The sequence below is a fragment of the Loxodonta africana genome, chromosome 9 (genome assembly GCF_030014295.1).
Source record: "Loxodonta africana isolate mLoxAfr1 chromosome 9, mLoxAfr1.hap2, whole genome shotgun sequence".
NCBI lineage: Eukaryota > Metazoa > Chordata > Mammalia > Proboscidea > Elephantidae > Loxodonta > Loxodonta africana.
Genome location: NC_087350.1, coordinates 14,909,302 through 14,970,249, shown reverse-complemented (window position 1 = coordinate 14,970,249; position 60,948 = coordinate 14,909,302). Strand labels below are relative to the sequence as shown.

General features: G+C 46.5%; 1 protein-coding gene across 2 annotated transcripts; it reads left to right on the top strand.

The window, feature by feature from the left end:
• The first annotated feature begins 307 nt into the window (after window positions 1-307).
• On the top strand, window positions 308-40,184 carry LOC135227216 (serine/threonine-protein kinase WNK2-like). Of its 2 annotated transcripts, XM_064291054.1 has the most exons (11): window positions 308-11,131; window positions 11,508-11,577; window positions 13,798-13,874; window positions 13,974-14,662; window positions 18,248-18,462; window positions 19,609-19,818; window positions 20,594-20,692; window positions 27,811-27,855; window positions 29,674-29,933; window positions 36,666-36,777; window positions 39,979-40,184. In XM_064291054.1, exons 1-11 carry the CDS (start codon window positions 10,310-10,312, stop codon window positions 40,002-40,004), a joined length of 2,625 nt encoding a protein of 874 aa, XP_064147124.1. In that variant the 5' UTR covers window positions 308-10,309; the 3' UTR covers window positions 40,005-40,184. The 2 variants fall into 2 exon arrangements, with proteins under 2 accessions (XP_064147124.1, XP_064147123.1); XM_064291053.1 differs by lacking the exons at window positions 20,594-20,692; window positions 27,811-27,855; window positions 39,979-40,184 and having other exon boundaries at window positions 36,666-38,688.
• Window positions 40,185-60,948: the final 20,764 nt, after the last annotated feature.

Below are 60,948 nucleotides of genomic sequence, written 5' to 3'. Positions count from 1 at the left end.
TAAAGGATTCTTGTTGTGCTGCTATTCTGTCTGCAAACATTGTCAGCTATTTGAGCTATGGTAGCTGATAGGTTATGACTAGAGTGTTTTAATTGTATTGTGCCAAACCAAGGACCAGTCCCATCTGGGGTAGTCAGCAGTAGGATTGCTGGTAAACGTTAGGCTACGTTGGGCTAAAGAAATAAAATTTTAAGTCACTGGTCTAATGCAGACTTTTATTAAGGGAGTTAATATCTAGAGGACCTCCCAAGATTCTCATAGTACCTTGACCTTTTATTCTCCAAGTACCTAAGCATGCATGGCCCGTGCATAAGGAAAATCCTTAGGTTGGGATTATCTATAGTGAACCTCCACAAAAGAATAAGTAACCATGGGGAGCACACAGGGTCCGTTTAAAATCAGAGGAACTAGGGATAGATAAATTTGCATTTACCAGCCAAGTTTCTATGTGGACATTGTTATAAGTTGATAACCTTTCAAAGTTTAATTCCCACTAGTAATTTTTTTTTTTTTGTGAACACAGGGTATTGTGATGTTTAATAGTTCTATTCAGAGTCTTGAAGTAGTTATTTTACCAGCTATAATATTATTTAACAAAGGGGTATTGCCCAGTAATAATCTTGGTCTCTGCATTTAATTTTGGGATTTATCTCTTTAACTTAGCATAATTGTATGGGATAAACAAAATAACAGGGACCCTTATAAAAATATAGCAAGCGAATGATACCATAAATATTTAGACAAGATAAGCGCTCCAACTTCTAAAGGTTGTATAGAAAACAGAAAAGAACAAGAAGGGTTAGGCTAAGTTTTGCCAGGCTTAACTTGATTTAATTTTCTTAAGTAATTGGGCTTTGAAAAGTTTGAAGAAAAATTGGAAGACCCTAATTTTATTCTCCTTATTTCCTTTCTTTTATTAGTTTATTTCCTTTATTCCCTTTTTTTTATCCTGTTAATAATTTTAGCATGGAAACAATTACTTAAAAATTATTAATCTATGAATCTTAAGGCAACTTTAAAGGTTATAAACATTGGGCAGGGTAACAACATCTAGTGGGGACATAAAGAACACCATGGAGGAGAATTTCCCAATATAGGGATAAAGCATTCTAAATGTAATTCTATTAGGATCACCTATGCCAATTTTTTTTTTTAAATAGGAATAGAAATTCAAGGAGTTTAATTATCTGTATATATATGAGAAAGAAAGGAGTGGATGTAAATCAGAAAGTAACAGGTGGCAATTTACCAAACTAGAAATCCCAGCTGATAAAACAGTGCCACTTTAAAAGTTATAAGTATTAAATAAACAGTAACTACTTAAGGGGTTTCTATACAGCATATTTACTAGGACAGAATACTAACTTGGTGAAGGATGGTAAAGATTATAAAGCACTGTCCAAAAATCTTAGCTGCTTGTATGAAGTCTTGTTCCATGATTTGGGGCAGAACTGGTTCCTTCTGTCGCAGTTATTTGCTTCTCTTTACTGGGGCAGCTAAGTTTCAGTTTGAGTCTTTTAGTTGGCTGGACAACTTAAACAGGAGGCGCGGTCTTCTTTAATAGGAGGAAGTATATCTAAGTCTTAACTCTCTGTAATTTAGAAGTATAAAGATTAGTAAGGAGAACTACATGCGGTCCTTTCCAACAAGGCTCCAGGGAATCTTTTAGGTGATTTTTTTCTAATATATATACTCCCTTGGAATAATACCAGGCAGATTTTTGGTTTTTGGTCATCAAGGATTCTTTTAACGTGTGAAAACGTTCCTTAGAGTATTGGATTAAAGATTGGTAATATTTAACAGCATTAGAGATGGTGTAAGTAATATAATGGAGGGACATATGTTTTTGAGGAACTACTTCTCTCACCATAGTTATTTCAGTGTTTATTCCTTACAGTCTGTGGCATTTCTGAATATGTTTTAGTTAGAACTTTGACATGAGTCATAACATTTTTTAATTCATAAGATATTCTGTAACCAGTATAATGTTATCAGTTCCTGAAATAGCTGATTCTTACGTAAAAAAGGAAAGAAGGAAGTGAGAAAAAATGAGTCTTTATATCTAGGAAATAGAACATTGTATATGAGTCATATTCTTACATAAATCTTTTAGTAATCTTTTTAGTTTACTTAGTTTTATGTATCCAGTGTTGGTTTCATGTTATTCTGGATCAGCAGCAACTTGAAAACCCCCCTTCAATTTTTATATAAGAGTTTTAAAAATCCTGATTCAGTCTAATGGCATTTATATTCAAGATATTATAGTCCTCTTATATAGCCCCTTTTTGTTATGTTGTTAGTGAATCAGTAAGGTAGAACTTATCTATGAATAGCAAGCTCAAAAATGGCTATGGTTAGCTTGTAATAATAATTTTTTTAATGTGAAAAGATTTGATGGTAAATTACTACAAAAGTAATGCAAAGTTAAATAAAGTCAAATAAAAACTTTAGATGAAAATAGCTCTAAGCATAATGATTAACCTCACATTTAAAGAGTTAGGATATACCAAGAAAAATGAAAACTCCATAGGTGAAACCATTGGCTTTGATGATGCGAGATTTTAAAAGAAATAAATTTGTGACTAAGTTAGCAATTAAAAAGACAATAAAATTATGATAGAATGAACTTATTGTCTAATATCAGGCAAAAAACATAAGAGGGAATATTAACACATAAAATTTTAACCTAATGAAAATTTGGCATTTCTCTTCATTTGACAACATGTTTTATGTAACTTAAATAATTGTGCTTAATCATGCTCATGAGGAGCCTGTACATAGGTCAAGAGGCAGTTGTTTGGACAGAACAAGCTTGGTTTAAAGTCAGGAAAGTTGTGCCTCAGGGTTGTATTCTTTCACCATACCTATTCAATCTGTATGCTGAGCAAATAATCTGAGAAGCTGGACTATATGAAGAAGAACGGGGCATTGGGATTGGAGGAAGATTCATTAACAAACTGCGTTATGCAGATGACACAACCTTTTTTGCTGAAAGTGAAGAGGACTTGAAGCACTTCTGATGAAGATCAAAGACCACAGCCTTCAGTATGAATTGCACCTCCACATAAAGAAAACAAAAATCCTCACAACTGGACCAATAAGCAACATCATGATAAATGGAGAAAAGAATGAAGTTGTCAAGGATTTCATTTTACTTGGATCCATAATCAACACCCATGGAAGCAGCAGTCAAGAAATCAAAAGACGCATTGTGTGGGGCAAATCTGCTGCAAAGGAACTCTTTTAAGTGTTGAAAAGCAAAGATGTCACCTTGAAGACTAGGTGCATCTGACAGAAGCCATGGTATTTTCAATCACATCATATGCATGTGAAAGCTGGACAATGAATAAGGAAACCAAAGAAGAATTAACGCCTCTGAATTGTGGTGTTGGTGAAGAATATTGAATATACTATGGACTACTAAAAGAACAAACATATTTGTCTTGGAAGAAGTATAACCAGACTGCTCCTTAGAAGCAAGGATGGTGAGACTGCGTCTTACGTACTTTGGACATGTTGTCGGGAGGGATCAATTCCTGGAGAAGGACATCATGCTTGGCAGAGTACAGGGTCAGCAGAAAAGAGGAAGACCCTCAACGAGATGGATTGACACAGTGGCTGCAACAGTGGGCTCAAGCATAACAACGATTGTGAGCATGGCACAGGACTGGGCGGAGTTTCGCTCTGTTGTACATAAGGTTGCTATGAGTTGGAAACGACTCAGTGGCACCTAACAACAACAATATTAAATAAACCATTTTAACACTTTTTTCTTTAGGAAATAGAAATAAATCTTTTGTGGCTTTTTATGAAGTTTCAAAGATGTCAGGATGTTATTACAGGCTATTAAGAAACAATAGTTATTTAATCAAAGATCTTAAAGATAAAAGTCTTAGTTTTGCCAAAGCCATGTAGCTTGGTTTTTGATTTAGGAATTTATTCTGTTGAACCTTTGCTTTTGAGGCAGATTGCATTAAAAAATATAATTAATTCTTTAGTTTTAAAGAAAATTTTGTTATTTTAACAGTGAGAAACCCAATTCTTAGTTTATATGTTATTTAATATTAAAGCCCTTAAAAATTCTTAAAAATTACCCATAAAACAAAGTGAGATTAAATGGGCACACCGACCCAGGAGCAAGCACAAGAACGCAGGGGGAGACAGGAAAGCTGGTAATGAGGAATCCAAGGTCAAGAAGGGGAGAATGTTGACACATCGTGGGGTTGGCAACCAACGTCACAAAACAATATATGTATTAATTGTTTAATGAGAAACTGATTTGTTCTGTAAACCTTCATCTAAAGCACAATAAAAAAAATTCTTATAAATCAACTCATTAAACATTTAGCTCTAGTGAAAAAGAACTTTAACCATACCAAAACATTTTTCTTCTTAATAAACCTTTTAAATTTCTTGTAAAAATGAATTTATTTTTTTCTGTGGTATGAAAAGTAAGAGCCTGTAGACTTTAATTATACTGAACATTCACTAACCCAATTTAATGTCAGTAAGTTACTAAAAATTTCTGGTAATTAAATCTGTATATTACAAAACATAATCACTGTTGGAATAAAGCTCGTTTAAATAGTCGATATCGCTATTTAAATTTTTATTATTTTTTTTAAAAACATTTTTATTCAGTTGAAAGGGGTCTTTTTGTTGACTACCTACGTAAATAACAAAACCTCATCAGGAGCAGAATGGATTTTTATCTGGATGTCTTATCCTCAGGAAACCTTGGTGGTGTAGCGGTTTAGAGCTACATCTGCTAACCATAAAGGTCAGCAGTTTGAATACAACAGGCACTTCTTAGAAACTCTATGGGGCAGATCTACTCTGTCCTGTAGGGTTGCTGTGAGTCAGAATCAACTCGATGGCAACAGATTTGGTTTTTTTTTTTTTAGTCTTATCCTCATAGGGGGTTGCTTTGTATGATCGTCTGAAGGTCATTACTCGCTAGATTGAATGGCCAGGCTGGTATCTATAGCCTGCATTATAGTTTCTGTGTGCTTCTTAAAAAAATTATCTTAATTGCAGCAATTTTCATCAAGGCTTGGAGGCAAAAGTTTACAAAGGTGTACATTAATATATTGTTGTTGTTAGGTGCCGTCTTGTCGGTTCTGACTCACAGCGACCCTATGTACAACAGAACAAAACACTGCCCGGTCCTGTGCCATCCTTACAATCGTTGTTATGCTTGAGCTCATTGTTGCAGCCACTGTGTCAATCCACCTCGTTGAGGGTCTTCTTCTTTCCCGCTGACCCTGTACTCTGCCAAGCATGATGTCCTTCTCCAGGGACTGATCCCTCCTGACAACATGTTCAAAGTATGTAAGACGCACTCTAGCCATCCTTGCCTCTAAGGAGCACTCTGGCCGCACTTCTTCCGAAACAGATTTGTTCATTTTTTTGGCAGTCCATGGTATATTCAGTATTCTTCACCAGCACCACAATTCAAAGGCATCAACTCTTCTTCGGTCTTCCTTATTCATTGTCCAGCTTTCACATGCATATGATGTGATTAAAAATACCATGGCTTGGGTCAGGCGCACTTTAGTCTTCAGGGTGACATCTTTGCTCTTCAACACTTTGAAGAGGTCCTTTGCAGCAGATTTGCCCAGTGCAATGCGTCTTTTGATTTCTTGACTGCTGTTTCCACAGCTGTTGATTGTGGATCCAAGTAAAATGAAATCCTTGACAACTTCAGTCTTTTCTCCATTTATCATGATGTTGCTCAATGGTCCAGTTGTGAGGATTTTTGTTTTCTTTATGTTGAGGTGTAATCCATACCGAAGGCTGTGGTCTTTGATCTTCATCAGTAAGTGCTTCAAGTCCTCTTCACTTTCAGCAAGCAAGGTTGTGTCATCTGCATAACGCAGGTTGTTAATGAGTCTTCCTCCAATCCTGATGCCCCATTCTTCTTCATATAGTCCAGCTTCCCGGATTATTTGTTCAGCATACAGATTGAATAGGTATGGTGAAAGAATACAACCCTGAGGCACACCTTTCCCGACTTTAAACCAATCAGTATCCCCTTGTTCTATCCGAACAACTGCCTCTTGATCTATGTAAATGTTCCTCATAAGCACAATTAAGTGTTCTGGAATTCTCATTCTTCGCAATATTATCCATAGTTTGTTATGATCCACACAGTTGAATGCCTTTGCATAGTTAATAAAACATATGTAAACATCCTTCTGGTATTCTCTGCTTTCAGCCAGGATCCATCTGACATCAGCAGTGATATTCCTGGTTCCACGTCCTCTCCTGAAACCAGTCTGAATTTCTGGCAGTTCCCTGTCGACATACTGCTGCAGCCGTTTTTGAATGATCTTCAGCAAAATTTTGTTTGCATGTGATATTAATGATATTGTTCTATAATTTCCACATGTGGTTGGATCACCTTTCTTGGGAATAGGCATAAATATGGATCTCTTCCAGTCAGTTGGCCAGGAAGCTGTCTTCCATATTTCTTGACATAGACAAGTGAGCACCTCCAGTGCTGCATCTGTTTGTTGAAACGTCTCAATTGATGCTCCATCAATTCCTGGAGCCTTGTTTTTTGCCAATGCCTTCAGAGCAGCTTGGACTTCTTCCTTCAGTACCATCGGTTCCTGATTATACGCCACCTCTTGAAATGGTTGAATATCGACTAATTCTTTTTGGTATAATGACTCTGTATATTCCTTCCATCTTCTTTTGATGCTTCCTGCGTCGTTTAGTATTTTCCCCATGGAATCCTTCACTATTGCATCTCGTGGCGTGAATTTTTTCTTCAGTTCTTTCAGCTTGAGAAACACCGAGCATTTTCTTCCCTTTTGGTTTTCCATCTCCAGCTCTTTGCACATGTCATTATAATACTTTACTTTGTCTTCTCGAGAGGCCCTTTGAAATCTTCTGTTCAGTTCTTTTACTTCATGAATTCTTTGTTTTGCTTTAGCTGCTCAACGCTCAAGAGCAAGTTTCAGAGTCTCCTCTGACATCCATCTTGGTCTTTTCTTTCTTTCCTGTGTTTTCAGTGACCTCTTGCTTTCTTCATGGATGATGTCCTTGATGTCATTCCACAACTCATCTGGTCTTTGGTCACTAGTGTTCAATGCATCAAATCTATTATTGGGATGGTCTCTAAATTCAGTTGGGATATACTCAAGGTCATATTTTGGCTCTTGTGGACTTGCTCTGATTTTCTTCAATTTCGTCTTGAACTTGCATATGAGCAATTGATGGTCTGTTCCACAGTTGGCCCCTGGCCTTGTCCTGACTGATGATATTGAGCTTTTCCATCGTCTCTTTCCACAGATGTAGTCAATTTGATTTCTGTGTGTTCCATCTGGCGTGGTCCATGTGTATAGTCACCGTTCATGTTGGTGAAAGAAGGTATTTTGCAATGAAGAAGTCATTGTACTGTGGGGACTTGTGTGTTGCTGTGATGCTAGAAGCTATGCCACCGGTATTCAGATACCAGCAGGGTTACCCGTGGAGGACAGGTTTCAGCTGAGCTTCCAGACTAAGACAGACTAGGAAGAAGGACCTGGCAGCCCACTTCTGAAAAGCATTAGCCAGTGAAAACCTTATGAATAGCAGCGGAACATTGTCTGATATAGTGCTGGAAGATGAGCCCTCCAGGTTGGAAGGCACTCAAAAGATGACTGGAGAAGAGCTGCCTCCTCAAAGTAGAGTTGACGTTAATGATGTGGTTGGAGTAAAGCTTTTGGGACCTTCATTTGCTGATGTGGCACGACTCAAAGTGAGAAGAAACAGCTGCAAACATCCATTAATAATCGGAACCTGGAATGTACGAAGTGTGAATCTAGGAAAATTGGAAATCGTCAAAAATGAAATGGAACACATAAACATCGATATCCTAGGCATTAGTGAGCTGAAATGGACTGGTATTGGCCATTTTGAGTCGGACAATCATATAGTCTACTATGCTGAGAATGACAACTTGAAGAGGAATGGTGTTGCATTCATTGTCAAAAGAACGTTTCAAGATCTGTCCTGAAGTACAGCGCTGTCAGTGATAGGATAATATCCATACGCCTACAAGGAAGACCAGTTAATACGACTATTATTCAAATTTACGCAGCAACCACTAGGGCCAAAGATGAAGAAATAGAAGATTTTTATCAGCTGCTGCAGTCTGAAATTGATCGAACATGCAATCAAGATGCCTTGATAATTACTGGTAATTGGAATGCCAAAGTTGGAAACGAAAAAGGATTAGTAGTTGGAAAATATGGCCTTGGTGATAGAAACAATGCCGGAGATCAAATGATAGAATTTTGGAAGACCAACGACTTCTTCATTGCATTAATATATTACATCATTAATATAAAAGGGAACAGTTGGGTTTATGAAGGGATTTATCTATAGTCAGGTTTAGGCAAAGATCTCAATAATAGTTCAGACTCAAAAGTTTTCTTTATCTTGGTGTCAGATATTATAAAAATTGTAACCACTTATGTAATGGTATCTAAAAACCTGAAACATGTAAGTTTTTTCATTTCTGAGAGAAGATTTAGGCAAAGCTGGCAAAGCCCTCAGTCATGCTTGGAGCTATGCTACCACCTTTTCAACTGCAAGTAGCATGTGTTCAGCCCAGTTGCGTGGTAACACAGAAGCAGTCAGTGCACTTTTCAATAGGCTAATTTATCTTAGAGTTTCTTAGAGGCGCTGCCTTTTTTTTTTTTTTAATTATAAGGCAGGCAAAAACAGTTTTATGAAAAAAACAGTAGTTTTTAGCTGTGGCTTTTAATTTGATACAAGACACAATTTTTTAAACTAGAATCAAGTTAAAATGAAACAGAAAAACTACATAATTTATCGGTTTGTGAGATCAGCCAACCTGAAAAACCTGTAAAATAAAGAACAAATGTGTACACAGGAAAAAAAAATTGGTTGCGAGAAGCTTTAGGTTTCTCATCCCTTTAAGTAATTTCTACAGTGTCAAATTGTGAGGAGCAACCTCAAACGTGCACCAGACCTAGATCAAAAATCTTTAACACAAACTTGCAAGTGGGGGAAAAAAAACACAACTGTGTACTGAAACCTGAATGCGCGCTGTAACTTGAAAGTGCAGTAGGGAAGAGAAAGCAAACTCAAACTTAAGGAACTGGAACCTTGAGTAGACCTGGGGATATCGTAGGAACAGCCCTACCAAACTGAATTTAGCAACAAACTCGTCAGAACTTTTAGAGAGTGAAATGAAAATGAAAGTAAAGTCAGATCCTCAATAAAAGTCACAGAGCTCTATGCAATGAAGGCAGAGCTCAAGTTCGAGAGACTTTACGTTAGATGACCTCTGGAAATCCGGGGAGATGCTGAGCCAAAAGGCTCTGCTAGCCAGGTACACATTCTTGATGTCCCCAGGGTCATAGAAGGCAGAACGTTTTCAGAATCCTACTTCTGACACCAAATAATGTCATAGAGCAAAATCACAAAGCCTGGTTAAAATTATAAGAGTTTTATTGAGTGAATAGAGGCAGCTGCAGCAGAAGAAAGGAACTACGCACTGGGGAAACATGGAGTCCCAGATAACGGAACACACAAATCCAGAGGGGAGCAACTGGGGGCACACAGTTATAGGGTTGGAGGAGAAAGTACAAAACACAGTGTTCTGACTGATTTTATAGTGATTGAGGTCAGTCAGAGGCAAGACAGAGTAAAGCATGATCTGACGTTATTGGTTATGTGAATAAATTGATTGGCTAAAAGACATAATTGAAAGACATGGGGCCAAGGGGGCTTTTTGTTGGTTAAAAATCAATGACGTGATGGAAATTTACAGGCACAGTCTGTTGAAAGTTACCTTGCTCAGAGCATCAGTCACCACAGGAGAATGGGAACAAAGTTTCCATCAGGGAACAAATGAGTTTCCATGAGGTATTCACATCCTTTAACCTAACCGCAAAGCAACTTATTCCTTAACAGTAATAGGGCTTCGTGCCTAGGCAACAAAGGTAGAGACTGGGGGAAAAGTTACATTGAGCTTTTAGAGTTAGTTCGGTTGTTTTACAAATAGGTCAGATGCCTCTATTTTGATTTTATCCCTTATTAGTGGAAAGGCAGACAGTACACAGGAAAAAGGTTATATCTGCAAGTTCAGTGTTACAGGAAAAACAAGAGGGTGGCAGGGAGGGATGGTGGCACTAGTTCAGCCAAAGGGGATAGTATTGTAACAGAGCCCTGCAGGCAAGATGGAGGAACCACTCAAAGACCCACGGAAAGTATAAGGGGGAGGGGACAGCTAGTGCCAAGACCTGAGCAGGAACAAACTTTGCATGTTGGAGAAAGAGGAAAGACCAGTATGCTGGGGCCAAGGGCAGGTCACAGAAGGCATCCTTTTGGCCAAGGAAGGGAAGATACCCAGAGAAGGGTGGTACAAAGTGTGTTTCTGTTTCCTCTAGAGCCAACCCACTGTACAGACCAGCTGACCTCAAAGGAGCCACCCAGCCTCCTTGCTGGCCCACAGCTTCTGAAGCACACTGGCTTCAGTGACCCCCACAGCAGGACACTCGCCCCGTTGGTACCATCCTCCCTCCCCATGACTGACCTGCCCCAAGGCACAGCAGTACCGGCAGCTCCTACCATGCCAGAGCCAGCAATGGGGTCTGCCATCCAGGCAGGGGGTGTCGGGACCCCTCAGGGGCTGGGCAGAGAACGTGAGATGCCCCCGGCACTCATGGAGACTCTTGATACCCAGTGCACTACACAGCCTCTTGGCACTGGCCTAGTGCCCTGTGCCCCACATCTTGGGGAGCCAGCCTCAGCTCTGGAAGGCAGCGCTCAGGGGGAGCCCCTGCTGGCCCTGGTGTCTGAACCCAGCCCCCCTGGCCTGGCCGCCTCCCAGCTCCCCAGCCCCCCGCTGGGGCCTGCTGTCCCTACCCACCTTCCTACGGCCTTGGAGTCTGATGGGGAAGGGCCACCCCCCAGGGTGGGCTTTGTGGACAATACCATCAAGAGCCTGGACGAGAAGCTGCGCACCCTGCTGTACCAGGAGCACATCCCCACATCCTCTGCCTCGGTGGGGACCCCCGTGGAGCTGGGCGACAGAGACTTCACCCTGGAGCCTCCATCCTCGGCACCAGCCGACGTGCCCCCAGGGCCTGCCCTGCCGCCCCAGCCTGTGGTGAGTGGCCTGGCACGTGGCAGGGCAGCGGGCTGGGGGGAGGGGAGGTAGAAGACCTGGGGCAGGCAGGGAATCCCTGCTAGCCAGCCCAAGGGTCCCGTCACTGCCCTTCACGCCTCTGCTGGGCTGGGCCACCCACACGCGCTTGCTACAAGGGCCAGGTGTAGGGACTTGGCATGAGGGCACTACATTGTTGACCTGATGCGGTAGCCCAGAATGTGTATGTCGTCTGCCCTGTGTGGCTGGGTCCCTGCAGGGGAGGAGTCTGGGGGTGGAGGCCAGCCTTCAGAGACAAGAAGAAAAGGGTGCATAATTTAGCTACCAGAGATGTTGACGAGAGACTTATACTGATTTCCTTTTTTGTTGCTTCCTGAAGTTGGAAAAGTTGGAAATGGCAACGGAAAGAGTGGGTGCACTGGAACAGGGGCAGTCTTTGCCAATAACAGGTAATGGAATCAGGGTCCGCTGACCTGCCCAGGCATGTTCACGGGGGAGCCCCAGCCCTCACCCCTGCTCCCCAAAGCACCTCTGTGCTGTGCAGACACTGCCGTTTTGAGATGTGGCAGGAGTCATGGTGACTCTGATTAAAACCTGCTGAGTTCCAGAATAAACCAAACGTTCACACTAATGAGAAAAGTCCTCCTTCTGGTGAATAAGAGCCCTGACTGGGTATTTGGGACGTTGTTGGAAACAGAGTCTTGACCCTTCCAGACTTCCTGAGGAATGAGCGTTCTAGACATTTCCCTCCCCTGCACTTCCGTAGTAAGGCTTCAACACACCAGGGTTCCGAGGTATTTTGGATCAAATGGGGCTGGGGGTTCTAGCAGCTAGATGAAGCTGCAGTGGGCTGGGGCCACCTGCAAGGATCTTGGAGGCAGGACGTCTGTTGCCCCAGGCATGTTCTTCCTGGAATACTGTGAATGTCTTTGGAAACTTTTCCATTGATTCTCATTTCGTTATCTGAATACCCCATGTCTCCAGCCCATGGGAGCTGGTCTGACCTTCTGAACTGTGGTGTTCTTCTCAGTCTGGAATTTCTTGGGGATTGGTAAGATAAGAGTCAGCATCCCGAGGGAGCCTGTAACAGGAACCTCGCTGTGCGTCAGCAGTGAGCTGCAGGTCCCTGCAGATTCACTGAGCAAGGGTCGACCCCTTGGCTGCTGCCTCCGCCACTATATGCCACAGTCTGAGAGGGCTTGGGGGTACGCCCAGAGCTAGTCAGTGCTTGAGAGCCAGGAGCTGCAGTGTTTTGCCTGAGGAGGTAAGGGACTGGGGGACTGAAGCAGAAATGCCTCGTAGGAGGATGGAAAGGAGGAACCGTCTCAGGGCCACTCAGCCTGCACTGTGCTGCGCCATCATCCTATCCGATTCTGGCCTCGTGCACATGAGGAAAGAGCTTCAGGGAGGTTCAGTGGCTTGAGGGGGACTGAGCCACTCCACAGTCCACAGCTGCCAGAGGGTGGACCTCATGGGGGGAGCACTAAGGAGACAGATTGTAGTTTGGAAAAGGTGAATCTTTCTGGCAGACCAAGCTGTCCAGCAATAGAGGGGTACAGTTGGAAGCAAGCCCCCTGTCCCAGAAGGTGTGCAAAGAGAGGTTGGACGATACCGCCTCAAGTATGGAAAGAGAGGATCCAAGCATTGCCTACAGGTTTGGGGTGTACAACAGGCTGGACTGAGTCTCCCCAGGAATCTGGGTTGAGGGTGAGGTTTCTTCACAAGTCCCCAGTGGGGTTGTGCACAGACTTGCCCACGACGGGGGCTTCAGGAGACCGTCCCAGCATCACAAACAGTTCTGTCCGGTCCCAGTTGAGCTGCAGGCTGGCTCCTGTTCCCTGTGCCCTACCTCACCTCTCCTCCCCCAGCCACTGTCCCAGGCCAGGGCTGAGCAGCCCTGGGCTGCCCACCAGTCTCTGCTTTGTGAGGGTCTCAGATGGGCCAGTGCACCCACACCCCAGCTCTTTCTACTTCTGGCTCACTCTGCATGGGGCACTGGGCAAAAACCAAAAACCAAACCCATTGCATCGAGTCAATTCCAACTCATAGCAAACCTATAGGACAGAGTAGAACTGCCCCCATAGGGTTTCCAAGGCTGTAAATCTTTTCAGAAGCAGACTGTTACATCTTTTTCCTGCAGAGCTGCTGGTGGGTTTGAACCACCGATCTTTTGGTTAGCAGCCAAGTGCTTAACCACTTTGGACGTGGGGCAAGTTAATCAGAAATACCATGTCATATCCCCACTCTCTGGGAGTCGCTGGGTGGTACAAATGGTTAATGCACCCAGCTGCTAACCAAAAGGTTGGTGGTTCAAGTCCACCCAGAGGTGCCTCAGAAGAAAGGCCTGGAAATTTACTTCCGAAAAATCAGCTATTGAAAACCCCATGGAGCACCGTTCTACTCTGACACCCATAGGGTTGCTGTGAGTTGGAATAGACTGAAGAGCAAGTAGTTTAGCCCCACTCTCTAAATGAGCAAACAGAGACAGCCACAGATTCTGCAAAGCAACCCTGCTCCAAGTGCCACAGGACCAGGACATTGCAGGGGGCCTCAGTTTCCATAACTGCTATGGGCATGTAGCCACTGCCCAGTGTGCCAGAGTCCCCCTCAGGTCGCCCTTGCCCTTGCTTCCCTGCACCCCTGAGGAACTTCTTGGTCTTTGTGCGCAGAGCCATCCCTCAGCAGCAGCCTGGGCCCCGGTGGATGGGCAGTGCTGGACTCAGCTACCACACCTGGCCCTCTGCAGGTAAGGCGCGTTCTCGGGTGAGACATGTGACAGAGTCACTTGGGCTTGCCCTGCCCTAGTGCCCACATTGGATCTTTTCCTTCCTGGCTTGCTCCCCAGGATGCCATGGCTTCAGTGGTCCCCATGCATTTGGAGCCCACAGGCCAGGCCAACGGGACTCCCAGGGAGACTTTGGCGGAGCCCATGCAGCACTCCACAGGGATGCTGGCCACAGAGAGTAAGGCTTATTGCCCTCGGACGCACGGCTCCCTGGACTCAGGCACCCCACAGAAGTGGCCAGGGCAGCAGAACAGCAGCTTACCAGCCAAAACTGTGGGCCGCTTCTCAGTGGTCAGCATGCAGGATGAATGGACCCTGGCCTCACCCCACAGCCTGCGCTACTCAGCCCCGCCTGACGTCTACCTGGACGCACTGCCCGCCAGTCCTGACATGAAGCTGGCAGTACGGCGTGTGCAGACGGCCTCCTCTATTGAGGTTGGTACCGGTGAGCCCATATCCAGCGACTCCGGGGACGAGAGTCCACGGAGGAGGCCCCCAGTGCAGAAGCAGGCCTCCCTGCCCAGCAGCAGCAGTGTAGCCAGCGATTTCGTCAAGAAGGCCACCGCCTTCCTGCATAGGTCCTCAAGGACAGGCTCTCTGGGCCCGGACACGCCCATCCGGCCCAGCATCAAGGTCCCCACCATCAGTGTCACCTCCTTCCACTCCCAGTCGTCCTACATTAGCAGCGACAATGACTCAGAGTTCGAGGACGCCGACATAAAGAAGGAGCTGCAGAGCCTGCGTGAGAAGTAAGTGCGTGGGCAGGGCTGCAGCCACGCTGCAGGTGTGATTGGGGCTGCAGAATATCAGGTGCAGCGGCTGGGGCTGTGTGAAGCCCAGGCCAGGTCCTATCCAGTGGAGCTGGGGGGTGAGGGCAGTAGGGGAGGGACTGAGGCTGACTCAGGAATCCCACACTCAGAGCCCCCTTGGGGCTTGCAGCAGCTCCCTGCCTTTGTCTGTTTCTGGGGCAGGGATCGCTCCTGTCGTCACCACAGCTTCCTGCCGGACCTAGACCTTTCCTCCACCACCCTCTGCCGTAAAGCCTGAGCATTGTCACTTGCATATTTGCCTTCCTTGCCCTCACACTTTCATCAAGCACATATTTATCCCACCCCACTGTGGCCCTGAGCCTTCCTTAGGGGTGGGCAGGAAGCAGGCACTGAGGTGTACTGGACACTGAAATCACCAGCGAGAGAGGGATGGAGGGATTTTGAATGGGCTAAGAAATAACAGAAACAAGTAGAAGGCACTAGTCCTGCCTCCTCCTTCGAGTGTGTGGCTGATATGCTCTGCACTCTCCCACTTGTTAGCTGCCGTCAAGTCAGAGCCGACTCATGGTGACCCCGCGAGCAATGGGATTAGGCCGTTGTGATCCATAGGTTCTCACTGGCTGATTTTTGGAAGCAGGTCACCAGGCCTTTCGTCGCAGTCCATCTTAGTCTGGAGGCTCCACTGAAACCTGCTCAGCATCAGAGCAACATGCAAGCTTCCACTGACAGATGGGTGGTGGTGATGGCTGCACTCGTGCACTAGCCGAGAATCAAACCCGGGTCTCCTGTGTGGAAGGCGAGAATTCTACCACTGAGCCACCAGTGCCCTGTGCCCTCCCACTACCCCTCTGTTATGGATGTCTAAGTGTACCCTCCTGTCCCAATGGTGCACAAAAGCCAGGGGGCCACACTGTAGACACCAGGGAGGACAGGAGGCGAGGGATGGGTACACGTGACTGCTGGTCTCAAAGATGCTCAGAAAGGCCTGGTGTGTTTCGGTGTGAGGATTGGTGGGAGGCCCACAATGGGCATGACCTGGAACCTTCCAGCACCAAAGTGAGGGCTCAGCCAAGTGGTCTGAGCACAGTCTCCTCCAATCCTGCTGTGGCCTCCATGTGGGCTGTCTCACTGGCAGGGTGAGGCTCAGTCAGTACATCAGGAGTAGGGCTCAGTCCAGGAGCAGGTCTCAGTGCTGGGCTGTGACCGTCTGGCTGCTGTGAGGCGAGGGAGGATGCGTAAGAGTCTAGATGTGAGAAAATGAGTAGCAGAAGCTGGTGTACTCTCTGCAGAAGAGCCTGCATGCTGGTGGGGTGGCCAGTCTGCACACACCAGGAACCATGGTGAGGGGGCGCCCAGGGGTAGGAAAGAGTAACTCCAAAAGGCACCTGAAAGGAAGACATGGCAGCCTGTCTGAATTCAGGAACAAGAGGAAGGGGGAGACTAGCATAAGTAAGTTCAGGCTTTCTCCTTTAGCCTGGGAACAGCCGTGGAACCCGTGAAAGGGCAACAGCTGAGAAGGTGGGGGAAGATTTTGAATCTGAATTGAAGGGACTTGGTTACATCCAGTAAGAGATATCTAGTGGTTCTGGAGCCTCAGCATGCACCTGAAGCCCCTGGAGATCGCTCAAACACAGATTACCAGGCCCCACCCTGGAGCCACTGCTTAAGGAGGAGGGTGGGACCCGAGCACATGAGTTTCTTCCAAGCTCCCAGGAACCCAGCGCTTGGCCCGGACCCCTGCTTTGAGAAGCACCACTGCAGACTGCTGAACATGTGCCCTGAGAGCAAGCAAGGGCCCAGCTCAGAGCTATCAAAGGAGTTGTCCCTGGAATAGAAGTTGCTTTGCAGTCAGGTTCCCTAACACTGTTGTCAAGGATGGAAGGAAAGGAAGCAGCAACCAGGCTGGGCTTTGGGGATCACATACGTTAAAGTAGAGATCTGCCCTGAAGTTATTCTGAATCAAATGCTCCCTCTGGTGAGCCAGTATCCCTCACGTGACCACCAGCTCACACTCTTGAAATAACACACCTCTTTCCTTTTTTTTTTCCAAAAGCTCATCGGATGCAACAATACTTTGCTGTTTTTCCCTGCCAGTTGCAGAGAAAAAAGCTGCTCAAATTTTTTTTAATAGCTAAAGAAAGTCATTTTTCTAAAACAAATCTGGTAGATGTTGAAGATAAAGTCAGAACTTTCTTCCTCATGTTTAAGCATGAAAAACACCTGGTGCCCTAGCCTTGAAGGAGGAAGAGCTGGACCCGTGTGTGGCTGAGGGGCTGCAGCCTCCCCCAGGCTGGGAGCTGTGTGGCCATCTGTGTGGCCAGCTACCCATGCAGACCTTCTCTCTCATCCCTAGACACCCGAGGCTAGATCAACAGGTACCTGCCGTAGACGCAGGGGTCCACACAACTCCCTGCACTTCAGACCCAGCCCCAACTACTCCTTTAGGTCTGGAAATTCAATGACTCACAGAGCTCCCTGGAAACACCAGCCCTGTGCTAACAGTTTTAATATAACAGAAAAGGATGTAACTACAGATATGCACAGGGCGAGATCCAGGAGGGGTCCCAACACAGAGCCTCAACATCTCAAGGGGACACACTTACCTTTCCAAGAACAGATGTTCACTCTCAACAAGCAGGAACCTCTTCAACAAGGAAATGCTCCGTGACAGCTCTCTGGAGCAGAATGCCCCCTGCCAATGCAGCTCTTGAACAACTTTTCTCTCAGCCAGGACAGCTTTGCTCTGTCCTTCTCTCTGTACAGCTGTCAGCTCTGCTGGTTCTGTGTACAGCTCTGCTGTCCTCTCTGCGGCTCTTAACCAGGTCTGGTAGGCTTTCCAGCACAAGGCTTCCGCGTCCAAAGGCTGAGCCATTCCTCCTGACTCTCCTCAACTCGGAAGCCCCATCTGAGTCTCCATGTTCTTGGGCTTTTATAAGCCAGCCTTCAAGCTCCTTTGTCATTACCGTAGGCTCTTTGTCAACTACCTGGTGGAGGCTCCCTAACCAAACCTGGCAAAAGTCACAAACCCTCAGGGGCAACAAACAACTTGTGAAATTTCCCCAAGGTCAATTTCCAAAAAGCAGGGGTGGAAGACCACGAAGGGCAAAAGTGCATTGCCCCACAGGGGTTGGTCTGGCTCAAAAGACCAAAGGCCACATGGGAGATTCCACACCTTGTACCTGTGTTAATGTCTAGGGCTTTTATTGCAAGCATAAATACAAACTTGAAGTCCTGCATCCTTCCCTCATCAAAAAACAATGGCAGTGGCAACAGTTCTGCACATTTGAACGCTGGGGACTCCGTGGCCACTGCTTCTTCCGTTCTGTGTCCTGGGTTGTGTGGGTGCACAGGCTTGTATGTCACCTATGTAGTTTCAGGGTACTGGAAACTGCCCACTTGTGGCGCATGTTGAGACCCAGTTAGACCTGTGGATAGGCTGCTGGCCCCTCATCCCATTCCTTCCTCCTTACTCGTGGCTGGGTTTCGTGGAAGGGCACATGGGTGTCTGCGATAACGGGAAGCCTGCCTGCCTCCCTCTCTTTCCTTCCTTCCTTCCTCCTCCAGGCACCTGAAAGAGATCTCGGAGCTGCAGACCCAGCAGAAGCAGGAGATTGAGGCCCTGTACCGCCGCCTGGGCAAGCCGCTGCCCCCCAATGTGGGCTTCTTCCACACGGCACCCCCCACTGGCCGCAGGAGGAAAGCCAGCAAAAGCAAGCTGAAGGCGGGGAAGCTGCTCAACCCCCTGGTACAGCAGCTCAAGGTCGTGGCATCCAGCACAGGTTGGCAGGGGCTCCTCCTGGCTGGCCTGGGGGCAGGACCGGGTGGAAATGTTACCTGGGAGGTGGGACCCCAGTGAGCCTGGGAGATTAGGCTCAGTGAGGCTGTGACATCCTCCAGGCCCTGGGAAAGGGTCTGGGGTTTATTCTTCCTAAGTCCCCTTTACTTGGAGCTGGGAAGGACATTGCAGGCTGGGGCAGGCCTGGGCCTCTCATCCTCTGTGTGGAGAGGGATGACTGTAAGGGGCTTTTCAGAGTCAGGCTCCAGCCCTGAGTGAGCAGCCTCCCCCAGCTGTCAATCCAATATCGGGCATGGTTTCTGCAGAGTTGGGGGGCAGGCCTCAAGGGCCCCCCGCTGCTTACTACTGCAGGGCACTGCAGAGGATAGGCCTGTCCTTCTGCTCCCGTTTCTATAATCATCTCAGCTGGCCTGTGTCTAGGGGCATCAAAGGTAGGTGGGAGGAGGAGAAGTGAGGACCCTTGGCTCTGAATGATGACATCCTATCAATAAGTCTGCTGGCCTGGCCTCCAAGCAGTGAGAGCCCAATCCTTGCACTGCAGGGGTCCCTGCAAGCTCTCTGTGGCTGCTTCTTCCTGCTGGCCATAGTTCTAGAGCTCTGTGGTGAGACAGGCCCAGGAACCAAAGCCCCTGAGGGGCAGTTAGCAGCCCTGTTGATGACTGAGGTGTTGCTGGGAGCCTGAGGGCCACACACAGGGATGCATGAGTGAAGTGACCTTGGTGCCAGTTCTGAGTCTAAAGGAGGTGGTGAGAGGAGGTTGTGCACAGGCCCGCTTTGGACCTAGGTGTGTACCTCCAGGTGTGCACCTCCAGGTGTGCACCTCCAGGTGTGCACCTCCAGGTACGCTATGGTCTTCAGCTGCACTTGAACAACAGCAAATCACAGAGTAACAATCTCTGGCCTCACATTTGTGACTGATGGAGACTATGATCACTTTTCTAATCTTTCCAACACTCCAGTATGGAGGATATGGCTGTGTGCCCATCGCATTCAGAGAACTCAGAGGCACACAGGCAAGAGAGCTTCCCCAAGGTCACCCAGCAAACAGCAGGGAGACAGAGATAAGCACCACACTGGCACTTCTGCCAGCGGCGCCTCATCGTGCCTGTCACCCTCTCTCCCCACCCAGGTCACTTGTCAGAATGCAGCAGAGGCCCTCCTGCTAAGGACCCTGCCCAAGGGGGAGCAGGGCTTGCTGCAGAAAGCCCAGCGGTGCCCCCGGCTCCAGACCCGTGTGGCAAGGCAGTCCACACCCAGCAGCCCTGCTCCGTGAGAGCCTCCCTGTCTTCCGACATCTGCTCCGGCTTAGCCAGTGATGGAGGCGGAGCGCATGGCCAAGGTGATTCCCAGCTTTCCACTCTCAAGCATGTGCTAGCCCAGGGCTTCGGTGGTCCCCAGGAGCACGCCAATGTATAGAGGAGGACAGAGCTGCAGCAAGTCTGCTGAGCGGCCACTTAAAAAATATTAGTCTTTGAATGCAAAGAATGGAATTGCCCAGCCATCACCCAGTCTTGTTGTGAGTGGCTCCAAAGGAGGTAATGCTTGGCTAGCATGAGCCTAGGGGAGCCACCAGGACCCTGAAGTGTAGTAGCCGAATGACCAGGAGGGGAGTCAGGCGGGGCACCTCTGTCCACTATCCTGCGACGGTTCCTAGTTACTGGCTTACCCGCCTTGCCCATTCCCTACGAGGAGCCAGCTAAACACCTGGGCCTCCTGCTCAGGAAGGTGGCTCGGAGGAGGGCCAGGATCTCGGGCGGGAGATTCGCCTTGAGACGGAAACGCTCTCTCTTCAGCGCTGCCATGGATGATAGCAGCAGCTTGATAAAGCGCTCACCCACTCTCTTCACCACCTCTATCAAAAGAAACCTTGGTGATTCTGATGAAGGTGCCACCCCCCACCCCTCACCTCTGGGAGCTTGCTTCTCTTCTGCTCCTACCATTGCCTTCTTTCCATTACGTGGTCAGTGGCTTTGGTCCTCTGGGCTGGGCTAGGCGCAACCATGGATGTTAAGTAACAAAGCTGATGTGACTGGTGGTGTGGTAGGACATAGAGTCGCAGTGACTTGTACTTGATAAGTGTCTCTTTGTTTTCTTCCCTTTATATTCATTTGCAGGCTGGACGGTTTCCCACCAAACGTCTGAGAGAGTGGCCTATAAATCTAGTAGCAAACCTCGTGCCCGATTCCTCAGTGGACCTGTGTCTTTGTCCATCTGTCTGTATTTGTTCTTTTGTATTTTATCACCTCCTGTCCCTTGGTTTCTCCCCCTTTTCTATATTCATTGGTACCTTTGATGCGTTTGGCAGGTGCCTTCCCTTCCCTCCCCCCATTGAGCTCACCCATCACTGTCAAATGGAACAGCCCCAAGCCTCTTCCTTTGGATGATGGCGTCCTGTCTGCCCTCAGAAGGCTCGTGCGCATGTCTCTGCTCGTGCCTGGGCCTAAAGCATGTGCAGACGCCCTGCCTCCTGGCCAGGGTGCCCCATCTCTCAGATATACCAAGGCCCTCTGTATTTTGTTACTCATTTATTTAATTTTTTTTACGTTGGATGTAGTTTTTTCTGTTGCGATTGTGGCAAATATATATGTCCGCTGTCCCCAGTTCCAGCGACAACAAAAAGACAACCCCAACCGTCTCTAGACGCATGGTGTTTTTCACACATGTTTGGACTATGAAGACATGCATGTAGCAAGCCGATACAATTCTAGAAGGTCACTGGAGGGTGTAACTTCCGTACCAGGGCTGTACTACAACAACTACAGTACTGTGTCTCCCCACCGCCCCGCCCCCTGCATGTGGGAATGCTGAGAGGACGGTGCTCCAGCTAGGATGCCCCACGCCCACCCGTCCCCTCACGGGAGATCTGACCACCCACTCGCCCTCTTGGTTGCCTCCTGCTTTCTCCAACCCTAAAGATGTGATTGACAACCTAGACACACAGCTCTTCCTCCAGAGGTGTGCCAGCCCTCCACCCTGCCCCGTGTCTTCTAGCTGGAGCACTTCACTCCGTGTACTTTCCTGTGACCTCATGTGACCTCAGAGATGAAGTCAGTTAAGCAGTTCCTCACATCTCTTCTAAACCCAGTTGCCATCTTCTTCAGATCCTTTGGAACATCCTAGTTATTCCATTTTAAACAATGTTGCCCCTGCGTGGGGCCATTCCTAGCTGCAGTTCATTTTTAACCCTCAGGATGATTGGCAGATGAATCCAAAGTCATAGAGTTTTCAGGTTTTTATTTTTTAACGGAAAAATCATGTTTTTTTAACAATCGGATGGACATGCTGGTTTGGGGCGCATGGCTTTTTGCTTGTACAATAAAGATACATTGTCCTTGTGGGGACCCAGAGGCCACGTCCACGGCAGACACCCTGAGTCAAGTGTGCACTCACATCCGCCTGGCCACCCCATCCGAGTCCACGTGGCTCAGCATCCTCCAGGCCTGACAGATCAAAGGCACGAGGGCCACTTAGAAATGCTTTAAGAAGCCCCAGCGTTTCCACCTTTAGGCAAGTGACCTCTTGTCCACTAAGTAGGACGCCCCATGTCGGCAGCTTTCGGTTGGTGGCTTAGCTGAGTTGTGGGAAGGGGTGGAGAGCCTCTCAGGCGCAGCATTCTATGGAAGCCCCCCTGCTCTGTAGCCACGGCCCAGCTCACCTGCTCGTCTACCTGGCACTTGCATTCCTCTCCCAAAGGCTGTGGGTGCAGCTCTTTGTGGCGTGGCCGCAGGCCTCGTGGGCTGCAGGGCCTCCGGCATCTCCAGAGCAGACAGTGCCTGTCCTGGGCCTCCATGGAAGCAGAGCAAGGCAGACGGCGGTTTTCCCGGGAACTTTGGGTAAAAGCATCAGCGGGGATAGCGTGATGCGCTGCTGAAATTGTCATCACTCTGCCTTTTCCCTCACATGGTTTTAAAGCATGTTCATTTGTTTACTATTCATTATCATTCTAAGATTAAAAAAGAAGAAGTGGGGCATGCATGGATAAAGGACTACTACTGTCCCTGTGGACAAGAAGAAAGGGGAAGGCAAGGCTTAGGAGCACCTGTGCAGGTGTGGCCCAAAATGGGGGCAGTTGTTGGGCTGCCGGGCCTGTGGCCTTACTGGATTGGCAGGCAGACTTTAGGCCTGGTTTAGGATGTTGTAGATTTGATGGTATTGCTGGTTTTCACAGCCCAGCCTCTTATTAGGCAAGCCTTGACTGAGTCCATATTCTCTGGCAGGCAGTGTTCCTGTCCTGGGCGCCTCTCGTCCGCAGCTTTGTAGACTTAGTTTGAGGACTTGGCTCACGGGCTTGAAGTCTCCTGACCTCACTCTGCTGTTGCACTGGAAAGTGACCAGGATCCCCTTTTGTCCCTAGTGCCATGGCTTCAGGCCCTCTGGACTGTGGGAGTCATTCAGGAACTTCTCGTTGAGCCTGCTCTGTGCTGGCTCCTGTGCTAACCCTGGTAGGGGGTGCCTCATGAGAAGGAGGCTGTGGCCCTGCCTCAGGGCTTTACCTCTATGAGAAGACTGAGCACAAATGTCAGCTGCAGAGAGGCGGCCACCTCATGAGGGCTTGACAGCCAAGGAGACCTGGCAGAAGAGGCGAATGTGCTGGGCTGCAGGGGTGAATTGAATTTAAAGAGGTGGGAAGGAGAGGGGACATTCAGGGCAGGGCAGAGGGAGCAGAAACTGGGGACTGGAGGGAGGGGACCCTGTGAGCTGAAGGCCTTGGCTGCAGGCAAGGAAGCCAGCTTTCTGCACCTGGCAGGCTTATAAGGACTACATAACATTTTCAGCCAACTGCCTGGATTTGTGACACCCTCGCTTCCTGGAAGAGAAGAGACACCATAAAATAAACTGTTTCCAACTCTGAAGTACAGAAAGCTCGTGGCTCTGGGAAGCACAGAGATGAAACAACTTGGACCGGGGGCTGAGACTGGATCTGAGAAAGCTAGGGTTGCCAGGGGTCTCTGCCCGGTATGGAGCTGCTTCACAGCAGCAAGCATTCCAGAAGGCCTGGAAGTGTGTCCCTCTGGTGGAGGCCCCGGAAGCCCCGCCAGGCCTGGTCAGGAGGAAGCACCGCAGAGAGCAGGGCCTCTTCATCCATCCAGGTGGGCCTGGAGGGTTGCGAGCAGCAGGCAGGACAGGCCCTGGGAAAGACGTAGATCTCAGCCAGCCCCAGCAGCCTTGCAGCCGGCCCCTCTCTGCCCTTGGCCTTGTGTCACTCGGGCCGCATGACCGTAACCGCTGATTATACAAGACCTGTCCACCGTGGTTAGAGGAGGTGTGGCGAGACAGGCCCACTGTGGGGCCCTGAAGACCCAGGGAGAAGTGACCTAAAGAAGCAAGATGGAGTCCTGGTTGTTACTGCTGCTCAGAAGCTTTTGTCAGACCCTTTCGGTCCCCTCTTATTTTAGCTCCTCGTTTAGCCAGAGGCCGACTCTGGTGTCCTTCCAGTCCTTGCTCCCATGGGGGAAGCATTTACTATCACTTTGCATTTATTTCACATGTTTACCAGCAGCATTCGTAGCTACTACCCATCTGTCACTGGAGGTTTGCATGTTGCTAGGATGCTGAACAGGTTTCAGTGGAGATTCCAGACTAAGACGGGCAAGGAAGAAAGGCCTGGTGATCTTCTGAAAATCAGCCAATGAAAACCTTATGAATCACAGCTATCTGATCTGCAGTTGATCATGGGGATGGCACAGGACCGGGCAGGACTCCTATGCTTTGTTGCTCAGGAAGTCACTGTGAGTTGGGAGCTAGCTAGACAGCAGCTAACACAGCAGCAGCAGCAGGCCTCAGCATCCTGCCTCTGGGGGCTTTTCATGCTCTGAGGCCTTCCTGGATGCCCCCGGCCCCCTCTCCTTCACTGCTGTGCTTGACTCCTGCTCTGAGCAGTATCCAGTCTGCTCTGGAATGGTCTCCCTGTGAGAAGGGTGCAGAGCACACAGCTGAGGGCCTCGCCGCCTTCCGTAGACCTTTGAGCACTGTGATAAGGGTCTCCGAAGCCAAGGAGGATGTGTGGGGGGCTCACAGTTATACAGTCCCCCATGTTGTACTTGTCCTGTGGCCCCAGCCCACGTGAGTGTGATCCCCAATACGTGGGGCCTCTGTGAAGTGGGCAGGTATGTGCCTCGATTCCCATGAGTCACGTGGTAGCTGGACCTGGGGCTGATAAACTTCCCCAACTCATACCTGGGTGATCTGAGTTCAGACCCACCTCTGCTTCCTTCTCCACGGGCAGCAAGCGTTCGGTGCTTCCACAAGAACGGGGCTGCTGGGTCTGTAGAGGCGCCGAGTGGTGCTTTGGCGTCACACACCCATTGTTCTCCTGTGCCAGAAACAAGCATCCACTGCCCACCCCAGTGTGAAACTGGAGCCATTGGATTTGAGCATTTGTCGTCATGGAGATGGACCAGGGAGGCACTTGGCTTGAACACAGGGCCGGTTCTTTGAGGAGGGCAGCGGCCCTGCTATTTCTTGGGAGGCTGCTCCCTGATATTGACCGTGTGAACAGTATCTGAACACTGTGGTATAGAAAGCAAACGTGGTGAGTTGCTCGGGCCTGACCCACTTTCTACACACTCTGTCCTGGTCAGATGCACTAGGTTTGGAGAACTCGTGCCTGTGGTGTCTTCTGCACCCCAGCGGGAGGGGTGGGCCCTGGTCTTCAGGCAGGGAAGGAGCAGGGCTGTCTGCCAGCGTCAAGAGGAAGCCTCTGTGTGTCCACCCAGGTGGCCCCACTCTCAGGGACGAGTGGAGGGCTGAGCAGAGCAGGGCCCATCCTCACTCAGGCATGGCCTGAGACCCAGATGTGCTGTGGGCTTCCCGTTAGTGCCAGATGCAGAGCACCTGGTCCCATCAGGCAGTCACTTCATGGCCCAGCACAGCACAGTCGCTGTCTTTAGGGCTGTCAGTACAGGACTGTCACAGCCCAGAAGAGACACAGCCCCATAGGAAGTCAGGCAGGAGGCTGGCACCCGGCCCTGTGCCTCATCACACCCAGTGCCCTTCCCTTAGTGCCTCTCTCAGTCTGGACCAGAAGATCTGACGGTGGAAAGGGAGATTTCGGAAGTTCTGAGAACTTGGAACAACTCGTGGCATTCACCTTTTTTATCTAGAAGGCTTCTCTCTTGCCATTTGGGAACTGTGGAGAAAACTGTCGGGCCATGTTCCTTGGGAGTCATCTAGGCACAGGGGAGAGCTGTGCTTACTGAACTTTTGATGGGCTAGTTTAAATGGAGTTGGCTTTTTTAAAAGTTCATTCTTTAAAAGCGCCAAAATCAAAGGAGTATCCCTACAACTTGAACAAATAGAAAAAGAGCAAGAAAAAAGTTCATTCTCTATGTTCTCTGAGACTCATTTGGGGGAAGTGAGGAGTCCTTCATGTGCCAGTAGACATAGGAGCAGGCAGGAGCTGTCCAGACACGTTGATGGTGGTAAGTGGTGGAGTCTATGCCTTCCCTGGTCTGTGTGAGATGAGCCCTACTAGGAATGAGGGAGAGACCTCAGACTGGCTGCAGTGTGGACAAGAAGCTGCAGTTTGTGTCCTATAAGCTGAGACTGTACACCCATTGGCACTGGGTGTGGTGAGCTACAGGGGCTAGTGCCAGCCTTCCGCCTGACTTCCTGTGGGGCTGTGTCTCTTCTGGGCTGTGACTGTCCTGTACTGACAGCCTAAAGACAGCGACGGCACCGTGCTGGGCCATGGAGTGACTGCCTGCTGGGACCAGATGCTCTGCACTGTGGCATTCTGTCCTCAGGAGGCCCACCATCTGAGGGAGTGTGGGGTGGGCATTCACAGCATGAGGGTCTCTTCAGGAAGTCCCCACATCTGAGGGAGTATGGGGTAGGGTAAGCATTCGCTGTGTGGCATTCTGTCCTCAGGAAGCCCCTGCATCTAAGGGTGTGTGGGGCAGAGTGAGTGTTCACGGTGTGGGCTTCTGTCCTCAGGAAGCTCCCCCATCTGAGGGAGTGTGAACCGGGTGGGCGTTCATGGTGTGGGGTTCTGTCCTCAGGAAGCCCCCGCCTATCTGAGGGAGTGTGGACAGGGAGGGCGTTCACACTGCGGGGTTCTGTTCTCAGGAAGCCCCCCCCCATCTGATGGAGTGTAGATGGGGTGAGCATTCATGGTGTGGGGTTCTGTCCTCAGGAAGCCCCTGCCCATGTGAAGGAGTGTGGATGGGGTGGGCGTTCTGTCCTTGGGAAGCCCCCTATCTGAGGGAGTGTGGGTGGGGTGGGCATTCGTGGTATGAGGTTCTGTCCTCTGGAGGCCCCCCATCTGAGGGAGTCTGGGTGAGTTGGGCGTTTGTGGTATGGGGTTCTGTCCTCAGGAAGCTACCCCATCTGAGGGAGTATGGGGTGGGGTGGGGGTTTGTCCTTGGGGAGCCCCCTATCTGAAGGAGTGTGGGATGGGCATTCACAAATGTGATGAGCTCTTGTCGGGAGCATAGAGCAGATTCTTGGCACTAGGAAGCCTTGCTCGGTGACCATGGGGAAAATCCAAGTCTGTCCTTGCCTATGTCCACTTGCCCACCTGCCCCAGGCACACTGTACATCTGAGACAATGGCTGGGCACTGGCCATTCACTACTTGCCAAAAGTCAAATCCCATAGATTGCCTGTGTGCTTTAAAAGTCTTGCTACAGCCAACCTCGGGACGTTAGACATCCACCAGCTGCCTTAGGGTGGTCCAGGCAGTAGGAGGTGGAATGTCCCAATGATGGTCCCACCCCAGGAAGGGCCCTGAGGACCACCTGCAGGGGCCCACACCTGAGATAAGGAACACTCACATTTCCCAACTCAGTGACAGCACTGACTTGATTTAAGTCAGTCCTCCAGGATACTGGACTGGCCTCTACCCTGCAAAACAATGTATCATTTTGGACTTAGCCATCTGCGGCGTGAGGCTGCGCAGCCAGGCAGCACCTGCGCCTGGTCCACCTGAGGCTTGGCTCAGGGACTGTCAGTGGTTTTTCCTGCCCCAACCAGTGGGGCTCCTAAGAGCCTTCTGTCTGACAGCCAAGCATTGTTCGCTGCTTTTTTTTTTTTTTTTTTAATTTGCTTCTAGAGACAAACACTTCAACCTGAAGCTTGGAAAGCTTGAACTTGGCATCTATACCTCCTCAATAAAGCTTGTGTTAACCACACACTAACTCAGGCTTGGGGCTGCCCGGTCCATTTAGGTTGGGGGTAGGGGGAGGGTTTCCTTTTCTCTCTGAACTGCTGACTTTCTGTCTGTTCTTCCTTGCTTAAGGATGAGTTTTGCTTAAAGTGTGGTAGCTTGCCCCTCAGGTATGGACTGTCCACCTAACCGTGTTTTCTTGTTATCATTTTTTCTTCCCTTGCAGGGTCAGCCCTGAAACGTCTCTGCTTAGGCAAAGAGCACAGCAGTAGTAACTATCTGGGTTTCTTATCCCCTTTGCATTCTATCCATCGCATGGGCTTTCTGTGGCTAGAGCGCTAGGGCTCACGCCAGCCTGGGAGCGTGCGGGCAGGGCTGGCCGCGTGGGGACTGCACCGGGCCACCCACTGTTAACCACTGGCTTCACTTCTGCCTGCCGAGCAGCCACCCTGGTGCTCCCAAACCCCTTTGCACACCCGTGGCTCCTAGAGTCTGCAGTCTCCTCACGTCATACCTGCCAGGCTCAGCCTGCTTCGGAACATCCACAGAATCCCAGTCATTAATTGGCTCCTTTTCCAAAATCGTAGGAATGAGTATTTCCTTGAAGTGCTAAAGCCGAGTGCCTCCTCAAGAGGAGAGCTGTCCCGAATCGAATGGGTATTAGTCTACCTGGGCCTCTCACTTTTCTCTCACTTGGTTTTTTTGTTTGTTTTTTTCCTTTTTCTTTTCTGGCTGAAATTTCCATGTAGCAATAACTCCATGTATGTACGATCTCATTACTAATAGTTTGTATCTGTGCTTTTTCATTGCTGTCCACTAAAATAGCCTACATTTCCAAACAGTTTGTTTGAAGAGATGGTCATTAAGTTATTTTTTAATGTGGAAAGTTCAAAATTTGGCTTATGGAAAATCACCAACCAGAAAGTACATCTGGGTCGGGGGACACAAAAAAAGTCCTGTTTTGGTCATTAAAAAAATCTTTTCAATGAACCAGCCACACTGGCAGGGCCATTGTCCAGCCTCCTGGCCTTCAGGGCAGCCTGGTTCCCCAGCTCCTTCCTGCTCACCTGTGGTGGCCCTAGCAGTGCTGCAGAGCTTGTAGGGCCCAGGCAGGTAGGCTGCAGGCATTGGTACCCAATGCATACCTTCCCCAGGTGCCCCGGGCAAGGGGCAAGTTCTGTGTCTTAAGTTCCAAACAGCTGAGTCATTAAAATTCATGGAATGCCCTGGGATAATCTTTTAACCATAAACTAAAAATGTCCCCGAAGACTTCTTAAAACCAAACAATCGTCCAGCTTAACTAGAAGAAAAAGGTCTGCCTTGAGCGTTACACTCTTCTAAGAACTATCTGTATGGGATCAAAGTGACAACAGCAACTCGAAAGACTAGATAGGAAGCTTAGGGGGCAGTGAGTTTCTGTTAATGAAAGAGGAACAGCTCAGAAAAGGCGGATGAGAATGGTTACACAACTCGAAGAATATGATCAGTGTCACTGAATTGTACATGTAGAAACTGAATCAGTCTATATATTGCCGTGTATATTCTCCACAACAACTGAATTTTAAAAAGCTAATGGAATGTAGATAGTCCAGGCTATGGCAAGCATGTTCCCCTTAGGCCAGGGGCCGATTTGTGCAGAGTGCTCTTACATATGCTTTGCTCCCACCTGAGAGCTGAGGATGTAGACACCACACGGGCCTGAGTCACATGGCCCCACTTGCAGCCACTCCCAGTCAGATGTGTGCAGCTGTGCTCAGGGGATCCAGTGGTGGGTGCAGAGTGGACCCTGGGTAGATGCCAAGGCTTCGGCAGGGCCCAGCCACATCGCCCACCCTTCTCCAAGCAGGGACTCTTTCTGGTGCTGCCAATAAGTGGGTTAAGGCCACCTGGCCACCCACATCCATGGAAATGCTCTACCATGTCTAAAACTGGGTGCCAGCCCTCAATCTAGACCACCTCTTGAAGCAAGGTGTTGCCTGACGTAAGTGAGACCATTGTTTCCGCCATCACATAAGAATGATGGGAAATGGCCAGATGGTACAGACGCATGTGCAGTGTAACCAACCCTGGCCTGTGTGTGACTCCCTAGGGTCCTCCACAAGCAGCCTGGTCCCGAGCCCCGAGCCAGGCCCTCAGCCCACCCTGCAAGTCCAGGCACAGGTGAACAACAGCAACAACAAGAAAGGCACCTTCACAGATGACCTGCACAAGCTGGTGGATGAGTGGGCTAGCAAGACGGTGGGGACCACACAGCTGAAGCCGTCGCTCAACCAGCTGAAGCAGACCCAGAAGCTGCAGGACATGGAGGCCAAGGTGGGCCCGGCCCCGGCAGCCAATGAGGCGCGGACTGTAAGTGGGGAGGGGGCCGGGGGGGTGTCACAGACAGCATTAATAACAAGCGGCAACAGCCAATATTCTTAGCCTACCGTGGACAGGCATTGTGCTAAGCTCTTATCTTTCATTTTCCAAGCTCCTCTTCGCAGTAGCCCCAAGACTTAGGTTTTCCTACATACAGATGGGGAGTATTAAGTGACTTGCTCACATTCCCACAGCTGGCAAGCCAGGAGCCAGATCGGAAGGCAGGGGGTCAGCCTGCAGGTTAGGGACAGCGAGCACCTCCCAGCAGCGGCTTTGTGGAACAGCGGGAGCTTGAGGCAGCCCAGAGCTGGGGTATAGCCTCATCTTGTCTGACCCCCCTTCAAGGTCAGTGCTATTTGTCTGACTGGAAGTTTCCAACCCTTCCCAGTAATGACCGAGCATTGTGTGGGCTTCAGCTCTAGTGCCTGGGAAAACCTAGGACAAGTGCTGAGCGAATTGCTGTCTGCTTAGGGTTTTCACATTCGTGTTCATGAGTGAGAGTGGCCCATACCTGCCTTTCTCTTGATGCCCTTAGAGAGTGTTTACATGAGGGTCAAGCCAGCTTTGAAACCTAGATGGAAGACTAGTCCCTCTTTTTCAATTTTCCAGAGAAGTTTGTACAAGATTCATCTTTTTTTTCCCCCTTAAATGTTTAGTGAAATTCATTGAGGAAGCTGTCTGGTCTGGGAGGTGTTTTTTGTTTTGTTTTGCTTTGTTAAGTGTGGGAAGGTATCCCCTACAACCTTTTATTTTAAATTTTTTCAAACAAAAATTGAAAATCTACAGTGAACACCCGTATACCCACTCCATTCTGTAAGTAGGATTTTGCTATGTTTTTCTCACATCCCTACCCCTTAAGGGTGAGGTCTTCTTTATGCATTCAATTTCTTTTATAGCGTAGTACCGTTGGATTTTGTTTCTTCTTATGACGGTTTTGCTATATTCTGCTTTCCTGACAACTCTCCCATTTCCTCTAGATTTATATATATTTTCAAATTAATTGCCATAAAGTTGTTCATAATATCTTCTCTTTTTACAGTTGGCAGCATTTGCAGCACTGTCCTCATTTTCCTGATATTGGCAACTTATGCCTTCTCTCTCTCTCTCCCTCTTTCTCTATTACTTCTTAACGGTCTCCTTAGTGGTTTGTAAATTTTTTTAGCCTTCTCAAACTCACTTTGATTTCGATGGTATTCTTTATTGTATGTTTGATTAGTCTCTTCTGTTTATTATTTCTTTCCTACTATCATTGGGTTATATTTTGTTGTTCTAGAAAATTTCTTGAGATCTGTAAGTTCGTTGACTTCCAGCCTTTCTTTTCTTATACTATATGTATTCCAGGCTACAAAATTACCTCTGATAGTTTTAGTTGTATCCCAAAAGTTTGATGTGTAGCATTTTCACCAACATTCAGTTCAAAATATTTTGTAACTTCCACTGTGATTTCCTCTTTATAGTAAGTGTAAAACAAAGGTCGAGTATAGTGATGGATTTTCTAATTATCTTTTTATTGGAATTTTTAGCTTAATTGCACTGTGGTAAGACAACAAGCTTTGTATGATTTCAGTCCTTTGAAATTTGCTGGGACTTGCTTAATGGCTTTAGATGTTAATCTTTGTAATTGTCCCTCGCAAGCTTGAAATGGATCTATTTCTTTCCATCTCCACTTCCACTCTCCTTGTCTAAACTACCCTTATTTCTCTTCTAACTACTGCAAAACCCTCCTAACAGGTACACTTGGCATCAGTCTGACTCTTCTCAAATCCATTCTTCAATGAAATCCCATCATTCTTGGGAAAAGTTAATAATCCTTACTGTGGCCTACAAGGTCCTGCATGGTCTGCACCTTGAGTACCTTTGCTGTCTGGGCCCCAGCCACATGAGCCTTCTTTAAGTTCTCATACCCTGCCATGTCCATTAGGTCAGCTTTGTTAATCCTGTTGTTCAGGTCTTCTTTATAATTACTGATTGTTTGTGTGTTTATGCATATTTTATCAATTATTGAAAGAGGAACATTACAATTTCCCACTCTGGTTGTATATTTGTAAAATAGCCTGTCAATTTTTGCTTTATGTATTTTGAGGCTGTGTTATTAGCTATATTCAGATTTAGATTTTATGATGTCTTCCTTGTGTGTTGAACTTTTAATATTATGAAGTGCCCTTCTTTATTATGCTTTTTGCCTTAAAATCTCCTTTGTTTGAAATTGCTACACCTATACCTGCTTGTGCTGTGTTATATTTGCGTGGTATATGCTCTCCATCCTTTACTTCCAATCTTTCTGTGTCATGTGCTTTAGCTGTATCTCTTATAAACAGCATATATAATTAGGCTTTTATTTTTAATCCTGTTTGAAAATCTTTGTCTTTTAATTGAAGTATTAGCCTATTTACATTTAATGTATATGCTCACGTATTTTTGTTTAAATCCATTATCTTACTGTATGCTTTCTATCTGTCCTCTCTGTTTGGTGTTACTTTTTCTCTTCTTTCTTGCCTTGTTTTGCATTGGTTATTTAGGTGTGTTTTATTATTCCTTTTTCCTCCATTGTTATCTTGGAAGCTTTAGTTTTCTCTCACTGTGCATTTAGTGACTACCCTAAATATTATAGCATGTATCCTTAAAATATCAAAGTCTAATATTAATTTTTGACCCTTTTCCCAGACAATGCAAGGACTATCAAACATTTTAACAGCATTTACTCCCATCCTGACACTTATTTTTAAAATTTTACATAGACTTTAAATCCCACAATACATTTTTTATACAGTCACTATTCATTTGCATCTGTTTGCATATTTAGCATTTTTGTGTCTGTTTTATTCCTTCTTCCTGTCTTCCCCCTCCCCCGCCCCCACCCCATCTTCCATCTGGGATAGTTTACTTCAGAATTTCCTTCAGTATACATCTACCAGTGACATTTCTCAGTTTTTATTTGTCTAAAACATCTTTATTTCATTGTCATTCTTGGAGGCCATTTAGGATTGGAGGTATAGGATTCTAGGTTGGCAGTTATTTTCTTTAAGCATTTTAAAGTGATCATTCCATTATTAGTTGGCTTCCCTTATTTTCGTTGGAAGTAAACTGCCAGTCTGTTTATTGCTCTTTTAAAGGTAATACATTCTTCTTCATCTGGCTTCTAATAGTTTCATTTCAACAGATTTATTATGAGGTGCCTAGGAATAGACCTTTTTTTTAGATATTGCCTAGGGTTCATAGGGCTTCTTGAATTTATAGCTTGATTTCTTGTAATCAGTTTTGGAAGTTTTTTGTCATTAACTGTTCAAATACTGCTTCTGCCCATTTCTATGTCTCCTCTTTTATCCTCCTGAGTCTCCATTCACTTGCATGTAAGCCAGAGGAGTCAGGAGGTGCATTAGCCAACCCAGTTCACCATGCCAATTGTGCATAACAGTCTACCGAAACTAAGATCACCCACCTCTGATGCCAAATTGTTGGCTGGATAAGAGATCGCACTCCACATGTCAGCGGTGTCATTTGGAATCTCAGCTTCCTCTCCCTGTTCAGTTCAGACCTCAGCTGCTCATGCAGCTACCCCCCGCCCCTGCCACCAGCCACCTGGGACTGGGCCAATGGGTCACAGCCACAAGCTCAGGAGTCCCTCTTGACCCCCTTCACTTCAGACCAGCTGGCTGCTTCTCTCTCTCTTATCCCCAGCCACCAAGGGCTGTGTCAGTGGGTATTGGTTAGAAGCTCAGGAGTCTGTATGATTTCCTCCACTTCAGTCCAGCTTGCCCCAAACCAGGGTTTTCTTCTACACCCTCAGGATACCTGCCACAAGCCCAGGAGTCCCCATAACTCCCTCCACTTCAGACAGGCTAGCTTCTCCTGCTCCTTTGGGTCCAGTAATTAGCTGGAACAGCTCACAGAGCTCATGGGAGAAACCATACCTTCAATATAATAAAAATATAAATATAATTTAAAAAAGGATACAGATGAAGAGATACATGGGATGAGGTCCAAGAGGGGTCTGAGGGCAGAGCTTCCATGTCCCCAGAGGATGCACTTACCCTCCCAAGAACAGATGTTCACTCTCTTCTACCCGGAAGCTCCACCGAGCCCCTGTCTTGCAAATCCTTTATTGGCTTCACCATGTGGCCATGGTAAATTACATCATGCCTCCTGAGGCTTAGCCAGTATTGGGCCCCCAGGTGGTCTGGCTCCAAGGAACCCAGAACAAAAGGCCAAACTTCTTTCTGCACCTCTCAGAGAGTCCTTCTCAAGTTAGCCTTTGTCTTTTACTTATTTTCTGTCCTTTTGTCCCTTGATACTTTATTCTGGATATTTTATTCAAATCTGCCTTCTAGTTCACTAAATTTCTCTTTGGCTGTGTCTAAATTGCTATTAAATATACCCATTGAGTTTTTAATTTTCCTCTTGTATTTTTCAGTTTGAAGAATTTCTATTCATTTTTCCCATATCTGCTGTATCCCTTTGTATAGTTTCCAGGTCTCTGCCAAAATTCTCAATCTTGTATCTCCTTGCGCATAGTATTTTACTGTTTCTATTTTATGTTTTACCTAGTTTTTCTTTATATTGCCTTATCTTTTCTTGTACATTATTACTATTATTATTATTGTATGTGGGACATTGTATTTGAAAATTTATTTGTAAAAATATTTTGAGGCCTGGTAGTAATTTTCTAATTATTGTTTTAACTTGCCTTTGAGTACATTTTCATGTTCTTATTGGCCATCTTTTGTTAAGTGCCTGGAAAAGGATTTTGACCATTTCAAAGTTGGTTTGTTTATCTTTTTATTTTCAATTTGTTGGAGTTTTTTTTTTTAATATATCCTTTACCATATATATGTTTTACCAGTCTGTGGCATGTCTTCTCACTTTCCTAATGGTGAAAGTGAAATGGCAGGTTTTAATTTTGTTGTGGTACAATTTACCAATTTTTATTATGCTTAGTGATTTTTGTGTCCTTGGAAATCCATGCTTCTCCCAAGACCATGAAGTCATTCTCCTATATTTTTTCCAGAAACTTTATAACTGTCACCTTCAGACCTGTGAGCCATCTCAAATTTTGTATGTGATTTGAAGTAGGTATCAAGTTATACACACACACACACACACACACACACATCTGGTTGTTCCAGTACCCTCCTTTCCCCATTGAATTGCATTAATACATTCATAAAAATCAAGTGACTGTATATGTGTAGGTACATTTCCAAACTCACCATTTCATTCCATTGACCCATTCTTTTATCCCAATGGCAATACCACACACTCTGAATTACTGTAGCTTTATGTTAAGCTTAATATCTGATAGTGTAAGATGTACGATTTTGATCTTCTTGAAGATTGTCTTAACTGTTCTAGGTTCTTAATATTTCCATATACATTTTAGAAACTGCCTGTCAGTTTCTACAAAATAGCCTGATGGGATTTTGATGGGAATTGTATTTGTTAATCAGCTGAGTAAAATTCGACATATTGACAGTACTAAGTGTTCCTATGAATATGGTGTCTCTCCATTTATTTACATTTTTTTAATTAGTAAAATTTTTTGGAGTTTTCCATGTAATGTCGTTATATATCTTTCATTAAATTTATCTCTGAGTGGTTGATGTTTTGGAATGCTATTATAAGTTGTATTGTTTTTTAGATTTTAATTCGAATTGTATTTGGTAACATAGAAATATGTTAACATAGAAACATCTTCAATCTTGCAAAATTGGCTTGTTCTAGAAATTGGTCTGTCAGTTCTGGATTTTCTATGTACACAATCTTGTCATTTGCAAATAAGGACAGTTTTGCTTTTTCCTTTCCAATTTGTACCCTTTGTTCCTTTTCTGGCCTTGCCTGGGGTTTTCAGTGCGGTGTTGATTAGAAATGGGGGGAAGCTGTGGGGGGCGCTCAGCATTTCACAGCCTGCAGGTACTAGCTGTGGTGTTCTGTAGGTGCCCTTCACAGATCAAGGAGGTTCCCTTCTGGGGCTAGTATGCTATGAGCCCGTTTCATAAAGGAGTGTTGAGTTCTGTCAGATGCTTTCCCTGCACCTTTTAGGAGCACCCACTTGTTCCCCCTCGTGTAAGTGTAGTAAATTGCAGTGATTTCCAGTGTTACTGCACCCTTGCATTCCCGGGGCAAACCCTACTTGGTCGTTACATTGCTTTGTTATAGTGTTTGTTATATTGCTGGATTTGATTTGCCAGTATTTTGTTTAGGATTTTGAAGGCTCTTTCTTGGTCTGTAACTTCCTTTTCTCCAAATGTCCTTGTCGGGTTTTAGCACCAAGGCTCTGCTGGTCTCATAAGCCATCTCCCTGTACAGTTCCTCCTCCTAGAGAGTGTCCTTGGGTTGTTGCTAGAACAGAAGAGCTTCCCTGTGCTCAGCCCTGCCACTCAGGCTCCAGGCTCCCTCAGCTGCACTGAGATGCTCACTCACTGTTGCCTAGCACTTGGATCCAGGCCTTCCCTTAGTGTCAGTGACTGTTCCAACAGGGCCCAGGCCCTGCTGGCTACACTCTGGCCAGTAGCCACCTCACATACTTCTCAGTGAGTTAGGGCTACTGCTTCACCCTGTCCCACCTGCCATTCCAGTGTGAGCCATCAGAGGGCACCTGACCCACAGAAGGTATTGGGGCCTACTCTCCTGAAGTGGAGGTCCTGCCTGGGACCCAGGGGCCACTGGGGGCAGCCAGCTGCCTGCAGCTATGTGTAACCCTCCTATTCTTGTCTCCTTGCCTTGTAGGTGAGCACGCCTCAAGCAGGAGTGGGGAGGCCCTGCCTGACCCCGGGGCCTGGCCCTCTGTCCACCACAGTCGTCCCTGGAGCCGCCCTGGCCCTGTCCGTGCCTGCGCCAGGTACTGCCCTCTCCAGGCTCCCAGCTCCACCCCATGCAGGGCCTCTGGGTCCATGCAGAGGCCAGTTGGCAGCTCCTGTGTCCTGGGGGCACTGGCCAGCTCGAGTGGGCCAGCCAGCGGGTCGGGGCAGCCAGAATCTCACCCAGGTGCCAGGCCTGGGTGCACCAGGCTTGCCAGTGCTCCCAGCGTACTTGCAGCCACCCACGGTCAGCTCACCCAGCCCCAAGCTGCGGATCACATAGCTTTCTGCCTTGCCACTTGCCAGACGGAGAGCTCTGAACAGCACAGAGAAATGAGGTTGTGATCTGGCTTCGGAGCACCCTGCCCTGCCTGCCTGGGCACAGTGCCCACCCAACAGGGCCAGTCCAGCACCCACGTCTCCCTTACCATGACGGGCAGCGCTGGGTATGCCAGCGCAGGAAGGAGCAGTGTCCTTGTGCAATATTTGCTTCCTTTCTGGTGGAGACGCTGTTCATTCTTAGGTCCCAGTGGTCAACACTCGCAGTCCTCACTCGTTTCGTATACTTGAATTGATTATCAGGACATTGTAATGACCCCGCAAAAGTACAGTGCCTTGAATTTCAGCTTTTCCGTTCCCTAATGGAAAGAGATGTTTAAAAGAAATATATATTGGAAAGGTGTGTTTTATTTTACAATTGGCTATTGCATTTATATCTTTATTTCTTATTTTAAGTTGCAGAGATACGAATGGTTTACAGGTTGGAAGCTAAGTCTAACCTTTAGTTTTCTGTTGTAAATGCCTTTTTCTAAGGAAAAAAATTGGTTGTCTTGAATATTGAAGAGTTGCAAATGCTAGACCAGCTCTGCTCAATATCAGAAAAATGAGGTCTCTCTGGATTTAGCCGATGACTAAGGGAAGACAGATGGAAAAAACACGTTCTTAACTGGAGCATTCTGGGTGCTTTTCGTGAGCTGTCTAACGCCCGTGATTCTTCAGGGAGGGCATTTTTAGCAGTGGCTGGTCTCTTAGTAAGGCTACGTATGCAGAACCTGCTGTAATATGCTAAGTGAACAAACACACTCTTCATAACCCAAAGGCTGAGGGGCGGCTCTGGGCTGGGTCGGCTGTTGGGAGTGTGGGTGAGTGTGTGCCCGGCAGCTGCTGCCCCCTGCTTCTGGGTCCCACCAGCCCGCCTGCTGAGCTCTTCTTCCTGGCTTTTCCTTCTTTTCAACAATTTGCCCTGTGGCCCATGAGCACCCCCCGCCCCCGCACCTCACTTACTCACAAGCAGTATTCCGTTGGCCTCTGGCCTGTAGGCTGCCCTGCGGGCAGTCCTCCAGGCTGACGTGCTGAGGGCCAGACTGCCCTTCTCCTGGAGACGTCAATGGCACTCATCCCAGACAGGCATAGAAACGGCCCACGGTGGAGCCTGGAGGCCCGGCCTCCTCCCCTGACAAAGATGTTTTTTACTCCCACTGGAAGGCAGACCGCCTCCTGATGCCAAGATGTGAGTTGTATAGTTCTACTGTACTTTGGAACAATACTAAAACTGGCTAACTTATTTTGGTTTAAATATATTATTCCATCAATTCAGTTAGAATTGAATTTTCTAGGTGATTATGCAGAGTCTTCTGCCTGGACACAATGTTGTCGTAAGAGATTTCTGTTCTCTGTACCGTGCACCTCAGTCTGTTTGGTTTCAGAGTCGTGTCTCTGTTTCATGAGTACAATGGACAGCTGCTCTCACCGTTTCTCCTCCAGCTTACACTGAACCTAAGATTTGGAGCCTCTCTCACCTGTTAGCCCTCTCCTTGTACACAGACAGTCAGTGGCACGAAATCCCCAAGAGACTGTGTATATTAAGGAGAAAAATAAACACTTTTGCTTGAAAACAGTGTGGAAAAAATCTTTTTCTTCCTCTGTCCATTTAAGAGCTGACCGGCTGGGCCTCTCAGGGAGGGCAGGAGCAGTGAGCAGAGCTGTGTGCTGGCCCTCCCTGTGGGGCCAGACCAGCCACCCCAGCTTTGTGTCTATAGGTGTGTTGCCCGCCCCCCCACTTCCAGGGGCAAGGAGCTGAGGGGGGGCTCAGGTGAGGCCGAGGGATGGCAGAGGAGCCCTTCTGACGGGCCGCCTCCTAGAGCCAGGTGCCTCTCCTGTGGGGAAGGACTGGCCCGGCAGCACCCTGTGCCCACCCACCAAGCTCACGGCCACGGCCAACTGGGGAGTCCAGTTCCACTACCTCCAGCCTGGGTCACAGCCCTGAGCCTGACTTCAAGACACCTAGGAGCCTCCGAAAGTGATTTACATTTTCTATAGAAGTCGGCTGTGCCCCAGATGGAAGGAGTTAGGATTGTGGCCAATTGAAAGGCATGTGTCATCCCTGGGCCTGCTCTGCTGTCTCCAAGAAACTCCCAGTGGTAATTCCTGTGGTAGATTGGGCATGGAGGGCCAGGTGTGCCATACCCCTCTGGAGCCTTCTCCTGGACCAGCGTCAGCCTGAGTGCTTATAGAGGGTCACCCACAGGTCACTCGAGGATCCTGGCTTTGCTGATAGCCACAGCCAAGTACACCATTGTCCCATGGTCCCCCAGGAGGCAGCCCTCCAGCCAGCTGCTCTCATGCCCCTGCATGCACACTGGGGTCCTGAGAAGACCCCACAACCATGCCAGAGCTGAGGGGCTGCCTTTTCTGCCCCTGTGTGGCTTGGAAGCTGTGCGTCTGCTCATTCCTTACTCCCACTGAGACAGCCAGAGTGGGAAGCCATGGCCTCTGTTGTCCTTAAAGGGCCCGTCCCAAAGCGTCTGCAGACCTGTGGTGCCGCAAAAGGTGCCTGGCTCAGTACTGACCCAGCTCAGCACTGACCCTAGGCAGAGACAGGCTGGTGAGGCTTCCCGCTTAAGGCGCCGGTGTGCCCCCCAGGACACTGCTTGTCATGCGGTAACTAAGGACTGGGCTTCGGGCAAGCTTGCAATGTGCTTTGTTGAAGCAGAGAGGACAATGGCTGAGGTGACAGACGCTGAGAATCAGGGCTGTCCACACACTGTGGCTCAACTGTTAGGGCCCATGGGAGCCAGGCCCTCTGAGGGTGCCATCAATGCGTACAGCACTCCATCTCCGGGTGAACAGCCCCAAGGGAGTGTAGGCTGGGCCTGGGCCCCCTCTGCCCCAGGTGCTGACAGGCCCCGTGGACACGGCACCGCACCTGGACAGTACTGAGCTATGGCGGTTTTGTCTTCTAGATTCTGAGAGTGAGAAGCCAGACTGAGCCCAGGCAGGCCGACCCGACCCAGACGCCAGGCCCGTGTCATCTAGAGCGAAGAGGGAACCATGGGAAGTGACTGGGCCTCCAGGCGTGGCCTTTGCTCCTTGTCCAGCTCACACTGTTTTGTAATCACTTTCTAAGCATTTTTATATTCACAGTTGGAGACACAAATGTAATGCAAGAATAAAAAAATATTTTGGGGGAAAAAGGACTTTGGTTTTTAAAACTTTCTGCTTCCAGTGGCATTCAGTAGGCAGGTGGCTAGAGATGTGCTGAATAAAGGGGGAGAGGAACCTCCACTAGAGTGTAGACGGCACGCAGCATATCAGGGTAGGTGCCTTTCTGCCGATGGCACTTCTGAGGTGTGCTGATGTTCCCTGGCCATTTACACAGCAGTTTACAATTTATCTGTTAGGCTCCTCAGGACAGCAGCTGGGACAGGTCAGATGCGTGACAAGGCCCCTGGAGCCAAGTGGCCACCAGGGCAAAGCTGTGGTGGCGTGAGGTTAGGCCTGGGCTCCTGTTTCCATAGCTGGCACTCAGACCAGCACATCGGGGCAGCCCTGGCCTTAGCAAGGCAGCCTGGAGATTTTAGACCCTGATCACCGAGCAGTCGCTCCCTCGGCCTACAGACACAGATCTATCCCGTGACCTGTCTTTGAGTGTACAGCGTCAGCCTGAAATTCCCTTGGGCTTCTCTGTTCCATATTCCTTGAGCACGAGTCACCCCCCACCTCTGGGCCCAAGGCAGGCAGCTGTGGAGGTCCAGAACGACCCTCCCTCCTGGATGCACAGTCAGCTAAGGGACCACTTGCTCCTTGGAGGTCTGGATCCCCATGTAGGAGCATCCAAAGAGCAGCATGAAAAATGAGAAATCCTCACATGGCCTTGCCAGGGAAGCGGGCAGTGGTGGGTCTCTGCAGCCTGTAGGGGAGGCATGGAACAGGGGCCTGAGCCTGGGGTCCTGTGGTCTGGAGTAGAATTCAGGGGGTCCCGTGCACAGAAGGGAAAATTACACCTTTGTTTTCATCAATCTCTGACTGAAGTTGCATTTCCTCCAATGAGGAACTCGAATAACAAGATGCAGTGGCACTAGCAGCACCTGGGACTTCAGCACCCGTAGCCCACAGGTACTGCAGATCACTTCACAGTTGCTGTAGACATCTCAAAGTGCCCATCCCCAAGGTGCAGCTCCTGTCCAGCTGGTTTCCCGTTCACACCACACGTCTGAGCATACACCAACCCTGCTGCCCCAGGCTGGGCAGGGCCTCCACAGAAGATGCTTTGGGTCTCCTCATCTCCTGCCAGCTTTCTTCCTATACTGCCATGATGGCAAAGAGACGTGCCCAGGTGTATGCCAGTGGGTAAGACTTTGGTCCAGGTCTTGAGCAGATGGCAGTATCTGGCTAGAAGTTAGTAACCTTATTCATTTTTGTTGTTTGCAAAGTTTGTCTTTTCAAACAGCATATGTATTTAAATTATTTTTTCTTTTAAAGCAAGTAGTACAAGCGGCACATGGGCTAATGGCAACCGTTGTAAAGGGAGACGACTGAAGCTTGGAAACCCAGCAGCAGCTCATAGGTGGTCATAGTAGCAAGCCCTTTGCAAGGCCCTGGAGGGCAAGGGGTTTCCCAAAAATGGCTCAGTAGGAGCAGCCAGAGGCCTGACCAGAGGATTGATTCTGGTGGGGAAGGGGAGAGGCTCGGGTGGAACACCTGTCCACTGTACAGGATCTTTGGGAGACCACCCACTGTCCCCAGCACATGCTCACTGCAGGGCTCAGTGGGCATCCCCGTCCCCAAGGCAGAGAGCAAAGGCCCAGATAGCAGGACACATCTCCACTGCCACCCCCAGGAGGGGTGTGTCCTCTTGCAGCAAGAAGGGCCTTCTGAAAGCAGTGCTCAGAGCCATGGGACCAACATGAGCAGGGTGGTGACTGATGGTCAGGCTGCCATCCTGGGGTACACGCTGACATTGATCTCCTGATCTCCGGTGGCCCTCATGCTCAGAAACACCCAGTGACTCTCCAGTGCCCACAGGATAAGGCCCAAACCCTGTGTCTCAAATTCAGGGCTCTCCATAGACTGCTGGGGACTTTGCTGCTGGAACGTGACAGAACAGCTCCACCTCTGTACCTTACTCCTGCTGTTCATCCCTTGTAAAAAGCCTCCTCTCTGTTGCAAAAAGCCCTCTTCATCCTGCCTGGGACACTGCCAGCTCACAGGTGTCATTCCTCCTCCAAGTTCTCACTAATCTGTGAGTCCTCACCAGACTCCCGGATACTCTACCTTCATGGCATTCTCACAGGTCCATCATATGGCGGGGTGAGGGGGGAAGAGACAAGGAGAGAGGGGGCTAAGACAAATATGTGTTAGAAAATTTAGAAAAAGGAATAACCCTACTTCTTCCATTACTGGGTCCCATATGAACTACTGGGGAGACGAAGCCCATACAGCCCTTCCCCAGCCCTAAAGCATCGGAATCCTGGACTATGGAGGAGCACTGGCCAATGGGTGAATACACTACGCTAGCTGCATATGGACCAGTCAGCCTGACAGGTGCTGAGAACTCTTAAGAATTCTTGGTTTAGAAATCACACCAGGGATTGTACTGAGAGGGCAGGATGGATAAGGTGAGGGATGGAGACTTGAAAGGGGCAGGCCGAGTCAACCCAGGTGCAATTTTCTCTAATTCCTTCCTTTCTCTCACACCCCATGTCCAGACTGTCAGCCAGACCTGTCATCTCTACCTCCCAGACAAAGTGGGAACCCATCCATTTCTCTCCTGCTCCATCATCTTGCTCTAGTTAAAAACACATCTTGCATGAAAGACTCCCAACAGTCTCCTACCTTTAGGTCTCCCTGCTTCTGCTTGTGCTTCACAGTATAGAGTAACTGTTTAAAACCCTCCAGAAAAGGACTTACTTCTGGCTAAGATGGACTAACTGGTACAGGATTTATTCTCTTGCCTGAAACAAATAAAACAAAAAGTGGAGAAAATATAGAGACTTGGGTCAGGTAACAAAGGGCATTGATTTGTTTCCAGAGACAGGAAACAAATGAGCTGAGCCCTACGATTGGCCGAGCTTATTGCCCTGAGAGAGTTTCCAGGCTGTAGCACAAGGAGGGAGAACCCAGGCAAAGCCCAGCAGACTCACTGAGTGGAGGAGATAGAGCTGAAAGTTGGGGGAAACAAAGGCAAGTTCAAAGGACAGAGTACTGGAGAGGAGAGAGTTGGAGAGAGGGAGAAAGAGGGGAAGAGAGAGAGAGAGAGAACTCTGAAGATCTGAAGAAGGGCCCCTCAAGTATTCAACTGAACACTGATCAGTGCATGCCTGTGAAGAAGGTACCACCAAAGGCTGGGGAATGCACCACCAAAAGAGATTAGAGGAAAGAGTCCCCAGTGCTCACACAGGGCTGGGAATAGTGCCTCCTCCATCCAGCTAGAACAAAAAACCTCATAATGTACAGAAGATTTGGTAGTGTACTCAGAAGGGTCTTGCCTCAATAATGGGGGATGATTAATACTACAGTAAGCACTGCTCTGCACCACCCTAATAAATCATAAAAGCCAGAAGTGAAAGGTTCAAATGGTTTCCAAATCATGCCTCAGAAAAAGCTCAAGAATATTGCCATGAATTGTGTCTCCCAAAAATATGTGTATCAATTTGGCTAGGCCATTATTCCTAGTATTGTGTGATCTCCACCATTTTGTCATCTGATGTGGATTTCCTATGCATTGTAAATCCTATCCCTATGATGTTAATGCAATGGATTAGTGACAGTTATGTTGATGAGATCTACAAGATTAGACTGTGTCTTAATCCAGCCTCTTTTGAGATATAAAAGAGAGAAGCTAGCAGAGAGACATGGGGCCCTCATACCGCCAAGAAGCAAAAGCCGCCAGGAGAACAGCACGTCCTTTGGACCCAGGGTCTGTGTGCTGAAAAGCTCCTAATCCAGGGGGAGATTGATGACAAGGACTTTCCTCCAAAGCTGACAGAAAGAGAAAGCCTTCCCCTGGAGCTGGCACTCTAAATATGGACTTCTAGCCTACTAGACTGTGAGAGAATAAACTTTTGTTTGTTAAAGTCATCCACTTGTGGTATTTCTGTTACAGCAGCACTATATGACTAAGACAAATATTTATAGGAATACAAATCTATTTCCAGCACCCAGCAAGATAAAATTACCTATGTTTGGCATCCAATAAAAAGTTATCAGGCATATGAAGGAGCAGAAAAATATAATTTACAATAAGGAAAATTTATCAAAACTGATCCTGAACTGACACTGAAGTTAGAACGAGCAGACAAGGACATTAAAACAACAATTATAACTGTATGCCACATCTAAGATACTTAAAATATACACACACAGAATTGCAATAGATGAGAACTACAATGGCTGAGGTTAAAATTTACACTGGATGAGGTTAACGACAGATTAGGTAATACAGAACTTGAACTGAACTTGAAGACAGAGCAATAGAAATAAATTTGATCGGAAGACACAAATTGCAAAAGCCTACTCAAGAAGAAATAGATAACCTGGATAGCCCTATATCTATTAAATAAATTTATTTTATAGTTAACCTTCCCACAAAGAAAATTCCAGGTTCAAATGGCTTCACGGGTGAATCCTCCTAGATATTAAGGAAGAAATAATACCAATTATACAGAACTCTTCCAGATAATTCTGATGCCCTCATTCTAGGAGGGCAGTGTTGCTCTGATAACAAAACCAGACAGACATTACAAGAAAACTAAAGATCAATATTCCTCAACAACATAGAAATTCTAAACATAATGTTAGCAGATTGTTGTTGTTTTTAGGTGCCATCGAGTCAGTTCCAACTCATAGGCACCCTATATGCAACAGAATGAAACACTTCCCTGTCCCGTGCCATCCTCACAATCATTGTTATGCTTATTGCAGCCACTGTGTCAATCCATCTCATTGAGGGTCTTCCTCTTTTTCACTGACCCTCTACTTTACCAAGAATGATGTCCTTCTCTAGGGACTGGTCCATCCTGATAACATGTCCAAAGTATGTGAGATGAAGCCTTGCCATCCTTGTTTCTAAGGAGCATTCTGGCTGTACTTCTTCTAAGACAGATTTGTTCTTCTGGCAGTCCGGGGTATAGTCAATATTCTTTGCCAGCATCATAATTCAAATTCATCACTTCTTCTTTGGTCTTTCTTATTCGTTTTCCTGCTTTCACAGGTATATGAGAAGATTGAAATACCATGGCTTGGCTCAGGTGCACCTTAGTCCTCAAAGTGATGTCTTTGTTTTTGAACACTTTAAAGAAGTCTTTTGCTGCAGATTTTCCTTATGCAATACATGATTTGATTTCTTCACTGCTGCTTCAATGGGCATTGATTGTGGATCCAAGTAAAATGAAATCCTTTATAACTTCAATATTTCCTCTGTTTATCATGATGTTGCTTATTGGTCCAGTTGTGAGGATTTTGTTTTCTTTATGTTGATGTGTAATCCATACTGAGGATTGTAGTCTTTTTTCTTCATCAGAAAGTGCTTTAAGGCCTCTTCGCTTTTAGCAAGCAAGGTTGTGTCGTCTGCATATTGCAGGTTGTTAATGAGTCTTCCTCTAATCTTAATGCTGCATTCTTCTTCATATAGCCTACCTTCTTGGATTATTTGTTCAGCATACAGATTGAATAAATATAGTGAAAGGATGAAACCCTGACACACACCTTTAAAACCACGCAGTATCCCCTTGATCTGTTCGAACGACTGCCTCTTAGTCTATGTACATGTTCTGTATGAGCACAATTTATTGTTCTGGAATTCTCATTCTTCACAATAGTATCTATAATTTGTTGTCATTCACACGGTTGAATGCCTTTGCATAGTCAATAAAACACAGGTAAACACCCTTCTGTTATTCTCTGCTTTCAGCCAAGACCCATCTGACATCAGCAATGATATCCCTCATCCTCTTCTGAATCTAGCTTGAATTTCTGCCAGTTCCCTGTCGATGTACTGCTCCAACCATTTTTAAATTATTTTCCACAAAATTTTACTTGCATGTGATATTAATGATATTATCCGATAATTTCCTCATTCTGTTGAATCACCTTTCTTTGGAATGGGCACAAATATAGATCTCTTCTAGCCAGTAGGCCAAGTAGCTGTCTTCCAAATTTCTTGGCATAGACAAGTGTCTTAATTATCTAGTGCTGCTGTAACGGAAATATCATAAGTGGATGGATTTAACAAAGAGAAATTTATTTTCTCACAGTCTAGTAGGTTACATTACACTGGTCCATTACATTGATGGTATTATGCTGATTGGACTTACTAAGGAAGAATTGCCAATGACTATAGATTTATTGGTAAGACATTTGTATGCTACAGGGTGGGACATTAATCCAACAAAAATTCAGGAACCTTCCACCTCAGTAAAATTTCTAGGAGATCAGTGGTGTGGGGCATGCTGACATATTTCTTCTAAAGTGAAGGATAAATTGTTACATCTGGCCCCTCCTACAACTCAAGGAGGCACAGTGCCTACTGGGCCTCTTAGATTTTGGAGGTAAATATCCCTCATTTTTGTGTGCTACTCCAGCCTATTTACCAAGTGACTCAAAAAGCTGCTGGGTTTGAATGGGGCCCAGGACAAGAGAAGGTTCTGCAGCAGGTTCAGGCTGCCACGCAAGCTGTGCTTCCTCTTGGGCCATGTGATCTGACTGATCCAATGGATTTTGAACCGTCAGTGGCAGAGCCGAATGAGCTCAGAACAACGTGGCCATGGGGGAGGGATGGAGATTATGCTCAGAAACGTGGACTTTCACTCACAATGGCCAACTTGGCTACAGCCTCTGCTGAATGCCCAATCTGTCAGCAACAAAGACCAACACTGAGTCCCTGATATGGCACCATTCCTCAAGGCATTTGGTCGGCAACCTGGTGGCAGGTTGATTACATTGGACTGCTTCCATCGTGGAAAGGGCTGCATTTTGTTCTTACTAGGGTAGACACACTCTGGGTAAGGGTTTGCCTTCCGCCTTCCCTGCACGCAATGCCTTTGCCAAAACTGCCATCTGTGTACTAACAGAATGCCTTATCCACCATCATGGTATCCCCATAGCATTACCTCTGATTGAGGGACTCACTTCACGGCAAATGAAGTGTGGCAGTGGGCTTATGCTTGTAAGATTCACTGATCTTAACATGTTCCCCATCATCCTGAAGCAGCTGACTTGACAGAACAATGAAATCGCCTTCTAAAGATATAATTATGGCATTAGCTAGGTGGCAATATTTGGCAGGGTTGGGGCAGTGTTCTCCAGGAGACTGTATTTGCTTTAAACCAGTGGTCAGTATATGGTGCTGTTTCTCCCATAGCAAGGATCCATGGGTCCAGGAATAAAGGGGTGAAAACGAAGTGGCACCACTCATTATTACCCCTAGGTCACCCCCTCAAAAAAATTTTGCTTCCTATCCCCATGACCCTATGCTTTTGAGGTCTAGAAGTCTTAGTTCCAAAGGGTGGAATGCTCCCACTTGAAGACAAAGCAGAGATTCTATTTTACTGGAAGTTAAGAATGCCACCCAGCCACTTTAGGCTCCTCATACCTCTGGATCAACAGGCAAAGGAGTGAGTTACCGTATTGGCTGGTGTTGTTTACCCTGATTTCCCTGGGGAAATTGGAATGATGTTGCATAATGGAGGTAAAAAAGAGTATATCTGGAATACAGGAGATACGTTAGGGTGTCTCTTGGTACTACAATGCCCTGTGATTGAAGTCAATGAAAAACTACAGCAACCCAATTCCAACATGACTGCAAATGGCCCAGACCCTTTAGGAATGAATGGGTCACCCGTCAGGCAAAGAACCACAATCAACTAAGGTGCTTCCTGGGGGTAAAGGGAATACAGAATGGACGGTGGAAGAAGGTAGTTCTAAATACCAGTTTACGACCACATGACCAGTTGCAGAAATGAGGACTGTAATTGTTATGAGTATTTGTCTTAATTGTCTAGTGCTGTTGTAACAGAAAATACCACAGTGGATGACTTTAACAAAGAAAAATTAATTTTCTCACAATCCAGTAGACTAGAAGTCCAAATTCAGGGCATCAGCTCTAAGAGAAGGCTTTCTCTCTCTCTATTGGCTCTGGAGGAAGGTCCTTGTCATCAATCTTCCCCTGGACTAGGAGATTTTCTGCACAGAAACCCCAGGTCCAAAGGACGCACTGTGCTCCTGGTGCTGCTTTCTTGGTGGTATGAGGTCCCCAACTCTCTGCTCACTTCCCTTTCCTTTTATCTCTTGCAAGATAAAAGGCGGTGCAGGCCACACCCCAAGAAAACTCTCTTTACACTGGATCAGGGATGTGACCTTAATAAGGGTGTTACAACCCCACCCTAATGCTCTTTAACATAATCTAATCTTGCCTCAGTAACCACAGGCAGAGATTAGGATTTACAACACATAGGAAAATCACATCAGATGACAAAATGGTGGACAATCACACAATACCGGGCATCATGGCCTAGCCAAATTGATACACGTATTTTTGGGGGACACAGTTCAATCCATGACAGTATTTCTTCCTTGTGTGTATGCATCAAATATTTTTGTTTTCTTTACTTATAAAATATAAGACGTAAACAAGGCTAGTGTGTTTTGGTTGTTGTACCATGTTAGGCACAAGTATGACTTTGTAATTTGTCTTTAGAGATTGTGTATGGTTTAAGGAGATGTGCACAGGTGCCAGTTTGACAGAGTGGACTGTGATGGTTAAGGTTGTGTGTCAACTTGACTGGACCATGATTTTCAGTGATTTGGCACTTATGTCATGATGTAGTTTTGCAGTTATGTAATGATGCAGTTTGGCAGTTATGTAATAATGTTATTTGGCAGTTATATAATGATGCAGTCATCATATATGATCCGATATGATCAGACAATTGGTTTTAAGGGGAGTTTCTCCATGGGTGTGGCCTGCATCCAGTATATATTTGGACGTTTTGGCAAAGCTTTCTTGCTTTCTCTGGATCTTGCATCTGGCTTGTCATCACCTTACCTCTAGTTCTTGGGTCTTGAGCCAACAGCCTACTATATTGCCTGCTGATCTTGAGATTCATCAGCCTCCACAGCCTGTAAGCCAGCAGCCTGACATCTTACCTGCTGATCTTGGGTTCGACAGCCCCTGCAGCTACATGAGTCAGGAGAAGTCTCCAGCCTGGTACCTGACCCATGGACTTAGGAGTTTCCAGCTTCTACAACCACATGAGCCATTTCCTTGTGGTAAATCTCTCTCTCTCCCTCTCTCCATATATGTGTGTGTGCGCGCGCACGTGTTTGTATGTATGCAACTCACCAGTTCTGCTCCTCTTGAGAACCCAACCTAAAACAACCCCCAACCCTCTGGGGCCTGATTGTAGGCCAGTCTGTCCATTTTACAGGTGGACAGACTGAGTTTAGCCATCCCAATGCCTGCTGTGTTAAATGCTCAGGGATTAAAAAGCTGACAGCAATGTAACACTCTTGTGAAGGGAATTATTTTGAAACATTTTATTTTTTAAAGAGCATGAGCTTTCTGAGCTAAATGGGGTTGCAGCCAAGGTCAGGCATAACATAGTGGAGGGGCACCCCCTCAGCCACATTTACACCACTCACACCTCTTGCACATGCAATACATCTAGAACGTCCCAAGGCATAACTCACCATGGCTCTCAGGACTTGATCTCTGACTTCTGGTCTGGATTGGCCTTGAATGAGTATATTGTTGTGGGGTTTACATTAACTTTACTCAAAGAATTCTGGTCTTTGTCTTTGGTTCCTGAGAGATAATCTCTAAAAATCCTTGGAATTTAGTGTCTTGGATAAGGACTTTAGACAATACTTAACTAACAGATTATGCCAGCAAGGTGATGAGGTGACTCTGGGATGAGGGCTGGCCAGGTCAGAAAGACTCACTGCATGATAGCTTGTGATAATCTCAGGATATTGACCAGCTCAGGGGAGAGGGGCCAGGGTTTGTTCTACGTAATCAGACCCTAATTAAAGGCTCTGGACATGGAAGCTCCATGAGATTCCTGGTTGATGAAAGACACCCATGCATATGGGAGGAGAGTACATCCCTTTTGGGACATGGAAGTTCTAGGTTGGGAACCCTACCAAACCTGGCCCTTTGCATGTCTTCATTTGCGCCTTTTTTTTTTGCTATAATAAAACTGTATTCGTAAGTGTAGTGAGCTCTGTGAGTTGTCCCAATAAATTATTGAGCCCCAAGTAGTAGTGGGAACAAGCAGGTTAGAAGTGAGTGGGGCTGGGAACCTCTGAGCTTACAGCTGGTATCCTGAGGGGATAGAGGGAACCCCTGCGTTTATAGCTAGCATTTCTTCATTTGTATCTTTCCTGGTTTTTATCTTTTTCTGTTATTTTAAAGTTATTGTCACAAATAAGGTGTTTCTGTGAGTTTTGTGGTTGTTGAAATAAATTATCAAACCCAGTAGAGGGACAGTGCAATGGGATGGCTGGTGTCAGAAATAATAGGGATGTTGGAGCCAGCTTGATGTTGATTCTTCTAGTCATTGTCCTGAATTTATAGTCATGAAGTTATTCCTCATTCAACAATGTAGAATTTCATGTGACCTCTGTCTTCCCAGAAAACATTGACAGTTGTGATCGTTAACGTTGTGTGTCAACTTGGCTGGGCCATGATTCTCAGTGGTTTGGCAGTTATGACGTAGTTTGGCAGTAATATAATGATGTAATCACCTCCATGATGAGACCTGATATAATGTGATCACCTCCATGATGGGATCTTCTGTGAGTAGCCAGTCAGTTGAAAGGACGTTTCTTTGGGAGTGTTGCCTGCATCCAATATAGGTGGACTTTCTGGCAAAACTCATGGGCTTTTGCTCACCCTGGATCCTGCAGCTGATTCCTGTTTGTTTGACCTCTGATTCTGGGGACTTGAGCTAGCATCTTACCTGCCAATCTTGCTATTCATCAGTCCCCACAGCTTGTGAGACAGAGGCCTACTGATTGACCTGCTGATCTTGGGTCTGCCAGCCCTTGCAGCTACATGAGTCAGAAACCTCCAGTCTGACCCATGGACCTGGGATTTCTAGCCTCTACAACCACAAGAGCCATTTCCTTGATATAAATCTCTCTATATATATTTATATTTATACACTGTTCTGGTTTTGTTTCTCCAGAAAATCCAGCTTAAGGCAACAGTTAACAAATCTTCCAGCCTTTTGTTTTCTGAAATCCCCTAATGCTTTTGTGTTCCAGGAAGGGTTTACTGCAAAGAACACACTTCCCCATAGGACTTGGATAGGACTGGCTGTTCATTCTCCTCATGACTCCCATGAGATGTGCAGATGAACCCCTGTGTACCTGTGACCAAGCCAGGCACACACCCTCCATCCTCCCCATTGTTGTCTCATGAATGATTAGCTGAAGTTAGAACTGTGTCCCTCTGAGATGAGCTAGGCATCGAGACATACATTTCTTGTCCTGCTGACAGGTAGACGAAGCCTTCCCCTGATTGCAACACCACCACCACCACCACCACCACCACCACCCCCACTGTAAACCCCAACTGTGACCTGCTGCTCCTCCCTTGAAAAGTCCAAGGCAGACAGAACCTGCTTATGGGACTTGGATCTGGGCCCTCTCCCTATGGCAATAGCCTGTTATTTATTCATCAATTGACTCACCTGTTTGACTTTTTTCTCTGACTTGTCCAAGTCTTGCAAAAAGGGGGAGGGCCAATGGCCTGGGATGGAGCTGGCAGATGGCTGGGGCAGGGGGAGGGGACTAACAAGGCTCTCCCAGGTCAGGACAGCATGACCAGGGAAGAGAACCCAGTGACACTTGCTTCTGCTGTGGACAGACAGGCAATACAGGCTCCTCAGTACTCACGGGGCAGAAATGGCAGAAAAGCAGCTCTGATGGAAGGGGACTACTGGGCTCCCTAGGCCAGCTCCTTGTGTCTCCAGACAACTGATATTCAATGCATAAGTCCTGGACAAAAAGACTAAATTTTTTTTCTAAAATGAAGTTTGTCTCTACTACAGTCTGCCAATTATTATGCTAAATTTGCAACGCTTTTTACTTATGGAGAGTTTTTCATCCAAGGATTTCCAGAGTGATTTATAAATATAAACATTAATTAAGCCACTGCCAACTCCCATGAGTTCCAGGAGGATGAACAGAATACCAAAGAGAGGGACTTAGAAAGCACGTGGCTCTGTTACCAGGCCCAGGCTGATTGATGGCTTCAGAAGGCCCCCCATCTACCACCGGCTGGTCCATGCTTAGGAGCTAGAACTGCTGCTTCTTTGTCCCTCCCGATAACTCCATTTGCCTCGGAAACCCCTGGAGTGAGGAACTGTGGGACTCTGAGTGGCCTCAGTAATGGACAGTGGGCAGAGCCAGGCCACAACCCTTTGTCAGAGTGAGGGCCCAAATAGGGGTGGGGAGGGGATGGTGGGCAGAAACTGGCCGCTCACAACCAGGCCTGGCATTCACTGTGCTGTGACCAGGGGCTGTCCTGGCTGGATGTGGCCAGACCAAGAGGGGAGGGAAGCAGGAGGGCCATTGTTACAGAGGATGGCACAGGTAGTGTGAGGTGAAGGGGTTTCTGTGAGAAGTCTTATTTGGGCAAAACCAGCACCTGAATAATCCCAACCCTCTTGCCTCCATCCGTCAAAGTTAACAAAGCCAAAATGGGGATACTGTCACTAAACTATGGAAAAATTATTAACTTTGTGCATTACAAAAATTGTTCAAGATAACTTAGATACAAAATCCTCAACAAAATTCTAGCCAACAGAATTCAACAACATATCAAAAAACTAATTCACTGTAACCAAGTGGGTTTCAAACCAGGTATGCAGGGATGGTTCAACATTAGAAAAACAATCAATGTAATCCATCATATAAATAAAACAAAAGACAAGAACCACATGATTTTATCGATCAATGCAGAAAAGGCATTTGACAAAGTTCAACACCGATTTGTGATAAAAACTCTCAGCAAAATAGGAATAGAAGGAAAATTCCTCAGCATGATAAAGGGCAATTATACAAAACCAACAGCCAACATCATCCTAAATGGAGAGAGTCTGAAAGCATTCCCCTTGAGATCGGGAACCAGACAAGGATGCCCTTTATCACCACTCTTATCCAACATTATGCTGGAGGTCCTAGCCAGAGCAATTAGGCTAGATAAGGAAATAAAGAGCATCCATATTGGTAAGGAAGAAGTGAAAGTATCTCTATTTGCAGATGACATGGTTTTATACACAAAAAAACCCTTAAAGAATCCTCAAGAAAACTACTGAAGAGTTTAGCAGAGTATCGGGATACAAGATAAACATACAAAAATCACTTGGATTCCTCTACACCAACAAAAAGAACATCAAAGAGGAAATCACCAAATCAATACCATTTACAGTAGCCCCCAAGAAGATAAAATACTTAGGAATAAATCTTACCAGAGATGTAAAAGACCTATACAAAGAAAACTACAAGACACTACTGCAAGAAACCAAAAGAGACCTACGTAAGTGGAAAAACATACCTTGTTCATGGATAAGAAGGCTTAATATTGTAAAAATGTCTGTTCTACCAAAAGCCATCTATAGATACAATGCGATTCCCATCCAAATTCCAAAGACATTTTTTAATGAGATGGAGAAACAAACCCTCAACTTCATATGGAAGCACAAGAGAACCCGGATAAGTAAAGCATTACTGAAAAAAAAAGAACAAAGTGGGAGGCCTTACTCTACCTGATTTTAGAACCTATTATACTGCCACAGTAGTCAAAACAGCCTGGTACTGGCACAACAACAGATACGTAGACCAATGGAACAGAATTGAGAATCCAGACATAACTCCATCCACATATGAGCAGCTGGTATTTCACAAAGACCCAATGTCAGTTAAATGGGGAAAAGACAGTCTTTTTAACAAATGGTGCTGGCATAACTGGATATCCATCTCCCCAAAAATGAAACAAGACCCATATCTTACATCATGTGCAAAAACTAACTCAAAATGGATCAAAGACCTAAATATAAAATCTAAAACAATAAAGATCATGGAAGAAAAAATAGGGACAATGCTAGGAGCCCTAATACATGGCATAAACAGTATACAAAACATTACTAACAATACAGAAGAGAAACCAGATAACTGGGAGCTCCTAAAAGTCAAACACCAATGTTTATCCAAAGACTTCACCAAAAGAGTAAAAAGATTACCTACTGACAGACTGGGAAAAAGATTTTAAGCTATGACATTTCTGATCAGCATCTGATCTCTAAAATCTACATGATGCTGCAAAAACTCAACGACAAAAAGACAAATAACCCAATTAAAAAATGGGCAAAGGATGTGAACAGACACGTCACTAAAGAAGGCATTCAGGTGGCTAACAGATACATGAGGAAATGCTCACGATCATTAGCCATTAGAGAAATGCAAACCAAAACTACAATGAGATTCCATCTCACTCCAACAAGGCTGGCATTAATCAAAAAAACCCCAAAACAATCAATGTTGGAGAGGTTGTAGAGAGACTAGAACATTTATATACTGCTGATGGGAATGTGGAAACCCTGGTGGCAGAGTGGTTAGTTGCTATGGCTGCTAACCAAAGGGTCAGCAGTTCGAATCCACCAGGCACTCTTTGGAAACTATATGGGGCAGTTCTACTCAGTCCTGTAGGGTTGTTACGAGCCAGAATCGGCTCAGCAGCACTGGGTTTTTGGTGGGTGGGAATGTAAAATGGTACAACCGCTTTGGAAATCGATTTGGGGCTTCCTTTAAAAACTAGGAAAACAACTACCATATGATCCATCAATCCCACTCCTTGGAATATATCCTAGAGAAATAAGAGCCTTTACATAAACAGATATATGCACACTCATGTTCATTGCAGCACTGTTTACAATAACAAAAAGTTGGACGCAACCAAGGTGTCCATCAACAGATGAATGGATAAATAATGGTATATTCATTCACACAATGGAATACTACGCATTGATAAAGAACAACGATGAATCTGTGAAACATTTCATAACATGGAGGAATCTGGAAGGCATTATGCAGAGTGAAATTAGTCAGCTGCAAAAGGACTAATATTGTATAAGACCACTATTATAAGAACTTGAGAAATAGTTTAAACAGAGAAGAGAATATTCTTTGATGGTTAAGAGCAGGGGAGGGAGGGAGGGAAGGAAAGGAGTTTTCACTCACTGAGTAGATAGGAACTACTTTAGGTGAAGGGAAAGACAACACACAATACAGGAGAGGTCAGCAAAACTGGAGTAAACAAAAAGCAAAGAAATTTCCTGAGTAAACAGAATGCTTTCAAGGCCGCGTAGCAGGCGCGAGGGTTTGGGAACCATGGTTTCTGGAGACATCTAAGCCAATTGGCATAATAAAACCTATTAAGAAAACATTCTGCATCCCACTTTGGAGAGTGGCGTCTGGGGTCTTAAACGCCAGCAAATGGCCATCTAAGATGCATCAATTGGTCTCAATCCACCTGAAGCAAAAAAGAATGAAGAACACCAAAGACACAGGGTAATGAGCCCAAGAGACAAAAAGGACCACATAAACCAGAGACTACATCATCCTGAGACCAGAAGAACTAGATAGTGCCCAGCTACAACTGATGACTGTCCTGACAGGGAACAAACAAAGAACCCCTGAGGGAGCAGAAGAGCAGTAGGATGAGGCTCCAGATTCTCATAAAAAGACCAGACTTAACGGTCTGACTGAGACTAGAATGACCCCGGAGGTCATGGTCTCCAGACCTTCTGTTAGCCCAAGACAGGAACCATTCCTAAAGCTAACTGTTCAGACAGGGATTGGACTAGATTATGGGATAGACAATGATACTGGTGAAGAATGAGCTTCTTGGATCAAGTAGACACGTGAGACTATGTTGGCATCTCCTGTGTGAAGGGGAGGTGAGAGAGTAGAGGGGGTCAGAGGCTGGCCAAATGAACTCAAAAAGAAATAGAGGAGGGAAGGAGTGTGCTGTCTCATTAGGGGGAGAGCAATTAGGAGTATATAGCAAGGTGTTCACAAATTTTTGTATGAGAGTCCAACTTGATTTGTAAACTTTCACTTAAAGCACAATAAAAAAAATTTTTTTTAATTGTTTAAGATAGTAGACTGAGCACAGCTGCACTCCCCCACCCTGCACCAAATCCCTAGGAAAGTGTAAAGTGTAAAATTTGTATTAAGTACAAAGCCACATTCAGAAGCATAATGGGTTGAGTGGACTCCAGGTAATATGAGGAGCCCCAGAAAGATCGACAGTAGACTCAAAGTCCCTGAGGGATGCTGTAGAAGGTGAGGTCACTATCAAAGGAATTTCATGCTTAAAGAACACAAAATACAGAAGCATAGGGGCCTAGGGCACCACAGGGTGTTTAGCTGAGGAAGTAGAACAGCAGGAACAGCCCAGTGGGAAGACCCCTCCCCACCTCCCATTTCCTGTGGGTCAAGCCGAAATCACAGGAATGCCTACCTCAGACGGGAATAGAGTACGGAAGCTGGGCTCACAGAATGTCCCAGTGGCTGTCAACAAAGGAGAGGAATAGGGTGCAGTAATCCCAGAAAACAGACTTTGGAAGACCCAGCCAAATGGTGTGTCCTCTGCTTCTCCACTTTCTCTGAAAAAAATGAGACCAGTGGCAGCAGCTCTTACCCTTCCTTCCTCCAGCAGGCTTTCCAGTGAGGTGACAGGCAGTAAGACAGGGTCTCTGAACCATAAGCCAGAGGACACATTTAAAAAGAAAAAAAGAAAAAAAAAGCCACACTTTTAAGTGTACCAATACCTTAAGAGAGAGAGATCGACACAAGAAGTTACATCGGAGGAAATAAAATTAATAGGGCAACCAGATCAGGATTTTGAAAGAAATATTTTTTTAATTTCTTATCTGTGAAATAAGAACAGACAGTTCTAAAATAAAAGCAATGGTTATGAGAATAAATCAAGCTAGAAACTTTAGAAATAAAAATATATAATTTGGACTTTAAAAATACTTTTGTAAGAAGAAAGTTTTTTGAAAAATCATTCACAATTCTACTACAAAGAGGTAAAGCATATTATCATTTTGATGAATTTTCTCCTAAATACACACACATATACACGCTTTCTAATTTGAGAACAGAATTAAACACATACCTATTCTGTGTATACACTTATCTAATTTTTTGTAAGCATTTTATTGTCAACAGTATATTACACACCTTAGGCTTAATCTTGACCTACAAGAAATAAGTTGTTGGTGGAGAATACTGGAAAGATAGATAGACCATTGTTCTGACCCTCCCCCTCAAATGCAACAAGAAGTACAAGGAAACGGTGCTTGGCATTGATAGATTCTTAACTGGGGAGCAGAGAAATGCAGCAGGGAACTGCAAACAGGCAAGAATCAACAAATTAACAGCAAGCCGCATATGGTAGGAAAATCGCATCTCCCACCATCCTTGCTCCTCCCCCAGCCACGGGGGACACCGGCACTGAGAATTGGAGAGGCCTCAAAAAAGAAGCCTGTTTCCATCACCACAGCAGCCCCTGCCTTTACAAAGGACATGTCCCAAGTTTCTGCTCTAAAATCAACAAGGCAGATCTCCCAGGAGGTCTGTTTGGAATGTGAAGCATTTCCCTCACCGAGACACTGTTGGCTGCAAGCCAACAGCGAATTGCTGCAGAAGGTCTGTGCAGTGGAGTCTGCTCCTGTAGTAAACACTCTATCAGCCTCCCTGTGAACCGCATAGCTAAGGCCTCTCAAACCAACAGGACAGATGTCCCAGGGAGTCAGTTCAAGCCTATAAGCTCCCCTTTTAAGTCAGTGTTGAGGACTAATACCTGAGGCTGGAATGTGCTAGGAAATAGGCATTTTTAGTGTAGGCTACACCCATAGCCAACATACTACATCGTGGACTCTGATAGCAACAGGGCAGACCTCCCTGGGAATCAGTTTGAGCATGACAACTCCACCCCCACTCAGACACTGTCACCTGCAAACCAGTTGTGACTTGCTGCAGAAGGCTCCTACAGTGGAGTCTGCTCCCATAGTCAGCACTCTACCTGCCTCCTGCACACCCCATAACTCAGGCCTCTGAAACCAACAGAACAAACCTCTCTGGGAGTCGTTAGGATCAGTCTGCCCCCACTTCCAGTTGGCCCTGAGGACTGCTGACTGAGGCTGCTAAGTGTTAGGAAGCAATAGCCTTGAGTTGAGGCTTCACTCACAACTAACAATCTAGAGCGGGAACTCTGAGTGCAACAAGGCAGACCTCCATGGGAATCTGACCAGAGTGTGACACTGTCTGCCCCACCTGGTAATTGTTGGTTGTCAGGCTGTTACAAACTGCTAGAGAAGCCCCCCGAAGTGAAGTCTGCTCCCATACCCAGCACTCTACCTGCCTCCCTGTGCAACTCATAGGTCCAGTCTCTGAAACCAACAGAACAGACCTCCCTGCAGATCAGTTTGGGTCTGTCTACTTCTCTTCCAGTTGTCCCTGAGGACTGCTGACTGAGATCGCTGTGTGCTAGGAAGCAGGCGTTGTTAGTGGAGGCTACACCCACAGCCAATGTACTACAGGAAGAGCTCTGACAGCAACAAGGCAGACCTCCCCAGGGGTATGTTCCGAGTGGGACAACCCCTCCACTAACTGGTAAGTGTTGACTGTTGAACTGATACGAACTCCTACAGAAGGTTCCCTACAGTGGAGTCAGGAGGTGGGTCACCTAAGTGGAGACTGCTCCCTCAACCACCACAGGGCCATTGGTGCTCTGAAACCAACAACACAGATCTCTCGGAGGTCCTTCTGAGGAGTACCAGCCCCAACTCCTCCTGAAACAGAGGAGAGTCTGCTCGTGCTTCCCATGAATGTCAACTCAGGTATAAACAGCTCTCACAGTACAGGAAAGGAAGCCTCAAGCAAAACTGGAGGACGAAATTCAGCCTCAAAAGAGGCTCATTTGGTGTGGGTTTTCTGACTAAAAATGTGATTGCAGAAACAAAGAAGGGAAGGGAACAAATAGCTAGAAAGAGGGGACTGTGTCTCCTGGTGGACAAATTAATTAATACATGATATCTTGAGTGGCAGTGCCTGCTGGTGGACAGGCTGACCGCAGCATGTTCTCTGAAGTTTGGTAGATACTGAAAGTTGAAAACTGAGTTCTGGAACTTTTGAACCCTAATTAAGTCAGGGGGTCAGAAAGAGCCATCTGTCTTAGTTATCTAGTGCTGCTATAACAGAAACACCTCAAGTGGATGGCTTTAACAAAGAGAAATTTATTCTCTCACAGTCTAGGAGGCTAAAAGTCCAATTTCAGGGTGCTGGCTCCAGGGGAAGACTTTCTTTCTCTGTCAGCCCTGGGGGAAGGTCCTTGTCATCAATCTTCCCCTGATCTAGGAGCTTCTCAGTGCAGGAACCCTGGGCCCAAAGGGTGTGCTCTGCTTCTGGTGCTGCTTTCTTAGTGATATGAGATCCCTATATCTCTCTGCCCACTACTCTGTTTTATATCTCAAAAGGCATTGAGTTAAGACTCAGCCTAATCTTGTGGATTGAGTCCTGCCTCATTAACATAACTGCCCCTAATCCTGCCTCATTAACATCATAGAGGTAGGATTTACAACATATAGGAAAATCACATCAGATGACAAAATGGTGGACAGTCACACAATATGGGAATTGCGCCTAGCCAAGTTGACACACATTTTTATTGTTCTGACGTAGTTGTCATTTAAAAGTTAACCTCTCTGGTTCCCTGTTGTAACTTTTTTGGTTTTGGATAGTCCTTGAGAGTTCATTTCCTAGGTTGGTATCTGGTTGGTACAATCTTGCATCCTAGATTCAGGCTGTGGTCTGATGTTGTTTGTTCTCAGACAAAAGGACTCCCTTTAATAATTCTTGTAAGTTTGGTTTGGTTTTTACATATTAATTTCTGTTTATCTGGAAATGTCCTAATTTCACCATCATATTTGAATGAGAGTTTTGCAGGATATATAATTCTTGGTTGGCAATTTTTTTCTTTCAAAGTTTTGTATATGTCATCCCATTGCCTTCTTGCCTGCATGGTTTCTGCTGAATAATCAGAGTTTAGTCTTATTGTTTCTCCTCTGTATGTGACTTTTTGTTTTTCTTGAGCTGCACGCAGGATTTCTTCTTTTCTTTGGTTTTAGCAAGTGTGATTATGATATGCCTTGGTGTTTTTCTTTTGGAGTCTATCCTGTATGGGGGACACTGAGCTTCTTGGATGGTCAGCTTTTCGTCATGATACTAGGGAAGTTTTCTGCCAGCAATTCTTCAATGATCCTCTCTGTGTTTTCTGTTTTCTCTCCCTGTTCTGGAACTCCAATCACTTGCAAATTTTTGCTTTTGGTTGTATCGTACATAATTCTCAAGGTTTCTTCATTTTTCTTCACTCTTTTTTCTGATTTTTCCTCGGAGTTGTAGCCAAGTGTTGGTCTCCAATTTTGCTGCTTCTGTCTTCCATCGTTTCAGACCTGCTCCTCAGCCCTTCTATGACACTGCTCATTTCTGAAATCTTGTTATTTTGGGGATTTCTAATTGTTTTTGTATGATTTCTAGTTGTGAATTTATTTTTGCATTCTGTTCCTGTATTAATTTCCTGAATTGTTTCATTTTTTGGTCTGTATTTTCCATGAATTTGTCTGCCTTGTCCATAAATTTGTCTATTTTTTTCTCATTTTTGTCTGCTTTTTGCTTCAACTCTTGGATTGCTCTGAATATTATAGATTTGAATTCCCTGTCAGGCAGTTCTAGTGCCTTTTCTTCTACTGGAAAGTCATCTAGTGTTTTATTTTGGACACCTACTGGAACCATCCTGCCCTTTTTTTTTTTTATTTTATGTTTTGATATTTTCTGCTGCCTTCAGGACATTCGGTAGTTAT

Excerpts from the sequence above, each read along its gene's own strand:
- LOC135227216 (XM_064291053.1), top strand. The coding sequence starts at position 10,310 with ATGCTGGGGCCAAGGGCAGGTCACAGAAGGCATCCTTTTGGCCAAGGA. Across the intron at positions 18,463-19,608 it reads GGTCGTGGCATCCAGCACAG|GTCACTTGTCAGAATGCAGC; the intron begins GTTGGCAGGGGC and ends CTCCCCACCCAG. Across the intron at positions 29,934-36,665 it reads CAGCCAATGAGGCGCGGACT|GTGAGCACGCCTCAAGCAGG; the intron begins GTAAGTGGGGAG and ends CTTGCCTTGTAG.